General features: G+C 36.4%; 7 protein-coding genes and 1 long non-coding RNA gene across 12 annotated transcripts; 3 read left to right on the top strand and 5 right to left on the bottom strand.

Annotated features, from left to right (window-relative positions):
• Window positions 1-3,343: 3,343 nt before the first annotated feature.
• On the bottom strand, window positions 3,344-6,493 carry LOC103418500 (uncharacterized). Its single transcript, XM_070817811.1, has 2 exons — window positions 6,379-6,493; window positions 3,344-4,315 (listed from the first exon to the last, which is right to left on the bottom strand). Exons 1-2 carry the CDS (start codon window positions 6,406-6,408, stop codon window positions 3,524-3,526), a joined length of 822 nt encoding a protein of 273 aa, XP_070673912.1. The 5' UTR covers window positions 6,409-6,493; the 3' UTR covers window positions 3,344-3,523.
• A 10,282-nt stretch (window positions 6,494-16,775) lies between these two features.
• LOC103409424 (uncharacterized) lies at window positions 16,776-21,033 on the top strand. The gene is made up of 9 exons (XM_008348245.4): window positions 16,776-16,936; window positions 17,046-17,171; window positions 18,226-18,271; window positions 18,389-18,440; window positions 19,742-19,837; window positions 19,956-20,009; window positions 20,113-20,178; window positions 20,533-20,611; window positions 20,685-21,033. Exons 1-9 carry the CDS (start codon window positions 16,877-16,879, stop codon window positions 20,760-20,762), a joined length of 657 nt encoding a protein of 218 aa, XP_008346467.2. The 5' UTR covers window positions 16,776-16,876; the 3' UTR covers window positions 20,763-21,033.
• Window positions 21,034-21,394: 361 nt separating this feature from the next.
• LOC103409402 (uncharacterized) lies at window positions 21,395-28,714 on the bottom strand. 5 transcript variants are annotated; one of them, XR_011578511.1, is made up of 5 exons: window positions 28,317-28,714; window positions 25,811-26,227; window positions 24,390-25,492; window positions 23,278-23,412; window positions 21,395-22,515 (listed from the first exon to the last, which is right to left on the bottom strand). XR_011578511.1 is itself a non-coding variant. In XM_029095348.2 (5 exons), exons 2-4 carry the CDS (start codon window positions 26,151-26,153, stop codon window positions 23,865-23,867), a joined length of 1,566 nt encoding a protein of 521 aa, XP_028951181.1. In that variant the 5' UTR covers window positions 26,154-26,227; window positions 28,317-28,714; the 3' UTR covers window positions 23,104-23,412; window positions 23,828-23,864. The 5 variants fall into 5 exon arrangements, 3 of the variants coding, with proteins under 3 accessions (XP_028951181.1, XP_028951188.1, XP_070673913.1); XR_011578510.1 differs by having other exon boundaries at window positions 23,270-23,412; XM_029095348.2 differs by lacking the exon at window positions 21,395-22,515 and adding an exon at window positions 23,828-23,984 and having other exon boundaries at window positions 23,104-23,412.
• Window positions 28,715-29,337: 623 nt separating this feature from the next.
• On the top strand, window positions 29,338-31,278 carry LOC103407321 (protein ELC-like). The gene has a single exon (XM_008346253.4). The coding sequence runs from the start codon at window positions 29,804-29,806 to the stop codon at window positions 31,061-31,063; it is 1,260 nt and encodes a 419-aa protein (XP_008344475.2). The 5' UTR covers window positions 29,338-29,803; the 3' UTR covers window positions 31,064-31,278.
• An 865-nt stretch (window positions 31,279-32,143) lies between these two features.
• On the bottom strand, window positions 32,144-36,533 carry LOC103410694 (SAC3 family protein C). The gene is made up of 8 exons (XM_029095378.2): window positions 36,041-36,533; window positions 34,975-35,196; window positions 34,481-34,699; window positions 34,293-34,378; window positions 34,059-34,155; window positions 33,652-33,744; window positions 33,379-33,533; window positions 32,144-32,764 (listed from the first exon to the last, which is right to left on the bottom strand). The coding sequence occupies exons 1-8, from the start codon at window positions 36,347-36,349 to the stop codon at window positions 32,761-32,763; spliced, it is 1,185 nt and encodes a 394-aa protein (XP_028951211.1). The 5' UTR covers window positions 36,350-36,533; the 3' UTR covers window positions 32,144-32,760.
• A 2,140-nt stretch (window positions 36,534-38,673) lies between these two features.
• Window positions 38,674-43,095, bottom strand: LOC103407322 (probable anion transporter 5). Its single transcript, XM_008346254.4, has 2 exons — window positions 42,930-43,095; window positions 38,674-40,507 (listed from the first exon to the last, which is right to left on the bottom strand). The coding sequence occupies exon 2, from the start codon at window positions 40,269-40,271 to the stop codon at window positions 38,943-38,945; it is 1,329 nt and encodes a 442-aa protein (XP_008344476.1). The 5' UTR covers window positions 40,272-40,507; window positions 42,930-43,095; the 3' UTR covers window positions 38,674-38,942.
• Window positions 43,096-45,338: 2,243 nt separating this feature from the next.
• LOC139190584 (uncharacterized) lies at window positions 45,339-46,443 on the top strand. Its single transcript, XR_011574897.1, has 2 exons — window positions 45,339-45,520; window positions 46,272-46,443. It is a non-coding gene; the product is annotated as an uncharacterized lncRNA (long non-coding RNA).
• Window positions 46,444-47,145: 702 nt separating this feature from the next.
• On the bottom strand, window positions 47,146-48,991 carry LOC103410705 (palmitoyl-monogalactosyldiacylglycerol delta-7 desaturase, chloroplastic-like). Its single transcript, XM_008349382.3, has 5 exons — window positions 48,710-48,991; window positions 48,334-48,474; window positions 48,044-48,187; window positions 47,472-47,578; window positions 47,146-47,365 (listed from the first exon to the last, which is right to left on the bottom strand). The coding sequence occupies exons 1-5, from the start codon at window positions 48,989-48,991 to the stop codon at window positions 47,146-47,148; spliced, it is 894 nt and encodes a 297-aa protein (XP_008347604.2).
• Between the last annotated feature and the right edge of the window lie 9,285 nt (window positions 48,992-58,276).

A 58,276-nucleotide genomic window follows, 5' to 3' on the forward strand; every position in this document is an offset into this window, starting at 1 on the left:
TCTCCCCCATCTTCATCTTCTTTACCCTGCAACCCAGAAAAAAAAAAAAAAAAAAAAAAAAAAAAACCCCTCAATTCATCTTCCCCCCACCCTCCTCCTCCTCTCTTCTCCCCCATCTTCATCTTCTTCCCCCAACCCCCTACCTGCAACCTAGAAAAAAAAAACCCATATCTCGTCTACGTCGCCATCGCCGGGTTCGTGAGGTGGAATCGGGAAACCCCCTTTGCTAGGCCAATTTTGTGGGTGGCGAACCTGGGCGCGGAGAAAATGGGAGGAATGGGTGTGGATTTAAGGAGTGGGGTGTGTAGAGGAGGGAAGAGGATGGGTGCGGGTGCAAGGGGAAGACGAACTGAGTTTTTTTTTTTTTTTTTTTTTTTTTTTTTTTTTTTTTTTTTTTTTTTTTCTGGGTTGCAGGTAGGGGATCGGGGGAAGAAGATGAAGATGGGGGAGAAAAGAGGAGGGTTGGGGGTGGGGGGTAGACGAACTGAGGTTTTTTTTTTAATATAATTAATTATTATTTTAATATTTAAAAAATATTAAATGCTTTTTGTTTTAGTTTTTAATAATTTTTTAATAATATTTCAACCCACGTCAGCATTTTAACAGAAAAATTGACAGACAACTGACGGAAGGTATGACATTGCAACAAATTCGAAGATAAGGTATGACATTGAAACTTTTTTAAAGACGAGGTATGAAACTGTTAATGACCCAATAATTGAGGTAGTTTTATGTAATTTACCCCGTATATTTCATCAGTTGTATAATGACACGTGATGTATCATCCCGTATTTCAGTCACGCTGAAAAATCGGTTCTAAATTGGACTCTCGTCCTGAGAGATTATTTTAGTATGTTCAGACCACAAACAATACCACATATCATCATGTCATTATACAATTAGAACGATAAATTAAAAACTTTGGGTCTAATAACATGGGAAGTACATTTCTATGTTTTGCGCAAACGGGAAAATCTTTTGTAATGGCAAGGGGCCGATGAATATTCTTGAGACCGTGTGGAGAAAAGGGAATTCACTAACATTTTAGATGAAGAAATGCAAATTACTAGATATTTTAGAGTGTATTTTTATTCACCACTCTCAGTGGTGGTAATTCTCATTATCCTCAAATGGTGGTTGGTTGCTCACCATTCTACTTATTACCAATTAGTTTAAAACTAAGCCAATGGTTAATTAACTCTTAGTCTAGCTATATATTTTCAATGAAACTTAACCTAAAAGGTTAAGTTAATATTCACACATTCATTTTTATTTCTCACACACCATTTTCAATTTTTGACCATCAGATCAAATTAATTGAAGAAGATAACTAACAAAAAATTAACCAGAGTATGTAAAAAGTAAAAATGAGTATGTGAATCAAATATACAGATTAAATCTGGGGTGTCATTCAAATCTTTGGATCTATTTTCAAATTTTTAATGCCACACTTGCATATTTATTTAAATTTATTTGGTTAAAAACACTTGGTAAAAATTAGAATACATCTGCCTTGAATAAATGAATATTTTATGAAGTAATATTTCATAAAGAGTGATGTTATTCACACCCCAATGTTTTATCTTCACACCCACCTTTTAATGAATTTTTTAATTACAAATTTGTCCATTTACAAAAAGACTGATAAAAACATTAATTATCTTGTTTTGCTTAATTAAAAAAAAAAAAAACCAGGAGACAATTTGTCTACCTTAAACCCTAACTCATATTTTCATCTCCTTTCATTCAGAGAAAGTAAAAAAATAGCAACGGACTTAGAAGATGACTTTTTCATTGAATAGGTAGAAGATGACGCTTCTACAGAAGAGGTAGAAGATTATGTTTCCATTGAAAAGGTAGAAGACTAATTTGTGTGTAGGTCATTTGAATTTGTCCATCGTATTTTCAAATTTGTCGTTGTCGAATTCTTTTGAATTTGGATATCTCTGTCGTTTCCATTTGAATTTGCAGACCTTAGTGGTTTTCATTTACATATTATTTGTTATATTTTTTAAGAGACAATTTTATAATTTCATATGTACATATATATTAAAGGTTATTTTGGGAATAATAGTGGGTGAGAAAATAACATTTTATTTTTTTAACTTTTTAAGGTGGGTGAGATTATAACGTGATGGAAAAATAAAACAATGGGGTAGGTCTAGTAGCTCTCTTTCATAAAATACCCATTTCCAATTTGAAATGGCAAAACCATGAACATTTGTGTACAATTTCCCTACCAAAACAGTCACGCATTTATCATACGAAATTGAAAATAAATATTAAAGGTTATTTAAACTTTTATTTCTCTTCAAATGTCTATAAATATGGGATGACAACTTGCGTTGTGTTTAAATGTTTATCAATTCAATTATCATGTTTCGACCAAAAAAAAAATTTCAATGGTATCATGAGACTTTTAGACAATAGTATCGTATAAGACACGCAATTGTTTGGCGGCACTTGTTAGGATGTTAGAGGAAACTAAAAATTGCACAAAAATAGAATACAAACAAAAGTATCGTTCTTAGGTTTTTGGCTACTAGCCATGAATTCAAACATGATTCTTCATGAATAGCCATGAAAAACTTGACTTCCTTTCACTTTTCCTCCCACATCACTCATAATCCCAAAATTCAATGCCTTCGTCTTTTCTTCTAGTACTTCGAAATTGAAATATCAGAGATTTTTATGTACAGTCGCTCCTTTTAGTAAATTACTCAGTCAATATTTCAGTGAAAAATATTGGTAGGGAGAGAGAGGAGAGTGAGGTGGAAAGAGAGATTTATTCAGTGAAAAATACGGGTTGTAACAATATATATAACCTTCATGCACGTACTCATACGCGTGAGAGGTTTTTTTTAATCAAGATGCGTTATAAGAGACATACAAGGTTAAATTTTTTATTTCATATTTGTATTTATCAAGTCTAGTTTCAAATTCTTTGACAACTTGCTTCCATTCGGGCTTCAACAACAGCCAGGTTCACAGAGCTAAGATGCCTCAACAATCATGATAAATTTTAACATTTTTCAAATATCATGATATCATTTTCTACCTTTTGTATTTCAACGTGAATAAGTTTATAATGCCAAAAATATGATAGACTCATGAAATAAAACTTCGTCAAAATAAAAATGAAATAAAACTTTTTGTCCATTACAATGAGTTTATTGATTGTGGCCTTCTTGAAAATGTGAAATTTTACATTTAGTACCCTTTTCTTTTGATTCCAAAATGCGGCCTACAAAATAAGTGTCAAAAGCATGTGTCCTGAATCTTAACCCCTATATATATAATTGGGATTTCATTGATTAGCACCTGGCAAGTGACACTTATAACCTCTACAAAATAGATTCTCTATTCACGAAGGTCCAAGGGAACAAAAGTCACACAGACAGATACATACCAAAACAAAAGCCAGGCATATTGAAAGTCTTACAAACTATTATCCCCACACTATTAACTTGGAATTGAAACCATTTTTCCCTTCCATCATTAGGATGAGATTTTGATAAACCTTTCAAAAACCACGCGAGTTTAATTCCGGGCAATTAGGCCGAATATGACCAGGCTCGCCGCAGTGGTGGCAAATGTACTGCTTTCTTGGCCTTTTTTCTCCTACACCAGAAGCTTCCTCAAACGACTCTTCCTCGCTGTCCTCCAAAGATTGTTCCACTCTCAACGCCGCTGCAACCATGCCATCATAAGTATTGAATAGAGCTACCCTTGGTCTTATGGAAGGTCTCAGTCCACTTAGAAACTCTGATGCTGCAAATTCATCTGACCTCACAAGATTAGTTCGTGCATACCATGCTAGCTCAAGGAACTTAGATGCATACTGAGCAACGGTCATGTTTCCTTGGCTCAACCCTAGAAATTCTTCGCGTTTAGCAGCGCTTATAGTTTGAGGAAAATATATATTCAAAAACAGCTCCTCAAATTCTGCCCAAGTGATGGATTTAACATCACGCATCCTTTTAACAAATTCCCACCAGTGGTGAGCCGCTCCAGTAAGACAGTATGTGGCAAACCCCACTTTTAGGTCATCGGGGACATCACTTACATCAAAACATTGCTTTATCCTTGCAAGCCACTCCGCCCCTTCTAACGGTTCATCAGGATTTCCTGCATACTGCGGGGGCGACAGACTAATGAAAACCTTCAAAAATTTCAGCCTCCGATCTACTCCGGATGTGCCCTCAAGCGCAGGGACAGCCATTTGCTTGATGGCCTGTAAAACCTTAGCCACATCCTCATCATATGGAGCCCTGGGATTGGATAAAGTAGCTTCACTTGTTCTAGGCATATCTTTCTGAAATTTAAACAAACAAAACATTAGCTTCCATACAAATGCATAATCAAGAGACTATTAGCTTCCATACAAATGCATAATCAAGAGACTATTCTAAGTGTAGGCAACAGCATACTAGCCACCTTAGCAGTTACCCATCATGCCGGTGAAGTCACCAACTTCAGATATACCAAACAAGACTACATACGAGTCGAGTCTAAAGGCTAAAGCGAAAATTCACCATCAGTATCATCACAGTATTAACCATGACACAATCATTTCCAATGGATGCCATAGCTGTAAGAATATTAATAATTTATAACTTATAAGGCACTCTCAAGAGATGGAACACGGTACAGTTTTTCTTTGGTTTTTCTTAGAAAAGCGAATCAGAAAACAGACTCATGAGTCATAACACAGCCGACTGCATCATCAATGTGAGTTTGACAACAAAAACGCCTAAGAATTAACATCGTAATTAATACAACTCTTAAGAAACACAAGTGATGCTTTACTAGATTCAACAGGTACAGAGAAAGGGAGACGAACGACTAGAGGCATTCGCTCCATAAATTTCTTAAGCCAATCAATCTGAGCATGAGGATCATTAAAGGCCATGAATAACGCTATGTTATTCTTGCATAAAATTTGGAAGATAACAAGTATGCTCATCTTCTCTTCAACTCCAGGAAGGACCCTAAGAATCTCGATCACCTCTTGGCTTATCCTCCACCAAGATGCCACCTCCGGTCTCATCCATCATAGATTAGATGCCACAAGTGACACACTCTTTGACTGCATTCACGTATGTGTTCATTTATCGAGGAAGCTTGCCTCCAACTCATACTACATGTCCCTCGTATCATCATCCACAGTATCATCAGAAAGTACAATCCCTGATGAAGCCAAAATATTTTTTGATGAATCTTGATGATATGTTCATCTCACAGGATGGATTTGACTTATTATTCTGTTGGGATTATCCTGGCATGCTACCTCTTTTGATATATAACGTACCCTAAGAATTATTTACTGAACGCAAGAAATTTGCATGCGTAAGAAAAAAAAATAGTTAAAACTAATATAACACCTGCAAACTATCTTAAACTGGGTATACCATAGTGAGCCTATATAATTTTCTTTAACTTAACTCCTCAATAACGCACGCACGCCCGCACGCATGACACACACACAGAGTACGAGACAAGAGGCAGAAGAAGCACAGTGCAAAATATTGGAGGAGTAGTCAAGAAATAACAAGCAATGAGGTACTCATCATAAGAAAACAAGAAGAGAACTGACTGTAATCTTTCTCAATCTAAAGAAGCAATTATATTAATCCCTGAGAGTTTTTCCTTTGGGCAAAGAAACACTAAAATGTCTACCATTTAATCCAAACGGTCATATGGTTTCTGATTTGATTTGTCTAATTGTCGGTAGAAAACTGTTGGATCGTTTGAAATATAATGCGGAAGAAGACCTACAATATATATGGTTCAGGATGAGGGGGACAGACATTTTGACGCACTTTCTTGTGGTTCCCACTCCGTAACTTTTTTTTCAAGAATCGGAACTTTGCATGCATAACATCAGCTCAATAACATCAAATTGAATAACTTTAATAATTCCATCATCCCTAAAGTACAAGTTCAGTGCTATAACAGCTAGTATTTCAGTAGGTTACTGAAATTACATTAAACAATCTCACAACTAACACCAAGTTGTGGTTGAAATTTGTTGGTCAAACTTTTTGCTTTGTGGTTATGGAACTTATCCACACCACATCTATGCAGAGCGAATTTTCTTCTTTCCTAATCTCTCTCCCTCTTCTTTCCCCTCCTCCTTGAACGATTACGGTTAAGCTACATTAACATCTTATATTGATTTTTGTTATAGAAACAAGAAGACAAAAAATAATGTGCGAGAGGAGAGGAGAAAGGGAGAGAAATTCGAGGGGCGAGAATCCTATGCGTTTACAGCATCACTTTAAATTCTTCAACTTTCAACAACAGAAAATATTCATGGATGTTGCACGAGAAAAGAAAACCCACATAGAATCAGAATAAGCAAGAAAGTAACTAAACCTTCATCTGAACTTTCCCTTTCCGATTCATCTGTTTGTTTGTTTGTTTCGCCGGACCGGATCGAATATTTTGGTTCGCGCGCCAGCAACTCGCTTTTCGTAACAAAACCCTCCCGTCTGGAGCTCGGCTTTTCTAAATTGGGCTGTTAATATAAGGGGCCCAATGATATTCTTGGGAGTTGAGACTGTTTGTGAAGAAAATGGAATTCTTAATTGGCTCCTTTAAAAGTGTTTTTATAATTCCTTAAAGCATTATTTATTTGTGGTAATGTTTTTGTAACCAATTTTTAATAAAAATGTAAGTGAATCCTAATATGATATTTAAAATGCTTCCTAAAAAAAAACACAGCTAATGATTCTTCCATGAAGCACATTTAAGTGCTTTTGTAATCCAAATTTTTTTTTTAAATGCACTTAAACGACCCAATAATATTTATTGTTTAAACGAACAAATTATAAATTACTAGAAATTCTAAACTAATGAAATTTAAATTTTCATAAAAGCTTATATATTTGATGGAATTTAAATGACAGAATGTCTAATTATGTTGTTTGGATAACTCATATAACTTGATACACCCTGACCGAAGTCGAGACATGTTGGCCGTCACGTGAAGGTGACGTAGCCAAGTACGCAACAGAAGTGATGATAATAATAAGAAAATGCAACTATGTAAAAACCAAAACTAAACTTACTTAAACTAGAGATAATATGTAAGTGCGTGAAAGTGATCAAGTATAAGATACACACATATCAGAGCATAGGTAAACGAAAGTGCAGTCGAACTAACTAAGTATTAATTGTACAAACAAGGAGAAGATCCCTACAATATTTAGTAGATCGTCAGAACCACTGAGAAGTCCTTGTGAGCCACCAAGATGTACAACTGAAGGGCGCAAAACAGAAGGGTGAGTGGGCAAAAACAAAACGTTTGAAAACACATTTATCTTTTCTGAACATAATAACCCCTCACTGTAAAACTCGTATAGTTCCAGAAAATAATACTACGTATATACATACGAATACCAATGCACAAGCCCAGTAAAAACTGGAGTATGCCATGCCATAACGTTTTCGCACTAAAAGATGTAAGCCAGGTGAAATCAATATAAAATAATATGTCAGTCAGAGTCACCTAATGTGACCTGTACGACTAGATCTATAGCTCATCAATATATGCTGGCACACGAGTTGGAACCACCTATGTTTGGGTGTAAATATGTACGCTCAAGTGCTACGATCACATCAAGGCTGTGCGAATAATCGAGAGTCACCTACAAGTCGAAACCACCTATTATGGTATGTAAGACAGGGCTGGCACCAAACTTGGATCCAAGGTGAGCGTGTGGTGTGGGAGGTGAACATCACGTGAAGGATTGTGCCCTGGCCTCGAGCGGAAACACTAACACCAGGGTGCATCAATGATGAGCTCTAAATGCATTTATGCATAACAATGTGTCATGCAACCAATACCATAACAATATACTCACCTGAAGCTTACCTGAGCCTCTGCAGCATCAAATGATATGATTCATGATTTATAATAATGCAATACTTAAAATGCAACTCATTTTCGACATGGCATTTAAAGCATAAATCATTTAAAAAATGTTCTGGAAACCACGATATATATATAGAAAGCAAATGCCCACTCACTGATAAGTAGCAGGATCGTAGCCCCCCAATCTCGCTTGTCCATGCTCATCATCGGGGTACGTTTCACCTATATGCGAAATAACTAATTTTACGTTAATTTTAAAGCACATGCACAAACCCTAGGAATAACTTCTCATATGTTGCTCAAATGGGGCGTTTGAATATACCAAGATGATATACTCGACAACACGAACACCCCCATATTTTTAGAAAAAAATTTGGATGTCAGACGAGCCTCCACGCGTTGGCCAAGGCACAGCCACACTCGCAGGCACACTGACGGAACCCCTAACGGCGTTAAGGAATATTCTGTCAAATTAGTAGAATATCCTGTTAAAATTACCTGACACCGTTACAATATTTCGTTAAAGTTAACGAAATATGTTCCTTCTTCTCCGGTGACTTGCCGGAGTCTGCCGTCTGGTTCGTCGGTTTCTGGAAAAATTTCAAAGTTCAATATCTTCTTCAATTCTCAACCAAAATCCATGAAATTTATATGGATTTGAAGGTCTTGAAGAGTAGTACACATCCATACCTATTGGAGGTCCTAAAACCAATGGAAAATGATCGAAATTTCCTTCGATACCTCCGGCCAACTCTACAACTTCACGAACCCGTGTGTTCCGATGTCTGAACCACTCCAATTTCACTCCAAGATGTTAAGGGAGTTGTTTAGAGTCTATCCCGAGCCTTAAAATCGTGTAAATCGCCCACGATCACGACGTCCTAAAAACCCACTATGTTGAAGCTTCTGGGTTCTTATGTTTCCGACAACCGTTCAATGAACAAAAGGTGTGAATGAGTTCGTGAGGTTGTGAGGAGGATGATGCTAGTGTCCAAGGACTCGATCCGTGATGTTTTAGTATGGTTTGAGTGTGGTGGTCTCAAGGTTGTACAAACTAGAAGAAGAATTGAGAAAGAAGGAAAGGGTGAGGGATACGTGTGTGTGGTCACAAATTGGCCAGAAAGAAAAGAAGTAAGGCCCTGATTGGGCTGCCGTGAGAAAGAGAAAGAAAGAGAGTTTTAGGGTCCAATTAGCCCAAGGAAAATAACAATTCAACCTAAAATTTGATTGGGCTAGACATGACAAGAACTAATTGATTGGTGAATAAAATATAGTCAACCCAACAATATATGTCTATCCTAACTCGTTAGTTAATCGTTATAACATTTTCATTAGGAATCCGATTCGACCCTAACTCGCATTGACGCGCTCGTGACGTCGAGTACAATTTAATTACGATAGTGAGGAAGATTATTTAAAACTGCATATGTACATCCACGTCACTAAGCCACCGAGGACATAATCGTCATCTCACATACTCGAGGAGAAAATTATAATGACAATTGGGACGGGTCGTCACATAACTTGTTGCAATTTTGTAAAACAAATTAATAATACTATCTGATACATTTTTGGTCTTCCACTTTCCATACTCTTAGTTTAGAAATATATTTTTTTAGGAATTGTTATTAGCACCTCGGAAATTTCATTTCGCACTCTAAACTTTTTATAATTAAAAAGAAAAATTCACTGAAAAGATTTTTGAAGTACTAATAATTTTTAACAATATGTCTAATTTGTCTGTTAATTCTTCGTGCAATTGAATGAATAAAAAACAAGATTGCTTTGAATAAATGGATATTTCATGAAGTAATATTTCATAAAATACCCATTTCCAATTCGAAGTGGCAAAAGCATAACATTTGTGTACGATTTACCAAACAAAACAGTCACACATTTAACGTTCGACATTGAAATTAAATATTAAATGTTAATTAAATTTTTATTCCTCATCAAATGTCTATAAAAGATGAGACAATGACTTGCGTTGTATTTAAATTATTATCAATTTTCGAGAGTCTTCAAGTAAGACATACAATTTTTTTCACGGCCTTCTACGTAGGATATTAGAGGAAACTAAAAAATATTAAGGTCTTACTGCAGAAAATAGGATGCAAAACAAAAGAAAATAAGGTTTTAGGATGCAAAACAAAAGAAAACAGGGTTTTTTGGTTGTTGAGCAATTTCGAGGTTGGAGGTGGCATCTGTGGAGGCACTACGAACGGGATGGAGGATTAGAATCGGCCGTGGAAGCTTACGGCGGAAGCTATTGTGAAATATATTGCATAGAAATACCAATTATTTATATGATCAAATATATCAAATCAAATATATAATCACTATCCAACTTATGAAATTTAAATTGGGAAAAATGAACAAGAAAATCTGGCATGTGAACCAAAGAGAGGCACGATGTCGCTGCCTTAAAGCCGTAGACGCCTCCCTACGTGCAGGTTATGGCAGTGCCTACAACTCCAAGATACAACCCAAAGCCTCATAAGATGTCTGATCCAATATGCACGCCAACAACAGACGGGATTGCCAAGTAGTGATCAATTGTCCAAGAATTATGAAGTAGAAATGTAAATAGAGAGATGTGAGAATTGAGGGAGACAGAAAAGTTTAGCGTATATTATTTTTTGTCTGAGGTTTCATATTTAAAGAACTCCTCATACCCTTTTAAAAAGGAATATGACTCTTCAAATAAAACACAACTCTTAAATATTAAAAATAAATAAAATAAAATAATAATAAATTTTGAATCTTTAAAATAAAATATTATTAAAATAATTAAAATAACCAACAGCTATTTGGTTTCTGGGCCTTACTGTTGATATGTAGGAAAAGTAAAGGTAACTCAAGTAATGTTTGAATTCATGCCTAGTTAATCAAATGCCTAAGATCACCCATTCTTCATTTTTACGTAATTTGAAATTGAATTATCAGATTTTTTTTTAAAGAAAACTAATGAAAATGGTTTGAAAACTTTGAGTTTTAACGATAAGGACAAAATAAAGTGTAAAGTGAATATTACCAGGATTGACTTTTTAGTGTAAAAATGTGATTTTTCGTTAAAGTGAACAATACGGGGAGCTTTTCGTTAAAGTTCCTTTTTTTTTTTAAGTAATAGCATCCTCTCAGTAAATCGGTCAAGATTTCAGTGCGACTAAAGAGTAGGGATGGGCAACGGTTATGGCGGGCAGGTAACTGCGATTATTTACCCATAACCGTTTATATTCATACCCGTATAACCGTTTACCCGTTGGGTAATTACATAAATGGTTATACCCATAACCATAACCGTTTATAAACGGTTATCCATACCCATAACCGTGTACCCATTTACCCAAAACCATTTACCCGTTTACCCATTTTTTCGCCAATTTATCATTTTTTTACCAATTTACACATTATTTTTTTTTAACAATTTGAAAATTACAAAAGAAAAATTTGTCATAATTTTCATTTTCTGACAATTAAACACCGTTATAAGTACATTTTAGCATACATTTCCCTATTTTAATTATTTAAGTCCTCATATAATTCCAATAATTGAAATAATAGTTTACGAACGATATTTTTCTGTATAGCAACCAATCAATTTTTTTTTATTCTGTATAACAACCAATAAATTATGGAAGTTCAGGAAGCAGGTCCAGTATAACTCTTGCAATACCGAGTCCTTCGAATGAGAACTTCTCAGCTACAGACCAAACTGTAACAATGATAGTTCTCCTCAAAAGTGGAGGAAAGCAGGTCCAGTATCCACGTTTAGTCTGATTTCTAAATAGGATGGCAAAAACTATGTTATATATTATCTCCTAGTTGTATTTTTACATTCAGATAACCAAAGAACAAAAAATGGGTAAATGGATAGAAAGCGACGAAGTCGAGAGGCGGAGAGAGAGAGTGACGGAGTTGTAACTTATTCTATGAGAGTTTTTAATTTTTTTTTAAATTTTACATATATTAAATTAAATGGGTAAATGGATACCCGTTATAACCATGAATATTACCCATAACCGATGGATACCCGTTATAACCGCGGATAATACCCATAATCGTCCATTTAAATTTCATGGATAAACGGTTATACCCATAACCGTTTATTTGTCTAAATGATTACCCATAACCATAACCGTCAACTTTAAATGGCCGGGTAACCGCGGTTACCCATATCCATGGGTATTTTGCCCATCCCTACTAAAGAGAGGCGCATAGAGATTTCACATGGAGGGTTTTTGTGGGGCTATATAGTTGTCATGCGGGCGTTTATACACATACGAAGGCTTCTGTTTTTTTTTTTAATTACCGCGACTTATGCACAACATACAAAGTTATATATTATTTTTCACATTTATATTTACCAAGCCTAGCTCTTGTATTGTTTGTTTTTCAGATCAAATGCATCAAGATAAAATTTAACATTTTTTGAGTATCATGAATAGAATTTTCTTACCTTTTGTATTTCAACGTGAATTTCAACCAATCATAGTTTCATTTTATTTTTTAACTAGTGACGTCATTCTTTATTACAAACACAACAGAGACATTTATAGAGAGCTTCATAAATAAGTTTATAATGACAAAAATGTGATGGACTAAATGAAATAAAACTTTTTCGTCAATTGCAATGAGTTTTTTGATCGTCGTCTCTGTCTTTTTGAAAATGTGATATCTTATTTTTAGTACCTTCTTCTTTTGATCGCTTGTGTCCTTATTCGGATTATTGTTGTGCTTTTTGTAGTATTGACTATGGTATCTTCATAATCTTCAAATTCAAATTTTGAGCGTCATTCCTCTAGTGGTTCTTCATATCAACATTGAGAGACTATGTGATCACCTTTGGAGGATAATGCAAGAATGAGTGCTTTTTGGCCGAGGATGAGGACAATTGCAATTTTGGACGACATTGTCAAGAAAAAAACAGAACGACCACCTAAATGAAAAGAAAAACAAATTCTCAACTCAATCATACCCTTATATGGATTCCTACCAAAGACTCGCAAATGCCTTGCCTGTCTCGAGCGAGATAACTTCCTCAATCACTCTTACATTATCATGAAAACATGATGCAACTACTTATTAAGTTGTACACACTTAAGAGCGAGTGCTGCAAATAAAATTATTCTAAGAATATGATTGTGTAAACTTAAATATAATGACTCGTATTACTTGAAGTTGGAGGTCAAGTAAACCCTATTTATAATTAGAATAAATAAAGACACAATGATAAAAGAAAAAACATACAACGTATCTCATAAATAGCTGAGCCCACCTCTCTCACTCTCAAATATTTTATTTTATTAGGAAAACTAATGAAAATGGCTTGAAAACTTTGAGTTTTAATGATAAGAACAAAATAAAAGGTAAAGTGAATAGTACCAGGATTGACTTTTTAGTGTAAAAATGTGGTTTTTCGTTAAAGTGAACAGTACCGGGTGCTTTTCGTTAAAGTTCCCTATTTTATTTTCACAACATTTCTGTTTGTTTGTTTCCTATCGATTTTATGGTTATCGCTACACTGCAACGAGAGGGCGAGTTGAATGCCTCACAATATAGGAATGTGATTGCAAATATTCACCAGGTTTTGCATACATTTTCACAAAGGAAGATGAGTTTTAGTGGGCGTGCAACGAATAAGGTAGCCCATCGATTGGCTAGTTTTATCTGAGTTTATTTCGTAACAATTTTGTAATTTGGTTTGAGCAACCACGTAATCATTGACTGTCACAGTCCGTCCCGAATTATTTCATCGGTGGTGTGAAAAGACTAAAGTACCCTTGAACGTTTGTGGTGTTGTGTGGTTTAGGTTTTGGTTGTGGACCAATTAAAATTTTCCTAAGTGTTTAGACCCAATTAGAAAAGAGATTTTTGTTTGTTGTGATTGGATGCTCAAAAATGGACCCCACACACACACCCAAAGTAACCCATTGACTCTCTCTCTTTCCTCCCTTTCGCATTTTCTGCCATTTCCGTACAAGCGTACGGACAACCTTCAAACCTTCACTTCCAATCACAGATCGAAGATGGGGAAGTGGTCTTTGTGTTCCTTGCAAGTCCAGGAGCTCATCCATGCCATTTGTTGGATGTGAAACCTTCAAAAATCTAAGAACCAGAAACCCCGATTAAGTGCACTGTTCGTGTGATCGTGATCGTGAAGTTTTCAGGGAGTTTTAAGGTTCTAGGAAGCTTTAGGACGTCTTCACGAAGCTCGGGGAGTAATTTTTGAGTGTTTTGGACGTCGGGAGACTCAAGTTCTAGGAGTTGCTGAAGTGGCCGGAGTATCGTGCTTTCTCCGGAGAGTTTCCGTGAGTATTGAGGCTCAAAGTTGGTAAGGTTTTGTTCCTTGCATCATGAGCTTCATTTTGAGACAATTTTCATGAGTTTTGGTTAAGAAATGAAAGAGATATGAAGGTTTGAATAATTTTCCAGTTTCCAGCGATAACAGTGGTACTTGCGCCGGGCTCTGGCGATCTAAGGAAGGAGGAGGAGAATATTTTGTCAAAATTGACGGAATATTCTGAGGCCGTCAGGTAAATATAACGGCATATTCTAGTTTTTAATGGAATATTCCCTAATAACGTTAACTATTATGTCCCCCGTGCCAGGCATGTGCCTGCGCTTGGCCTCGCGTTTGGCCGTGCCTTGGCCGACGCTTGAGGGCGTGTGAGTGCTCGAAATTTTTTTTCTAAAAATTTGGGGATGTTCGTGGTGTTGAGTAGGTCATGGTGGTACGTTCAGACACCCCATTTGAGCATTGTGTGAGAATTTATTTCTTAGTTTTGTGTATGTGCTTTAAATAACGTTTATTCAGTTATTTTACATATAGGTGAGACCTATCCTGAGGACAAGCGTCATCAATCGAGGCTCGGGGGCTACGACCCTTCAACATACTAGTGAGTGGGCTTTTGATTTTCCATATATACCTATATACTTGAGATTTTTCCCAGGAAATGAATTTGAATGATTATACGTTTTGAAATGTCATGAAAGTATCTATCTATTTTATTTATGCATTAGTAGTTGCATATATGTATGATTAGTACTGCAGACACACAGGTAAGTGCCAGGTAAATTCATAAATTAAAGATATGAGATTGCTTCAGTTATGCGAGATATGATGTGATGTATTGAGAGTTCATAAACCTGCACCCGGGTGTTAGTGCTCCTGCCCAGAGTTAGGGCATAGTCCTTCACGTGATGTTCACCTCCCACACCATATGTTCACCTTGGATCCAAGATAGGTGCACATGCTTGTTGTACAAACCATTATAGGTGGTTCCGACTCGTAGGTAACCCGCGATTATTCGCACAATCTTCACGTGATCGCAGCACTAGAGCATATTTATTTTACACCTAGTCATGTCGTACAGACCACTTTAGGTGGTTCCGACTCGTGTGCAGGATTTGATATGATTGAGATTGGTTATGAGCTATAGATTCAGTCATGCAGGTCACGTTAGGTGGATCTGGCTGATATGGATATATTTTAATTGGATTACTTATGGCATTTCATTGAGATACTTTAGCATGGTATATTTCTATGGATTTTCATCCTGAGCATGAATTCTGATATAGCATATATTATATTTTTTTGGGAAATTATACAGGTTTTACGACGATGGGTTAGAACTTTTGAGAAATGAAATGATTTTGAAAAGCTTTGTTTTTGCCCACTCACACTTTCTGTTTTACGCCCCTCCAAGTTTTAAGTAGAAGTGCTTTGGTGGCTTACGAGATTTTGACGGTGGTTCTGACAGAACATCATAAACGTAGGATCACCCTTGGGTGTTGTATAATTAGTACTCGTCCTGCTTGACTGCACTTAGGCTATTTATACTCTGGTTGTGTATTTCACATTTAATCTCGCACTAGCACCTTCTCCTAGATAGGACTGCTAGTAACTTGATTTTTTTATTTATTCGTATTTCTTTATATCAATTTTGTTTCCGCACTGTGCACATGGTTACGTCACTCTCATGTGATGGCCAGCACGTCCTGATTTAGGTCGGGGTGTGTTATTGACTTTCTGCTTGAGGATAGTACTTCGTGGTATTAGTTTTGGTGTGGATGATATTTTTCTTTCATTTGGATTGAAATACCTGACAATGTGTTCATCCGTCTAATTGAGTAAATTGATAATATATAATATGATCAAAGTACAGTCATAATATAATTAACAAATTAATTTTTTTTTAAATAATAAATTAATTTCGCAAAAACCAAAACAAATCCAAATACAGAAAAGAGGTATTTGTATAGAGGTGCCAATTCCTCTACACTTTAATTGTAACCGATTACTTCTGAACTTTTATTATTAGCCAATTTTTCAATAACTTTAGCTAATTATCCTTAAAATTTTATAGACAGCCAACTTCCCTAGTGTTGAATTTTAAAATTTTCATCCCTCCACTTTTCCATTCTTTTTTTTAAGTTTTAACGAAACACTCAAAATACTATTCATTTTAACGAAAAATCACTTTTTACCTTTCCTTAATACTATTCACTACACATTTATTTGTCATTTTTCATTAAAACTAAAGTCTTTTTTGAACTTTTCGTTAGTTTTCCTTTCTTTTTTTCCCCCATATAGTTGTAATGTGTTATCCGCGTGATCAAAATAGATAATTTTTTAAAATCTAGCGTCAGAGGAAAATTGGCTATTTATAAAAGTTCTTGATTAATCGGCTAAAATTAAAATTAGGGAAGTAACAAGCTTTGTACAAGTAAGTGCAAGTCGACAAATATTTGAAACAAAAAAAATATCCCCACGCTTTAAGTAGAGAAATATGAATGAGGATCCTAGAGATTCTCCAATCACGTTTTTTTATCGGGCATTGTGTGATCAATTTTTTTAAATACTGTTTATATTTAATTTTAAATAAAAAAATTTATAATAATTTATGACTACGTGAATACGACCACCTCTTTAGGTTGGCGCTCTCAAAAGCTGTCTGCGTCTCCTCCTCCAATCTCTCTCTTTCTTTCTCCATCATGCCACCTTCCTTGGCGCTCACAACTCTCTCCATTCCCCTTCTGCAATTGCATAACACGGTAACAAATCTCTGCTTTTTTACTAATTAATTACTTAATTATTCATTTTATTTAGTTTATTACCGTCGCTGTTATGCAGCACTCTTATCTTTTTTGATTTGTGTTTTAGGGCTGCAATGAGTTCGCGTACTTGAGAAATTCCTGGGTTCCAATTTCATCGCCTAAGCTCACCCAAATTTCTCTGAATCAGAAGAACCGGTTTCGACATTTCTCGTCAGCCAATGGCAACAACAATGTCAGTGTATTTTGGGTTTTTTCTTTCATCAACAACAATGTCTTATGTCAAGTCAATTGTTCCCCTTTAATTTCGAATCGAATCGGACTCTGCTTATATTGCCTCTTGATGAAAAATATCAAATTTGGGATTGACCCTGTATTAGTGTCTGTCTATTGCATTTTCATGTGTTAAATATGGACCGGAGGAAGTAGGATGGAACTTGGGAGGAAGAAGGTTTTGAATGTCATAGAAATTTATTTTATTTCGGAGCTAATTAAATTGAACGGTTAAGGAAAAACATAGCTTATAAAGAATCGTGAACTTAGTAGCCAATGCAAGACCTACTTGTGCTTTCAAGAGTGGCAAAATCAAACAATTCTCCTTCGATTCACATTGTTACCGATGTAAATTGACTGATTTATAAGAATTCATTTATTACTGATATTACAAGCTAAATGATCAGATGTGATTTTTTATTTTTTTTACTTTTTATGGCTCTTTTATTTGTTTAGTTTGGATAAGTGATGTTGTGAAACTACTTACTAGGTGCAGTGCGCTTAATGCTTTCGTATACTGCACTGAAAGACAAAATGTTGTAATATAAGCGAAACTCAAGTATGTAGCACCCAGAAATCCCAGAAAAATGGCACTTTTATTTATGTCTAAGTTATCCCCTTAAGTTTACTGTTGATTAAATATATATGGGTGCTATGAATCTAAATAATTACGAGCTATATATTTCATACAGTTACAGAGGTCGCACTTGGTGCGATGGCAAGTGCCTTCGCCCATGAGCGGTAGGTCTCGGGTTCGAGACTTGGGAGCAGCCTCTCCATAAATGGGGGTAAGACTAGCCGACATTCAACTCTCTCAGACCCTGCGTAAAGCGGGAGCCTTGTGCACTGGGTACGACCTTTATATATTTCATACAGTTCTGGTATTAGTTGGTCTATGTAAAATACATGCGAAAGAGTGTATACTTAGGGGCATGAGTCTTTTTTTGTTCAGTTTCGGTTCAATTTAACTTTTCTGATATGAATGTGTCTCTGTTGTGTCTTTGGTGTGTGAGCAGGATTGTGGTTTGTCGGGTGCTGACAGCTTCTCTGCTGAATCTGAAGGTATATAATATTCTAAACTGTATGGATGAGTATAAAATGTATTAAATTTTTATTGGGATGGTTTTATTTATTTTGACCTTGTATCCGTTAATAGGAACTTATTTCAATGTTTTTTAGGTTCAGTTGGAAAGAGTGATAGTGGACAAGGAGTACCTTTCACATCCAACGAGTACTTTCTATTTGCCTTACAATGTTTTTGGTTAATACTAAAGGCTACTGATTGTTGTTAGTGATGTGATGAGGGTGAGTCAGTATTTGAACTCCATATTCATAGTACAATCGATGTATAATTGGACCTGTTAGGAGATTAGTCACAGATGAGAGCTAATTTCAAAAGGTAGTCATATAAGTTATAATGTCTCTGTTATACAACTAGACAATGAGTGGCGGTTACCTTTGCGGTTGCTTGCAAAATAATATAAGATCTGTAGTTGAGTGAATTTTAAGGAAGTCACCCTTGGATGGCCCAGAAATGTTTTTTTATGCTGGTTATCTCGACAAAGGTCGTAATCTCATAACAAATAAGGGATACTAAAGCTAGATCCTTGGGGAGGTAACTTCTGTTTTGAGCTAGCTAATGACATGTTAGTAACTTAGTTTGTTATGCCTCTTTCATGATTTTATTCCTTAAGAACGAGGCTTTCAAGGTCCGAAGTTGGAAAATAGTTTGAGATAGGATTTGGGATGGTGAACAGTCTCTCCTGCATTCTGTAGTGTATGCCTGTTCATTGGCAATTTGGCACCCCAAAAAAGAAAACAAGAAAACAAAAATCTTCCTAAGATAAGTAGCCCTTGTGTTTTATTCTTTTAACAAGAATCAAGATTTGTAGCTTGTCGTCAAAATTTCTTTGACAGAAGGAATGAAAATTGTTGCTTCTCTGTCATTCAAGTCATTTATTTATGGTGTCAAACGTTTTTATTCCAAGTTCTAGGTGAATTAACATAATTTAGTGCACTATATAGGCAACTTTCCACTAGACGGTCAAGAGGATGATACCCTGTGATGTACAAGTTTACACTGCGGTCTAGGGTTATACAATCTTTAATGGGCGTTCACAATAGATCTGTCTTGTGTAAGGTGTTGATATTGGTTTTTAGTAGACTTTTCTCATGGCCTGGAATGAGATTTTCCAAGAGATTCAAGTTGATATTAAGTTGTTAACATTCTGTTGGGAACTCAATCGTTTCTGAAATACGTGTTGGTGACCCAAGAAATATAAAATTTTGTATGAGTGTCTTACTTGACAAACTATACCTTTAATTAATTCATAGATGCTTGAATCCAAATGGAGTATTTGGTTATTATATGTGTTTTGTTTTTGTATATTGTATTCTTTTTTATTTAAATCAAATTTCTGCTTATGAATAAGTTCAAATTTCTACCTTTCAATCAGCTTAGCCTTGCTATTTTCGTTTTCTTTTCACCTTGCTTATGCTGATGCTTTTGTTCTTGTTTGTTCAACTTCTCAGGATTTTGAAGAAATTGAGGAGATACGGAATTTCTGGGTTTTTGTCATATGGGCTATTGAATACTGCTTACTATCTTACGACATTTCTCTTGGTATGGTAAGTGGAGTAAGAAAGTACTGTAAAATTTTGTTGTTATTCCTGTATTGCTTATGCAGTTGCTCATGTAAATTTAGTATAATAATTGTAACTCTGAACTGCTTCCTTTCTCCATTAGGTTCTATGTTGCTCCAGCACCGGGGAGGATGGGTTACCTCGCAGCTGTTAAGAGGTAATTGTTCTTATGAATATCACAGAATTTCAGAAATTTTTTTCACCCGGCTATGCACAATCGTCAAACATAGTGATCACATTAACATTATATTGATCTGCAGATTCCTTAAAGTAATGGCCATGGTGTGGGCTGGAAGCCAGGTTACAAAGCTTGTACGAGCTGGAGGGTGAGTTGCTATATCCAAATTCCAGTTATCCATTTCTTAAGTTTCCTTATCTTTTCAGAACATTGTCATGGTTTTATGATTTTTGAGTTGCCAAGACCTAAAAACAACTTAAAAGTAATTTTGATAACTGTCACCACAGCCACGGGCACCTAAGAGGTTGATATCAGTTTTTGTCAACCTTGGCTGTGAATTCCAGTTTCGATTTTGTGAGAGAATATAGCAAATCATATGACCCTTGTGCTTTGATAATTTTGTTGTTTCGAAGAATGTATGAATGTTCCGAGTGTGAGCTTGTGCTTTGTATATAAGCCGTGCATCAAGGGACATTTGATTCCAGGATAACTTGTTATGCAGGGCCCTTGCTCTTGCTCCTTTTGTGGACAAGGGACTGTCATGGTTCACGGTCAAGTTCCATTTCAAGTCTCAGGGCAAGGTAATATGAATTTTCGAAATTCCTTTGTACGTTCTGGTTACAATTATCGATCTCATTTCATTTCATTCTCCAGGCTTTCGCGGCGATTGTTGGATTTTGCTTTGGACTAGCCCTCGTTTTGTTTTTCGTGGTGACGCTGCTTTGGGCCTAACGTTGTTTCTGTGTGTCTGTTCTGACCGGATTGTAACTTGCAAGGGAGCTAGGGAAGTCCCTCTTATACGTACCGGAATCTCTAGATTAGCTTTCCATATTCATTTTTGTTCCTTAGTTTCTTGTTCAACTAGAGGGCTCCTATCAATTTTGAATTTTTTTTTCCTGATCAATTGATTGTACTTACCATAACGAGTGTCGAATTACGTATAGTACTTTTTTTTTTTGAGTAATAGTCTAATATAATTTAAACTACGGTACGGAGAACAAAATTGTTTTCTTGGTCTGGTTGCTCTTCATTCGATTTGATATCAAGGGTAGAAAATAAATGAATGTGTTTTTAGTGTTTAAATCACTTGCTGACCAAGAGAACGGAACTCGGAGTGAGAAATCTACTTTGGCTAACCCCAACATCTGCAGAGCAGTTAAACCAAACCAAACCAAATCGAATGGAACCAAGATAGTTGTGGATTAACTGCTCTACATATTATGAAAGTCAGTAAACGCAAGCATGGGAAACTAAAACACTTAAAAAAATGACATGGCCCCCCGAGCTTACTGACTTGTATTCTGGATACATTGAAAAATCTCTCTTGTATGCATCCAAATATATCCGATCAAGAAAATGATAAATTTCAAGATAAAGAGCCCCACATCATTTAACACATTCAAAATAAGTTTCTACAAGCTTGAAGTAAAACGTTATGCTTTCTAGGAAAACGAAACGCAGGTCGTCCATCTCCTAAACTGCAATAATATGAGTCCTATAATCTCTACTAAAATGAGAAAAGAGAGAGCTGGTAAACGTTGCACTTCAGATAGTAGCGAGCATGCAAACCTGAACCGAGTCTGTCCTTCCAGTCATCGAAAGATTAAATATTTAATTTGAGCACGATCAATATCAAACCTCTCGCTCGTAGTAGGCTCGCTTAAACTTTGCATCCTTTCTACCATCTGAAGAACGAGGCTTACCAACTTTCTCCTTTCTTCTGTAAGAAGAATGGGAACTCACTGTGCTGTACATTCAGAGTTGGGCAGTTTTGCTTCTATCTCAGCAAGCATAACTTCTGTGCCGCAAGCCTGTAGAAACTTATTTCGAATTTGTAACCCTAAGGATTGTCTTCTTATCTTCAATCAGACATTTGGTCGACGTCAGATGATTCAAGCCTTCATCCAACATATACATGTCCTCGGGTGGGCGATGCATGAGATACAGAAAATATTACAACATTTCTTTTGGAAACACAAGTACCAAAGTAGCAATCAAATACCTTGGATAGTTCTACCCCAACCAGAAACTATTCACATAGTCGAAAAGGCAGCTGCTCGATGTGCATACCAACTGGTAATCCAGTTTGTCATTTGACAAATTCTCATCAGTGAAAGAGAACCCAACCTTTCAACAAAAGCATTTAGATGTAAACCACCGACACTTCATCTCTAAACATGAACCTGCTGTAGTATTCATATCTTGGACTTCAAAACCAGCAAATCTTGTCAAATGTGAATAACCTTATGGATGTCACACTTTTACTTTCATGTATTGGACTTCAATGCCAGAAAATCTCGTCAAATGTCAATAGCCTTGTGGATGCCACACTTTCAATAAGAATCTTGCACAAAAATGAGCACCATAGTATTGGCAAACATTGATAGCCACACCAAGTAGGACGGCCTTCTATACTATGCCTCATGGTAAATTCTTTCTTATATCCATCAAGTGACAGTTCAAGAATCGACAATGTTCATATTACCTGAAATTATGCAAATTACGTCTCAAAGAAAGGAATCACATCAAGCCTCTTGCATGCAAAGCCCTCAAGCATGCTTAAGGGGTAACTATAACGGTTTTGAAAATTTAAATTTAGCTTCACACTGAATTCATAAATGAAACCTAATTAAAAAGACTCAGACGTCGGAAGTCAGAAATGCATCCCAATCACCATGCAAGAAACAAATCCCGCAAATCCCCAAACTGGTAAACCAGCTAGCCTACCAGACCAGTTCCATCACATGTTGGCATTACGCCAAAAGGAAAAATCAATATCTTTCCTCTTGCTCTTCATGATATCTTCATTTTCTTAACAGACCCCTCAAAACCTTGACCCATAAGATTACTTCATCAAAAAAGAGAGAAGGGGCGCCTTCTTTCTGTCTGGAATGTAGCTTGAAAATATGGTTGAAATATGGAAGCCAAGCATCTAAACCATCTCTTCTTTATTTCTTATGTGGAAGATACTGTTTTCCATCCACATTTAACATGTCTAAATAACCGACGTTCGATTTACTCTAATTCTCTGTTTAAAGGTTGACATTATCAAATTAAATGATCACAGACAAACTTGAAACACAAGATTATTTGTAATTAATTATTAAAGAAACTAAAGTATATAAACAAAGCATAAGAGGGTAAAAAACAACAAATAACCTGGAGCATGTTCTAGAAGAAATGAAAGGGCGTTGGTTAAAGAAAACAACTTAAAACAGATGCAATGAATTCAACCCCACCTACTTACTGATAGTTGTCCAGGCATTGGAGAATAAGATGTATAATCCTATATACCCAATGAAACTTATTGACCCCATTGTTCAAGCACCCACTTCATCCATGTAGATAAGCAATACTTGGAAACATATTCAGGTAAATCCTCCTACAAAATAGAAAAATTATTAGAATAGCCACAAACATATAATAAACCCCCCATCTTCTAACTCCGCTAGGAAAGATATGAAAATCGGAAGGATCTTTTAGTTTTAGGTCACAAGGATACAATTAATTCAAAACAAGCACTAGAAAGGGGAAAAAAAGGAAATCAAAGCCTCACAAACTAATACAACCATCAGCCATGAATAAAACCAAAAACGGATAAATTAAATAAAAAGACCAGGAAAAACTTCACCCAACTTTTTGTCGGACCCAACATACGGAGATTGTTTGAATGTTAACCTTTCATCGCTTTGACTATTAGGCCAAAGTTATGAGCATCTAGTAATATGGGACCCACTTTGTAAATGATACGGACATCAGCTGTGATATGAGCCAGCATTTTCAGATTTGACAAATACCTTACGCCCAAATGCTGCACACTTGGCAGTGGCCCCTCTAGTTATTCTCTCTCTGGGCGTCTAGTATTGCCAAGGTCACACTGGACAAGCATGCAATGTTTGGGTTATTGAAAATGTGAAAGTTGCCTAGGCTCCTCTCAACTGATGTCCACATCATCTAAAACATAGGTAAAATGAATTAATATAACAAATAATATATTTGTGCAACACTTTACCGACTAAGATATCCCAAATGATGAAAAGGTCTAATCTGAATCATCAGCAAAAAGAAAAAAAATCACTAATCTCTAATATGAATTCAAGGAAATTTGACCATTTGACTAATCAACTGATAATAGGTATAGATCCTCCAAAACACACCATGCAGTTCAATGAATCTACTTCCTTGACACACCTTCAAGTATAATTATATGTATCAGGGACTCGTTAAGCTTTGCCTCCACACTACCAGTGCTTACTACAGAAATAGATTTCCACAAACTCTATGGACATGACTACATTAAAATCATCAATCGAGAGGCAAAATTATAATAGACATAAGTAGAGTCTGTGACAAACTTACAATATTCCATGATGCAGAATACTCATCAATTGAGAGAAACCAACTTCCAACATTTGATTGCAAATCCAGCACCTCATTGTCATAGCTGTCATTGTGATCAAAGTCCCTTTTTTTTCTTTTCCTTCTACTGCTATGCTTTTTCTTGTGCTTAACTGTTTTGGATGCTTTACGATCCAAATCAGAACCACCTTCTTCATAGGCTCCTTGATTGTCCAGAAATGAATATCTATCTGATGTTCGGAAACTTATTGCATTACACAAAAATAATGATTCCCAAGAATCATGAGTCCGGCATTGTTCTGATAAACTGTAATAAATAACCCATGACTGAAGCCCCAGCAACTTGCATGCTTGTATATTCTTCATTTTAAAGCAATCTTTGATTATTGGGCCCAAGCTACTGTCATCACTTGGGATTGTGCAGATCTTCGAAACAATATCTTTAATTCTTGCTTGTTCTTCGTGGCCCTCTTCATCTCGTAGAAGTCGTAAAAGTTGGCGTCCATGATTAAAAACTGCATTTAACAGTAATATCTCATCAAAGCTTCTAAAATCCGCACACTTAGAAAGTATAACCTCAAACAAATAAGATGAGTCCATAAGATCCTTCTGCTCCATTCTAGGGTTGAGATACTTGAAAAGCATTTTAAGAAAATCACATAAATCCGACTCATCAAGAGTAATAAGAAGGCGCTTGCATAAGGAAGAAAAACACTCCTCCTTCAGGAACTCACTTGTAACTTTCCAAACATCTTTTGAATCCTCTTTATACATCAGATCAACAAAATATTCGACAAAATATTTTCTGTCAACAAACAGAATTTCACCATCTTTAAGTGACTCAGAAAACTCATTGGAGGACCAAAATTCAGGGACATTTTCAAGGAAATTCTCCACAGTTGCCTGGACATCCAAATCAAGAAAGTAATGGGGCTTTGTAGCAACCACTGCTGGCGATTGCCCATGTTTTCCCTTCCACTCAAGTTCCTCCCAACAAGTATCTCGATTAACAAAAGAAAATTGTGATAGCGCCTTAGCACCTGGTTCATGCCCCAATCCACCACCAGCTTTAGAAAACCATTTAGATATTCGTGTTGGATTTCCTGCATTTTTGAACAAGTATGTGATTGTCAGAATTCCTAAAACATCCACAAAACATCGATATATTTATCAATCTTCCACAGGGATAAACATGCACGGTAGTCACTAATAATTTATGCAATCATAAGGGAGCAAATAATCACATACAGGGGTATGAACATTCAAATCACTTAAGCTACAGAAACTAGGCGGAGAATGATGATATCCGGAAGTTAAACATACAAGACAATAAGGTTATTGAAAGAAGAGAGCACCACATTCTGTGATGGGAAAAGTAACTCAAACATGAACTGAATGTATGCAATACAAAATTTACTTGCCTTCAAAAAATTTCTTTAGTGTGTAACTTCGCTTGGATATGATAGACCCTGCTTTATGTGGACTATTCTCAAATATCATTTCTACAAGCTGAGATGCGAAGCCCTTCTTAAGGGGTTTAGATCTCAGCAAGTCCAAAAGTAACTCGCACTGATTGTGACGAGTGAGAGAACTTATTCTGCCTATTGTGTTACAAAGCCACAGTCGAGCCTCTGAACGGCCTCCAGATGCCATGAACAACCAAATAGTAGATTCCAATTGACTCAAGAGAGATACTCTAATCTTGGCAGAATTCTCATCTCCATTGTCATTCCAGATGGGCTCTGATAGAAACAATTGAAGCATTATATATCCAAAATTATAAATGTGCTCAGCTCAAGCAGCTTATCCCAATTAAATGATTCCACAAAAACAAAGTCCTGCATAAAACCAATAGCATGATCAATATACATCAAAAAGTTAAAGAACAGAAAATCACTATGAACATCATGTATAGCAGTCAAACTTTTACTTAAAGAGAGAATAAGAATTCCAACGACATATATTACCAGAATCACCAGAGCACAGATGTGAACCCATACAATTGCAAAAACAATTAACAGAATAGAAATTTCACATTAAAAAAAATATAATAATTGTTGAGAATATTGCGTTTAAGAATGGGAAAAACAAGAACAAACTCCGGAAATCGAAAAACAAATAACCAAGATAAATAACACCAAGAATTTACGTGGTTCGGCAATATATGCCTACGTCCACGGGACAGCAACAACAATCTTTCACTATATCAATAATGAGTACAACCAATAATCTTGCCAAATCTCAAGAACTAGGACTTGACGAAAAACCTGAAAGAACAAGAACAAAAAATACACTATCTCTTTTCTTTTCTCTCGCACACACTTTGCCCTTACAACATTCTCTCACTCCAATCCCTTGAGTGGTACACAAATTATTGTTTTGCTCCCTCCCCAAAACTAGTACAATAGCCCCTTTATATAGACATAATAAAGGTCTTCTTCAATAAGGATTATTAATCCTAATTGTAATCTAGTTATGAATCCTACTCCAATTGAGAAACTAACTCCAATTGGGTAAACAACTCCAATTGGGAAAACAACTTCAATTGGGAAAACAATTTAATCCTCTAAGACTATAATTACTTATAGACGTAGGACAACTTATCATGGGCTGGAAAAAACCCAACAATAATCTCCAATTAACTAAAACATGGATATAATATTTACAGCGATATAAAAAATTAGATACTGATATAAGGATAAAATTTTGCTAAGGATCTTGAAAAATAAATGTTGGATTCATGGGCAATCATAGAGTTTGGCTGACTACCTCACCAGCAACGCCAAATCATTGCACTTAGTGATGATGTAATCATGTAAACCTAGGATGAGATCACGAGAGGCTTAGAGAAGAGAACAATTGGGTTTGTTAGATGAAAAGGCATATCATATACTTTGGACAAGAAAATGCTTCTCTAGAAGAAGGATGAGATATTTTAATTATTACCTTTATGTTAAACCTTAAGATCACTCAAATAACTACCACTGCCCCAATCCTATCTAATCGTCTGTTAATCTTCCTAACATTTAATTAACACCTCACAATTCCTATTCTCTAGCTCTACCCAAACCAAAGAACTTGGTCAATTAGTTGCCATACGGTCTTGTAACTGGCAGTAGTGGATTTAAATGGTTGAACCTTACTTGCTTAGTCAGAGGAAATTGACGTATGCATATATTCAATGGTTTAATTATATTTGCAGCGATTGTAAAAGAGGAATTCACCATCCAGACACCTATGATTACTAAGAGTGAAACAATACTGAGTAAGACACCTATATAATTTTAACACACTTAATCAATGAATAAAGCAAGAAGGTTAATAAAACCAACTGAAGACCGCAAAATCTAAATCCTCAAACCCCCAAAAACCAAAACCATAAAGAACAGCAATGTAGAATCATAAGAACCTTGAATGAAGAGCAGATTGTATTCCAAAGTGAGGCTTTTCTGAAGCTGAAGTTGATGCCAAAATCCTAGTTGGGTCTGAAAACTACTAAAAAGCTTAAAATTGAAATTACTAAGCCATTTCTTCCGGTTCTTTCGTTCTCTCATCTGGGTCTACAGTTTCTACGGGTAAATTGAACCCGTTTGCCACTTAAAAGAAGGAAACTTGTATGATGTGGGGGTTTAAATAAGGGGGATATATATGGGGCAAATTCGAGCAATTAGGCCCCAACCCAGATGTAGAAACCCTCTGAGCACCGCTATTCTTTATTTCTACATCTTCAACTACATTATTACAAGTCATAAAGCCACAGCTCAGAAATTACACATTAATTCAATCCCTGAATTATTATTTAGTAAATTAACTGAAACCCTAATTCCTAATCCCTAAAGTATAAAGAAATTGAAATTGAATAGCAAGAATAAGATAACTAGAGAGAGAGAGAGAGAGAGAGAGAGAGAGAGAGAGAGGAAGACTTACAGAGAGAGAGGGATTAGAGTCAACTGTTGGGGTTTCTAGAGAGAAAGCAAGAGAGAGAGGCAGTCAAGCTTGGACTCCTCCAACTCCCAAATAGGAACTTCCGATCCCAATTCACGAGAGCCTCCTCGACGCCGTCTACAGCGAGTCCTCCCAACTCGAAGAAGCCCAGCTCCGACGAAAACAATTCAGGAATTACATACAGAAATCGAAGTCGGCAAGAGTCGGAAGGGTTTGAATTGTACCGAGCAAATTCAATTGAACGTCGAAAGGTTTACCCGAAACCAAACGGGTTTTTAGCGGGTCAACCATTATCATCGCGAGTTGCAAGACTCCAGCTAAACATTGATGCTAATTTTTTTTTTCATTTTTAAGTTGTTCGATAAAATAGTGAAGTATTCAAAATGTCACAAAATGCTCCTCCCTAATTAAAAACCTTTGAGAAAGATAACTCAATTAAGAAGGGACAAAATAGTAATTCAAGATAGTTTGAATTTTGAATGAAAATTATACATTATAAAATAATAAATAAAACCCATGTAGTGTGTGGTTTTATGGTGAGTTTCTTTTTCACTTGTGAGTGAGAAGTTTTAGATTTGATTCTGCTAAAGGTAAATTTGAAATACATTATTATGACACTGCTACCGAATAAGTTTCAATTAAAAAAAATGAAAAATAGAATAGTAATTAAACAGTAAAAAAAGTTTGGCTTCTTAAGATTGATGAGTTCTCCTCAAGAGTCAAGATACTTTATAACCGTTCACTCTTTAAAATAAATTTCTAATTAAATACATTTGGAATATTATAAATTTCTTTAAAATCCTAATTGAATACACCGGATTACTAAAGATTTTAATAAACTATCTTAAAATTCAAATTGAATACACCTTGAATTTCAAAGAATCACTTAAAATTTTGATTGAATACCCTAGATTCATTAAAAAAATTAAAATTCATCAAAATCTCAATTGAATACACCCCCTTAGAATAGGAATGTGATTGTGTAAATTCTAGGGAATTTGAGAAAGTATCTTATATTCTTATTAGGATTAGATTACCTATTAAATATTGTAATCATAAAGAAAAAAGTTTTACCCTTCCTACTACTATAAATAAACGCACAATAAATTAAATCAAACACACATCACAATTAAATCAATCTCTCTTCTCTCTCAATATTGCCGAACCCTCTCTCTAAATCGTTTTATCAAATAGGCTACAAGAAGAATATGGTTGAAAACGAGTGAGACAGAAAAGTCGTGCAAGTCACCGCGGCACGCACTCGCCGGTCCCCAACACGCTCACACTCCCTCCCTTCCGGCATCTCCCTTTTCTCCTAAGCAAACGTAACAAACAAACAAACAAATCCCAATTTCCACCCAAATTTTCAATTCGATCAAAATTCACTTCGATCAAAATCCTCGCCCTTCTCTTCTTCTCGGAATCTCAAATCTCAACCTTCCAAACCCGACCCGGTTCAAATTGCTGCGATGGTTCCACCGGCGGGTCCAAACCCACCGAACCCCCAACTGATTCAGCAGTTCCTGAGCTCCGTCCTCTCCCAGCGCGGCCCCTCCGCCCTCCCTTACTCCGAAGACACCAAGTGGCTCATCCGCACCCACCTCGTCTCTATCACCTCCGCCTATCCTTCCCTCGAACCCAAAACGGCGACCTTCACCCACAACGACGGTCGCTCCGTCAACCTCCTCCAGGCCGACGGCACCATCCCCATGTCGTATGAGGGCGTCACCTACAACATCCCCGTCGTCATCTGGCTCATGGATTCCTACCCTCGCCACCCGCCCTGCGTCTACGTCAACCCCACGCGCGACATGGTCATCAAGCGCGCTCACGCCCACGTCAACCCTTCCGGTTTGGTCACCGTCCCCTACTTGCAGAACTGGGTCTACCCAAGCTCCAACCTCGTCGAGCTCGTCAAGAATCTCAGCGCCGTTTTCGGCCAGGACCCGCCGCTCTTCTCCCAGCGCAGGCCTAATCCCAGTCCAAACCCTAATCCTAATCCCAACGTTGGCCATTCCACGTCATCTGTGTCGAATTCGGGTTATTCGAGCTACTCGGGCTATTCTGGATCTTCCGGTTCGGTTAATCATGCCCGTCCGGCGATCCCGCCGAGGACGTATCCGCCTTCGCCTTATGGAAGTAGCGGATCGTTTTCTCGGGTTCAGGCTGATGATCCGAACGATGTTTTCAAGCGGAATGCGATCAATAAGCTTGTGGAGATGGTGCACGGCGACATGGCAGGGTTGAGGAAGACGAGGGAGGCGGAAATTGAAGGCTTGTTCAATGCACAGGCGGTGCTGCGGCAGCGATCCGAGCAGCTCAACAAAGGGTTGAAAGAGATGGTGGATGAGAAGGAGGGTTTGGAGCAGCAGTTGCAGATGGTGCTTATGAATTCGGATGTTTTGGATGCCTGGTCGAGAGAGAATGAGGGGAAGACTAGGGGGAGCTTGGATGGTGATGTGGACGATGCTTTCGAATGCATTGACCCACTTTCGAAGCAATTGTTGGATTGTACCGCCTCTGATTTGGCGATTGAAGATGTTGTGTATTCTTTGGATAAGGCATTGCAGGATGGGTCAATAGGCATTGAGGAGTACTTGAAGAATGTGAGGTCATTGTCCCGCAAGCAGTTCTATCATCGTGCTACAGCTGCTAAAGTCAGGGCAGTGCAAATGCAGTCTCAGGTTGCGAATATGGCTTCTCGGCTTTCGCATTATGTTTCATCTTAGTAGAAATGGTATAGGTTCTTGTTGGATTCTTGTGCAAATATGTCAATGCTTTCTTGTTCTTGTTCTTTCTTTTCCAAATTTTTCTTTCACAATGTTTCTTTAGGGATGGTTTCTGTGGGAAATATATTGTTGTTCAATAAGAACTATATGGAAACTCATTTTTGCTCTAGATTTGTGTATGAATATCAGATATAATCATTTTTCATTCCGACCAAGCAGTGGGAATTGGTGTTGATTTTTGAAGTATTCATGCTCATAGTTTCATTTGGAACATTGTAGCTTGTACTGTTAGGTTTTCATGGTCATAGATAGTGGAACCAATGAGCAGTTGCACAAGGCACATAGTTACGCGCAGTAGGGTTCTAAGGCCGACAAGAGGAAGCATGACACTTCCCCAAAGTGGAAAGAAGCAAAACCTTAGTGCATTTGCTTTTACCTCAGTGTTTGTAGTTGCTTGTTATTGCCACAAGTTGGGCGAGTGTGTTGAGTTCTACGGGGGTAATGGAGCTTCTCTCCCTTTATAGAGATGCCGGCGTGGGAGGAATGGCTGTCAAGTCCAGGTAGAGGTCAATGTCTTGACTTTCCTCGTCTTGAGAAGTTGACTTTAGAGAATAGTCCGAAGCTGAGGGGAAACTTGCCTGATCATCTTCCTTCCTTGAAAAAGCCTTTTGTGTCCGATTGCGGGGTTATACATGAAAGGGTTACCAGAACTCGATGGATACCCTGGTCTCTCATAGTTAACACTAAGTCCTTGCAACAATCTCTTCAGGAGCTGAAGATGTTAGATGCCCGAGTCTCTCGTCGTTACTAGAGACGGAGGATGAAGATGTTAGATGCCCGAGTCTCGTCGTTACTAGAGACGGAGGATGGGCAAATTTCGAAAAAGCGTGGGACAGAAGAACGCTGGATAGAAGAATGCCGGGAGAGATATCGGGTGCAAGACAGACTAAAGGAAAGAATCAGGAGAAATGCAGATGCACAAACATTTTGACGAAGTGTTCTGTGAGTACGTTTTCTTTGGGTACATTGATGGGATTAAACCGTGATCTTTCAAATGTCAATTCACATCATACAGTTCGGTTTTGGTCTCCACCTTAACTTTAGGTGCAGCATCACCACTTTGTTTCATGTGTCATAGCAGGGGACATAAAACAACACGTTATGCAACAAAATTAATCAAATCCCGGCGTCTTCCCCTTCTCGAATACTCGAATCAAATCACCCGACCTTTCATAAAGTTTACATTCTTGTTACCATTCTAATTTCCAAGAAAACACACCCAGGGCCCTCGGTGCATATCTTTTTCTTCTCATCTCTCTTCTCACATGGCCCTCACACGAGGAGAATGGGCACGAAGAAGGTATACCGCAAAGTGTACTTAAGTTTTTAGACTTGTACTTTCTCCTTTCCTCTCTTACAAGAATGGGCAACTCACTTTGCTGTAAATTAAGGGTTGGAGTTGTACACTTTGCTTCAGTATACGAACACATTAACTTGTTGCAGCATGGGAGAACTTATCTGCGACATGATGTTGTCGAAGTCGGCTACACATCAAATTCAAGCAGCCCTAAACATCAAATTCAAGCCTTGGTCCACCTTGCTACACCAAAGAGATGTTTTATACTTTGGATCAGAGGCATGCTTTTTGTCATATTGATCAAGGGACCGTTGAACGCAGTATTGACCATGTGTATTTATTACCTGAAATTAAACAAGCAAACGAGTAAGTTACACTTCCTTAAAATTTAACATGATTCTCAGTTTACTACTAAACTTTCATATTGAATCAAATAAAGTTGAAACTATGAATTAGTGCGGATGTAGAAACTCTGTTTGGATACTTGGATTACTGATGGCATGAATTAGGTGAGAAATTCCAAAAACAATAGTTTGGATACTTGGATAACTCACCAACCTACCTACCACCGTAACGGTGGCTTGTCCTAAGAACACACAACTCTTCATTGCTACTTTCATACGCTACTTTTAAGGATTGAACCATGGCTCTACAGAATTGAAATGGATTATTATATCTACCACATCGATCGACATTCTAGTTAATCTATTTCTGTGGTACCACCAAACCGTATTATTTCATGAGCCCAATATAGTAGACTGACTGACTGGCAAAAGAAGCATCTAAGATTTGTACATAAGAAAATACTGAGGGCAATGCAAACATCCCAAACACATATCACAGGGTAAGGGAGCCGGGAGGGCAATGCGATAGACATTCAGGAACCCTTGCAGGTAAACTCTATCTACACAAGGCAAATTCTATACGCAAACTTGATATACAATGTTTTTGAAGTTACCTCTCGAATTCTTCCAGACCCAAAACTCTGTAGCTTTGAAATCCATCCTTTGGATGACAGAAGGTGGTTTGCTTAGTGGGTAACAAATTACATCCATCTTCATCTGTGCAAATATCAAGACCACAAGCTCTACAAAGAGACTCCAAATCTGATTCCTGATAAACCACATGCAGCTTTTACAAGTTCAGAAAATAATAAACGTAAAATAATAAATTTGAGTGATTAGCAAAAATAATAATAAATTTTCGTAGATCCCAGTTATTGATAGCCTACCGTCATCATCAAGAGCTTAGACAAGTGTGCCAGCGGATACGGATGAAGCCTGTATCCACCATTATTTATACACAAGACAGCTAGCGCTCGAACCTTTTTAAGTTAAGAAACACAAGAAATAAGAGACAATTTTATCATCACAAGCATTGAAGAATTACAGAGAGATGACTGAAATAAACTTTCACAAGTATCAGTGTGGATTAGCCTTAAAACACTTAAACAAGACTCAGAACTTAACATTAACAAAATCCACGGTCCTAGAAAGACAGGTGAAACTTATCCTACTGTTTTGTAGTGGTTGATAATACAAGAAACCAGCCTGAAAGCGAAATGATTACACTGTATATAATGGTTTAAAAGATTATTAAAAAACGTTTTAAACTTAATTAGTTTCAACGACCTCTTACCTGATTGATATAAGGCTCGAGAATGCAGTATTGAAGATAAGATGCCTCAGCTGCTATAGTGCTTAAGAAACGCTTATAGTTGCCCATCCGGAAAAATCTGTTGCAGAAACAAATTATCTTTCTAATTTATACCCCATGCTAATGAAAACATTCACACATTGAAAAAGAACAAAAACCTTTAATCATACTAATTATCTCTAAACAAGAAATAACATTAAAGGGAAGTTAAATTACCGTAAAATCTTTCGGGAAAAGCACATTTCCTTCGATTTGATTAACAAAGAAGGCAAGTGAGAAAACCACCATGAAAGGGACTCTCCCTGGGACCAGAACAAACAATGTTCACATATATAGGACACAATACAAAACGGAAACCAAGAAGAAATAGAATGAATAAACATAAAAACGCAATAGAGACAAACCATCGGTTGGCTGTTAGGACCAAGATGAAGCAGCACATAAAACGAACAAAACTCAGCTTCGTTTTCATATGTAGAATTGGAATGCCTATGTGCTTCATACAGATCAAATAGAGATGTCAAAGTCTTTGCAAGCTGTTCCATGTTGAGGTAATGGGTTGAAGAAGTATTTTGACTGCGACAACCTCGAAGCTTGCGTAGGGATATGATATGAAATTTTACCTGTACAATAAATACTGTAACTTAAAAACTATTTTGGCATTTCTAAAGGTTGAGAGTTCTATATTCATAACATTTTTGGTAATGCATATTTCTTTCGATATTTTAAAATCCATAATATTCTGAACTGGACAATAATTGATTTCACGACACATGGAAACAACTACATCAACAGATTTACATGTCTATGAAATGAAACTATTAACTCCATATGGCATACTATGAAAATGAAGCTTCAAACATAGTGGCAATTAAAAGGTTTTGCAGGATACCCATACCATTTTCTCATACATGTGGATGACCTTATCGTTGACAACATTCTGCATGCTAAGATCCTGTCTTATCGACCTTGTTCGATCAAAGAGGAAGTCATGAACCACTTCAAAAGGATATTCTCTAGAATCAAACAAGTTTAAAAGGTAATTTAAGGTGTCTTCCAACACAGGGAGCGGCCGAACATCCGATGCTTCAACTTGTTTGTTAGACGTAGTTCTGAAAAACTAGTGGAAGAAAAAACGTGTTAGCTTCTTAAATTTGCAATACATTTGAATGAGTTGCAGCATTAAAGTTACAGGAAACAATCAGAAATTTGGATTTTGTTAGATAATTATTTTCATCATTCAATAATTAAGAAATTATGATTCTTCTGATCAACATAACCCTACAGTCGAAATCCATTCCCCTCACTGAAATCCTTGCATTCAGTTGATACTTCAGGTGCATTTGGTTGCACGAATTTGGCATCACATAGTCATTTACTTGACATTCTACTTTGATGATATTGAACTTGGCAGCGTCATAATTCTAATTTGGAGAAGCTTAATTTTCATGTGGTATCCCAATCATTCCCTTGCTGTCAAACCAATTTGATTAACGCTATAGCCTAAGGCCTTGGCTGGTGTCTAGGATTAGATTGGAACAGATAATCCGCAATATTTAGGGTATGTTTGACTAAAGAAATGAAAAACTGGCGTCCTAAATGACGGTAGAAGACGGATTACTCATTAAGGAAATTTATCCTTCCATCCCATCCCAAAAATGGTAGGATTAGAAGGGATAAGTTCCCCTTATTTCCAACACCTTCACACCTCGACATTTACTCTGTTATCCATTCCAATCCGATCCGATCCTTGATACCAAATGAAGCCTAAAGTGTAAGCTTGTTGGGCACCCAAAACCCATCTTTGCATAAGAAATCAACAAACTTAATGGATCATCGGAACAAATCAAATTACCATTCCAAACAAAAAGGTTGGATTTTCCCCCTGATAATACTGATTTAAGTAATTATCCAATCGAATCAAGAGAAGATTAATGTATGAAGGTGTAATCATGTAATCTTACTTTTTTAACAGCGAGGTCCGGAGATGATTGCCTTGGATTTCCATGGAGCCTCTCAAACACTGCTAAATCACGAAGCCGCTCACGCTGCGCCCTCTCTCCTTCCGGGCACATCAAAGGGCAAGTGCCCACTATGGCGGGAACGTCGGAATGGTTATCTACGGCGTCTTTTTGTGCTTTCTCAGTACCAGTTGCGCCTCCGCTCGAGGATTTGGGAGTTGCGGCGGAGGTGGGTTTCGAAACGAACCTGTTCGAGCGGCCACGCGTGGATTGGGAAGAAGAAACGTTTCGACCACGCCCTCGCCTCTCCATTTCCACCTTCTTCTTCCTTCTCTCTCTCTCTCTCTCTCCCTCCCTGTCTCCTCGACTTTTGGTACCAATCAGCTGGCTGATCGAGTTTTGGTAAATACCTGCTTCTTTTTGTCTGAACTCTGAAGTCAAACTCTCTGAACTCCCTTGGTTCTGAACGCTCCAACTCAAAACAACTCCACTCCTTCCATACCAAGTAGTTTTCTAATTTATTGATGCTATCACTCTACTAAAAAAACATCTCATTTACCTTGGAACAAAAAATATCATTCATCTCTACTAATTAATAAAATAATCACCGTCAACTAAAACTCTATGAAAATACCAGTTTAACCGTCTAATTAAAACAGAACATGAATAAGAAATATGGGACATGAGTGTAATTTCACACAACCAAATTTTGCTATTTTTTTTTCAAAACATCACCTACATGTAATCCTAACATATCTCTAATTAAAAAAAATTTAAAAATTTAAAAATAAAAAAAATTTCCTACTCCTACATTCTCTATCACTCTCTTCCTCTCTCCCTCTATTGGAAAATTTGGAAAAATAACCAAATTTTAGATCTCATATAGAATTATAACCACTATTTTTATTTTATGATAATTATAACCAAAACTTGATGTAAAAGTATTAATATACCCTTAATACTAGGGTTTCTCACAACAACCATAACACAACCCTTAAACTACCTTAAAATGTTGAGGATTACTGCAGATTAAGGCCACTGAATTAGCTTTCTCTTTAATTAGTATGGCAAGTTATGAGAATGTTCTTAAGAAGGTACTAATTATATGGCTAATTATTATTATTTTAATTAGATACTTGGATTTAGTGTTTCACTAACTAAATTGCATACATTCCGATATATTTTTCCAATGGATGAAGAAAGAATACGAAATTGCATCTGCAAAGTGAATAGTGAAAACAAAAAAGTGATGAAGATTAATTTCTCATTTTAAGATAGTTTAAAGGTTTGTTTTGATTGTTGTGAGAAACCCTAATATTAAGGGTATATTAGTACTTTTACATCAAATTTTGGTTCTAATTATCATAAAATTATAATAGTGGCTATAATTCTATATGGGGTCTAAAATTTGGTTATTTTTCCAAATTTCCCCCTTCTATTTCAAAAACAAAAAATAAAAAATTTTCTCACACACTTTGTGTGTGCCCATATGCTAGTACTATTATTAAGAAAACCCTCCTTGTTAACTTTTTTTTTCTTATTTTGACCTCACTTTTGATACACACTATTGACAAAAATGAGGGCAAAATAGTAATTTTGTACCTTTTGACAAAATGACAATCATATCCCTATTTTTCCTATTTTACCCTCTTTTTATACTTATTTTTCCAATTTTACCCTCACTTTTGACACACAATATTTATATAAGGAGGACAAACCAGTAATTATGTAATATTAATATGCACTTATTAAGAGAAATTGTTCACACACACAAAGTGTGTGTGTTCTCTGCTAGTTTTATTAAAGATAAGTGGGAGCTCTTTCTCGAAACACTTTGTGACTGACGTACAAAATGTTTTGTTTATGATCGAAACTGCTCATATTTATAAATCATTATGTAAAATCATTTCTGAAAAAAATTAATAGAACATGAGATGGTTCAATCATCAAAGTGGGTAAAAGCGTTACAAACCGCTAATTTATTTTACCAGTTATTTGATTAAAATAATCTTGATTTACAAAATGATTTATAACATGAACGGTTTTAATCATAAATCTGCAGTTTGTAAATAAACAACAGAGTGTTTTGTGGAAGAGTCTTTCATCATCCTTGATGAGCCAAACATTGTTCATATTTTACGCTTGGAACTTGATATTCGCTCTAATTTGGTCAAAGTATGTCTATTTCGTGAAAATATGGTTTAATATGATGACATGAAAGGGTAAATCAATAATTAAGATAAATAGATATAAGACCAATTATATAGACGATTGTTAGGTTTAATCCATGCGATTTTGCTTCTCAATCTAGGTTAATTGACTTTTGATCTAACTAAACAACTTTTCTATTTTATCATAATACGTCTTCATATTTTCAAGGAAAGACAGAGAAAAATTAATGATGGTTGATCAACATGCACCGAAAGGAAGTGAGTCAGTCATATGCACGGAGGGTTACTCGGTCATTGACACTTAAAAAAAAAAAAGTCATCCTACACTAAAACAAAAAAAAAAAGTGTACGGAAGGATTGCGTGATGACATATTTATACAAAAGAATTGCATGATAACATATTTGGAGCGCCAATAACATCACCAAAATGAAACGTGGATATTCCACATAGAAACAACATTTCCATTAACCAAATGAAACGTGGTGATGTTATAAAGATAAGAATCAAATTCAGCAAATACATTAAAAACAAGAATGTAATAATTTATGAGCTGCTACTATTGCTTTGCTACCAATCTTTTTGTCAAGTTCATATGCTGTCCCAAGGCAGCATTCATATGCTACAGTACATTGTCAGGAATCATCACCGCACTAGGAACAGTTATATATTAAGAATCCGCACGCACATCTATTGACGAGCTACGAGCAAGAGGTTTGCATGGAAAAAACCTACCTCAGTCAAAAATTCTCTCCCCCGTCGAGAACAGTAAAAATACTAGAGAACTGAAAATGCAGAGCAAACCCGGGATAAAGAACACCAATCTCCAGCTCTCTGGACTCGAAAGACTTGAATCAACACTTCTTGCGGCTTCAAGAAGTTTGCCGGTCAGATCAACTCCAATAATGCCGGCTAACGTACCAGCAGTGTTGGAAACTCCCATCACAATGCCTGCATATCTCGGGGCAATATCCATGTGGTTCACTGCAAAACCAGCTCTCCCAAGTGCCAAGAAACCCAGAGCAACAGAAGAGCAGAGGACAGCTCCACTAGACGTTCTGAAGATGGGAATTGCCATCAGTGCAAGAGAAGCAACTATGAACCCTATGGTGTTCAAGAGCTTCCGCGTTCTAGTAACAGACAAGATTCTCTTTGTGACCAAGTGATCAGCAACCACCCCACCTATGTTTGAGAAAATAAACATGTTGAGATACGGCAACATCTTAGAAGAACCCATTTCCTGAAGGCTAAGCTGGAGGCCCAATTCAAAGTATGTCGGCAGCCAGTTCATTAACACATACAAAGCGTAGTGAAATGTGAAATTATTAACCACAATTGCCCAAACTGGCAAACTGAGTAAAATTCTCTTCCATGGGATTTTCGCAGATCTGATGGAACTTCCTCCATTCTCTATTTTCAATTTATGACTTCCATTGATTGGCAACATTGACTCCCCAAAACCAGCAGCTGTGGCTTTTGGATGTTCTGAGCGAGGTGGGTCGCTGGCATACTTGAACCAAAGCAAAGACCACATGGCACCTAGTGCTGCCTCAGCAAGAAAGACATCCTGCGGGCCTCTATACTTTACAAGGCTCGGAAGAAAAAGCATTCCTGCAGCGGCACCTAGGTACATACCAGAAGTCGTAAGAGAAACAGATCTGGATCTTTCATGCGGTGGAACCCACTGTGCTAGAACTGTGTGGATTGAGGGGAATATAAAACCTTGTGCGACACCAACAAGCAGCCGAGCAATTACCATGACAAAGACTCGATTGGGGTCCAAAGGGACCAATGCACAAGTAGCTGACCATAATACAAATGAAAGGAGAAGAACCTTCCTTCCCCCAATTTTCTGGGCTGCCCAGCCTCCAGGCACCTGTGAACAAGCATAGCCATAATAGAATGTAGAAAGAATTGTGCCTTTACTTGCTTGATTTACCCCAGCAGCATCAGCAGCAAAAGTGTATGCAATTGAAAACCCGACACGTTCTATATAGCAAACAGATGTGCAGATGAAGGTCAATATGACGACTAAATAACGCTTTGGAAATTTCATCGTCCTCATACCTCACCTTTTGTGACCCTTATAAGAACTTAGCATTGCCAATATTTCCTTCCAAATATTTTCGTATTTTCTTTAGAAAAATCAACTTTGTCAATGTTATCAACTGTAGCTATTATGTCTGCTATCTTTGGGTGAGCTGACTTTTAACAGCTCACGTTTCTTACAAAAGTGGTTCAGAAGAGGAAAGCAGCAACTTCACAAGTATCACAAATCAATGCTTAGATATGTTGAATAATCTGCAGGAGGAAAAAGTGGTTTAGAAGAGGAAAGAAGCAGCTTCACAACTTGTTTGAACAGCAACAAAACAACATAGCATACCAAAAAAACCAAAACCATTGTACAGGGGCTTCCAAGATCCAAGAAAGTGCTTTGTCAGTCAAAATTTAGACAGAGCCCTCTTCATTTTTTATGGCATTATCACTTCTATTAGTTCTATAATGTATACACGGACTCACACCCCTCGGATTCCATATTGTTTGGGTGACCACGTTTTAAATAGAAAAACACATCGATGAATCAACAGCCTTGGCACAGTATTCATGTACAGCAAAGGAGGCAAATCTAGGAAAAATTGGCAATACATATATCCATGGAAGGATGCATGTAATTTTAGGGTCTTGACCAGTGTTTTAAAACACGAGCCTTGAGGAGCACCTAGGCGGCCTTCGAGGTGGGGCGGTGAGGAAAACGCCTATGCCCAACGGGAGTAGGTTTAAACTCGCCTAGGCATGGTTGAGGCGCACCTGAGATGTCAGCTGAGGCCTTTTTTTAGGGTTATGGTTTCTCACCTACAATGGAGAAATTTTTTTATTTGATTGTTGATTATTCTTCTATAATGTTTGATTTCGACTCTATTATCGATATATTATATATTATATATATAATTAATAATTTTAGGTCCCATGAGGCTTCACCTCACGCCTCAAGGCTTTCGCCTAGGCAGGGCTATCCATGAAACATCTTGGCTTCGCATTCTTGACATAGATAGGGGGTTGAAGTGTTTATCTTTCCCCCATATCAGGGTTTTGGCAAAATTTATCCCGAATTGGCAAACCCTAAATCTTAATTAATCTCATTGTGACCCAAGTAACCAAAAGTATGCCCTAATTGCACTTATCCAGAAAATTTCCCTCAACTGATCATAAGGAATCCAAGACAATCATTGAGCAGACAGGAAACAAAAGAACTGACTCACCATTTGCAATTCTTTCATCTCTTTTCAGACCCTTTCTAGCCCATTTGTAGACAAGTGAATCATTGAGTTGCGAATCAATTCTTCCATCAGTTTGTGGGTGACCATTTCAGACCACCACCATGTACAAATTAGAGACCTTCCACACAAAGATCAACACCCCAAAATTTGAACAGCAAAGAATTTCTTCTTAACTTGCATTTTTCAGCACTGAAGATCAGTGTGAATTTGTTAAAGACTCTCAGTCACTCTTTGTTCCCTCTATTTCGGTCCCACTCTGTCACCCCCTCTCTTTGTTTCATGCATCATCACCCCAATTATGTATTGTTAGCATTTTTTATTTTTTATTTTTATTTTTATTTTTTTGTGTTTACTTTTGTGCCATAGGCATGGCAACATACTTTATTGCTTTGGTTTACTTATGTATTGCCATCATTTATTCTATGTTAATTCCCAACTCTAATCAATTGTATTGCTACGTTTAATAACTGATTGGACTCTTTGTTTTTTCTTTATTTGGTTAACACTCTTTGTTTCCTTATCTACTAGCCAATTCTACTCTGAAACGTGAATTCCCACAAATAATATATTTTGAGCAATCAAGAGTGAAAACTGAAGGCCTAAACTGCCTTGCAGTTGAAGCAATTCTGTACCCAATACAATTTAGTTGCAGACACTAAAAACTTATCTAAAATATAACTATTAAGAGTGAAACAATACCGAGTCAGATACATACACGAAAGCAAGAAAAAGGTCAACAAAACCAACTTTAGGTTCCAAAATCAAAATCCTCAAACCCTATAAAAAAACAGAAATGCAGAATCTTAAGAACCTGAAGAAGGACAGATTATATTCCAAAGTGAAACTTTCCTGAAGGTGAAGTTGAAGCAAAATCCCAGTTTGGTCTGAAACTTCCTAAAAGTCTCTAAATTGAAAATCCAAAGAACTTACTTCCGGGTTCTTTTGTTCTCTCATTTGGATCTACATTTTGTAGGGGTGATCAAACCCGTTGGCCACTAAAAAGAACGAACATTCTATGATTGAACTAAAATGAAACCAGGTCAACTGAAAAGCAAAATTCGTGAAGATCCAACTTTTTTCAAGCATTTCACAGGACCCCAACCCAGATGTACAAACTCTCCTATGTATTTCTAAATCTTCAACTACATTATCAAGTACAACAACACAATGTACATTCAAAACAAAAATCATACAAAGATCAATTGAAAACAAAAGGTCCCCAATTGATAATTCACAAATAAGACAATAATTGAATCCGTTAATCAGAACAATTTAGCAGATTAAAATCCCTAATTCCGAAATCCCCAAATCCAAATTCAGACGATAAAACTGAAGGCAAGAAGAAGAGAAGTAGGGTCCTAGGAGGCTGAGAGATCGGAGGTACGGTGGCGTATTTAAATTTGAACAACCAAAAGAAGAAGAGGAGGAGGCGGAGAAGGAGCTACCAGTTAGAGAGCATAGCAGAGGAGAGGAGGATGGAAACGCGGCGCCTGGATCCGTGGAGGGGCTGAAGCACTGCTGATACTGCTGATGCGATAAATTAGAAATTTGGACTCTTATGAGTCTTTGTTCTTTTTGGGTTTGAAAACTACCGGCTGCGGCACTTTTTTACGGGAACTCGGGATATTTCACTGTTTTAACCGTGATTAAGATTTTAACGATTAATTTTCTTTCTCAAAATGAGAATCTTAGGCGAGCATGATCGATAAATTGAATTAAATAGTATTTAGAATAAGGATGAAAGAAGGGTGTTTAAGACTGTCATGTCCTGATTACGAAGCATATATGAAATCGGGCGTATTAAAAGTGTCACATTAGTACATATCGAACAACTTATACAAATAAACATATTGATGAGGTCTCTTCCACTTACATACAATGCAAAAGAGTTTGCAAACTATGTACAAAACCTCATCTAGAGGCACAACGCCTGTAGGCTCCCAAAATGGAACTATTCACAAAATAAAACAATAAGATACATGGTTAATCCAATCACTAAGCGCTTAATTCCCCAACACTGTTACTCAAGACGCCTCGTACCTATCAACACCTGTCAAACTGCAAAATCGCCATCTACACCGTGAAAATGGTTTACCAGGCAAAGCAAAAACCGGATAATCTATGAAGCTCGTATGAGTAACAGTAATATGACAATCAATCTCAGTTATAAAATATTTTATACATCTTTTGCTCATATAAAATAAATTCACTCACAAAACTTGATCGAATCTACATAGTCATTCAATCATCTCATTTATATATATGAATAAAATATTAGAACTAGCACAAATCACAACGTTATGTATTCCAGACACACTCATGGATGTTGAGCCAATTCGGCTGTTGGTAGGAACATTTACTGAAAAATAAAGATAAATTAAGCCTTTGTTCTACCAAGGCAAAGACTTGGGTTTACAAATTAATGGAAAGTTTCCTTATATCAAACTAAGCTGCAAACAGGGAAATTATTCGCGGAAGTTCTCGGGTGTTACAATATAAACAATCTCCATGCTAAGCCTCTGTCACTAATGACTACAAATAATCATACATCAAATTAAACGACGTTCCGCACAAAACAAACTACTTCCTTCCCCAACTCAACCTTTGCAAGTGGTAATTGATGCTTCCCATTGACTTTCTGTTTTTGTTGCTCTGTAGCGAAAGAGTAGGGCGGGTTAGGATCGACTTCAAGTAATGAAAAAAAAAAAAACAGATGCGAAATCCGAAAACAAAATTAAGATGCATAATCCAAAGGAGAACGGAAAATCCACCTGATCCATACAAGTACCCAAAAGTTCCTTCTGCTTGACACACTTTGTAAAGTTCAGTGAATGGCAATGTGTGACAATTGGTTTACTTGAGGAACAAATCACTTGATTATTCAGTGATGTGCAATTCGAGTAAATTAAGAGTCCTAGTTCAGTAACAATTGTGGAGTCTTAAATTATTGCAGCTAATCTAGGAGAATTATCTAGAGGTTCAAATACAAAGATATTGCATCATGATAAGACTCGATCAAGGTAATAGGGTTGACCTTGTTAGCTGTTAATAGGCCGGCTAATAAGGAAACCTAATGATAAATAAATACTAGGTTAAGTCCCTGCTTCCATACGTTGAAATCCTCATAATACTAAAACCTATTCATATAGTAGAGGGATATTTTGGAGTATTGGAAGGAGAAGACAACCAGAGTTCATCAATGGCTTCATCTTCATAATCATGTCTTCCGAATTCTACAGATAAGTTCAATATAATTAGTCTATCTCTATTTCATATTGATTTGATTTATTCGTGATCCTAATATCTTGTTGTTGTGATTTAAGAATATGTCTTGCACACTTATCATCACAGAGCTGGATAGCAGCCAGGCAGTTGAGAAATGCTATCATTTCCTTCATGCATGGTTTGTGAAAAGTTCCAAGTTTCTTTGGATTTATATAAACAGTACCAACTTTCCGATCCATTCTATGATTGAAACAACACCTGTCCAAGCAAAGTGCAAACAAAAAACAAGTCCAAGATGAACTAAGAATTTTTATTTTTTTTAACTGAGAACAAATCTAATCAATACTCTTTAATTTGATTGTACTCTTTAAAAAAAATAGGGATAATTTGAAATACGTCCAATTTTATAACCTACTTTTGAAACAGATCTAATTTTTGTGTAATGTTAACTTTTGAAATAGATCAAATTTTTAGTCCAATTGGACCTATTTCAAAGGACTCATAAAAAGTAAACGGGCATTTTTTTTTTATATATAAAAATAGGTATTTCATCCGATGTTATTTTTTATATATATATAAAAATCGGTATTTAATTTGATTATGCATCAAACGTTCGACTAAATAGTCAGTCCGACGACAAATTATCATATTCAACTGAAATAATCAATCCAGTTTGAGCTGCTAAACGGGATTAAGAGTCCAAATTTCTAATTTCTGGCATCAACGGTATCTCCACAGTGCAGTGCTCAGCCGCTGCACGAATCCAGGCGCTGCGTTTCCAGCTCCTGTCCTCTGTTCTGCTTTCTAACTGGTAAGTCCTCCTCCTCCTCCTCTTTCTTCTTATTGTTGTTCAAATTTCAATACTCCACCGTACCTCCGATCTCTCAACCTCCTAGGCCCTTCTGAATTGGGATTTGGGATTTTAATTTGCTAATTATTCTAATCAACGGATCCAATTATTGTCTTATTTGTGAATTATCAAGTGGGGACTTTTTGTTTTCAATTGATCTTTGTATGATTTTTGTTTTGAATGTACATTTTGTTGTTGTACTTGACAATGTAGTTGAAGATTTAGAAATAGGTAGGAGAGTTTGTACATCTGGGTTGGGGGGCCTGTGAAATGCTTGAAAAATGTTGGATCTTCTTGATTTATGCGTTTCAGTTGACCTGGTTTCATTTTAACATGCACAGTTGAGTTCAATCGTAGAATGTTAGTTCTTTTTAGTGGTCAACGGGTTTGATCACCCCTACAAAATGTAGACCCAAATGAGAGAACAAAAGAACCCGGAAGAAAGTTATTCGGGATTTTCAATTTAGAGACTTTTAGGAGGTTTCAGACCAAACTGGGATTTTGCTTCAGCTTCAGGAAAGTTACACTTTGGAATATAATCTGTCTTTCTTCAGGTTCTTAAGATTCTGCTTTCTGTTTTTTTTTTATAGGGTTTGAGGATTTTGTACAATGGTTTTGGTTTTTTTTTTGGCATGCTATGTTGTTTTGGTGCTGTTCAAACAAGTTGTGAAGCTGCTGCTTTCCTCTTCTAAACCACTTTTTCCTCCTGCAGATTATTCAACATATCTAAGCATTGATTTGTGATGCTCATGAAGTTGCCACTTTCCTCTTCTGAACCACTTTTGTAAGAAACGTGAGCTGTTAAAAGTCAGCTCACCCAAAGATAGCAGACATTGACAAAGTTGATTTTTCTAAAGAAAATACAAAAAAGGTTTGGAAGGCAATATTGGCAATGCAAAGTACTTATAAAGGTCACAAAAGGTGAGGTATGAGGACGATGAAATTTCCAAAGCGTTATTTAGTCGTCATATTGACCTTCATCTGCACATCTGTTTGCTTTATAGAACGTGTCGGGTTTTCAATTGCATACACTTTTGCTGCTTATGCTCACAAATGCCTCATATATAGGATCTCTTCGAATGATAATGGATGTGATTATTTTTCTCGGGTGCAATTTTTGCTCACCACCATACTTATTATTATTGGATGAGTTTAACTTTTGAAATTTGTGTCTATCCACTACACGATCGCGAAATTTAAATTCATGCAACGGTGATCAATAGAGTGGTGAGTATCATCATCACTTAAAAGTTAGGATGAAAATTAATTTTTTTTTTTTTTGGAGACGATGAAATATGAAGAATGGGAGACTACATAAAACTCGGGGTCCGAATGGGAATATTATACGACATATGTAATGGGCTTAAAACTCTCCATATATAATGGGAATATTATACGAGCTCCTTTATTTTTGGCAAACGTTAATTTGTGGATTTGATCTCTTCAGCTGGGCAAACAGAGAGAGATCAAAACCCTTTTCCACGTCCCTAATCAAGACAACGATAATAAATACATAAATGAGCAAAAAAAAAAAAAAAACGCAGTAATATTCGTGGTTTGGAAGATATCCGTTGCCAACTTTTGTCTTAATTGTTTCTCTCAATGATTTGTTTGTGTAAAGCTTTCCTTTTCTTTTGAGTTTCAGTTGGGGTTTTCACGTCGGTGGCCAAACCAGCAACTTGAAGAATTGTTATTACATACCATGTAATATCAACCTGCCACCATTCCAGGCCTTGCCGAGCTGAGTAGTCAAAAGCATGGTGGTTATTGTGCCAGCCTTCTCCAAGGGTCGGCAATGCCACCAACCTAAAACAATTCAAATTCACAATTACTTTTACTATTTATCCATGCAAAGAACGTACATAATATATGGAGATTCCGTTATAGCTACATTACAGACACACACACATACAAGTTGTTTCTAGACAAATCACCGGTATCCCATACTTGGCTTCCCCATGTGTGGCAAATAGAATTTACTGAGAAAGTAACGTGGTAAAGTACTACCGTCCTCACACCCTGCAGTGAGTAAAAATCCAGCTGATTACATTAAAAAACGATAAGACGATGGACTAGTAATATTTATGGGTCATGAATTATAAAAAATGTAATGGCAAAGATACTATGATATATTTATGGACCATGTATTGCGTCTAATTATTGAGCACGATTTCCATATATAGCATGGGTACATAGTTATTGTGGCGTTCCGTGTCAATAATACAAAGACATGCATAAGTATTTGTACACATTAGTTTACTTTGTATCATTCGTACGAGACGTTGTGTAATTATATATAAGTTTCTTTTTGACGAGCTACCGCTTCACTTAATCACTTGACGAGCTTGTCATGTTTTCAATGTAAGAAAAAAGGGTATATATATTAGGTTACAGTTTGAATCTTTTTCCTAGTGATATACGTGAAAGTAAATTTGGCGGGGCCAGCTTCCTTTGACGAGAAAGAAAATAGTACAAGTAATTTACCATTCCCCAAACCAGAAAGGGTAGTCCTCCCGTGACATACAGTAGAACTCCAAGAACAACCGAGTGAAGAAGATACGTACGATGAAGAAACCTATAGTACGGCTGCCTTTTTAAATCTTCAACATTCTTTAGTCGTCTTTCATACTGCAAAATTGGTATCCATCTCACTTTGTCAGAGAGAGAGAGAGAGAAAGAGAGAGAGAGAGAGAGAGAGAGGGAGAGAGAGAGGGAGAGAGAGAGGGAGAGAGAGAGGGAGTTTTATACTGAAGGGGAGAGAGAGAATTTTGTACACTTTCAAACCGAAAGCTGTTATTGACGACCCAACCAATGTGACTAAACCAGAACCCCATAAGTGGGCTATGCGGGTCTTTCTTTGTGTCTGTAAACTGGTGGTGGTATCTATGTGTGCTCACCCATTCAATTGGATTTCCCTGCAAACCAAACACAAGATCAGTTCACAAAAAAATTCTAAACTTAATGAAAAAAAAGTACAATTACATAAATTACACATCAATTTAATGATTCTGGTGAGAATCAGATCTCAAACACCAGCAAAGTTAAGGGTACTAAATATTTTATCTAATTATCAACTGCGGTTTTGCGATATATATCACATGGTTTCTAAATTCGTATATATTCCTCTATCAGCATTTCTCTTAAGCAGACCTGAAGTGCCAAAACACCACAATAGGCAAAAAAGTATTCGAGCCATCTGGGAAGCTTAAAACTCCGGTGCGCAAGGCTCCTATGGTACCCTAGGGTTACTCCTAGACCTGTCAAAAAATATAGTGCCACGAACAACCAAAATGCACCCCAGTTGAAATAAAATGGCGCTAGAAGAGAAAGGATATGGAAAAGCAGAACGACAATCAAAGTGGTTATGTCGAACAAGTTCCACTGCCTCCCAATAAATTCTACCCGCCGCATCATAAAATGGGAAGGCGCCATTAGTTAAAACAGTGTGTGTGGGTTTTTCTTGAAAGAACTAAACAGAAGCGCGAAGGGACAAAGAGTGAAATGAAGGAATTTTTGTTTTGTAACCAGCGTATTAAATAATGGTGTTAAGCATGATTATATAAGTCCTGGCTGAACTCTGCTTGAGTTAATAGCTTTGTTTGGAAATTATGTTTAAACCCTGGACGAGTATGTTTGAGTTAACAGTTATAACGGCCTTAACATGAATTCTTAACTTCATAACAGATTCTTATATAGCGTGCATGCATAGTCCTAGACGTGTAAGATACGGTAGGCACAATGAGAAGTTTAGGGTTTAGGCCTTGCTTGCAATTAGCGATGATTTTCTCTTTTCTAAGTTATTCCACAATAGTTTAAGTGAGTGTTATTATAGGAGTCACGCAGTCTAGGTTTGATATCTATGACCCTAGTGCTACACTACAGTGAATTATATAACTGTGAGAATCATACTTAGAACGTACTAATTTATAAGTATCACACTCATGAGTTTTAATTATTGAACTCATGAGTTCAATATATTATTAATCTCATGAGTTCAATATATTATTAATCTCATGAGTTCAATATATTGTTAATCTCATGAGTTCAATACATTGGTAGGAGTGTGATTCCTATATTACCTCAATATATTGGTACAACCCTCATTTTTTTCATCCTACTGTGGAAGGTCGTAGTTTGAGTGAGTGTGATATCTATATATAAGAATCAGACAACCTGAGTTTGATATCTATAAACACTACTTCTACACTAGTGTGAGTTCAATATATTGAGTTCAGTATGTTTGATATGATCTTCTTGAGTTAATATATCACACTCATAAGTTCAATACATTGGTATCACACTCAATTACGCTCAAGAACTCTCTTGTCTAACAACTAAACAAAAGATAAAATATGCAATCTACCCTCTTTAAACTAATTATATAAATAAATAAAAAGTTGTTATAGATATTATATTTAAGTGTGATTGTGTAAATCCTAAATAGGTTTGATTACTAGTTATTCTTTCCTTATAGGATTTTATTTACTTGGAGGACAAGTAATTCCTTTCCTCTTTACTGCTATAAATAAAGGTATTGTGTAAGGGGAATAACACACACAGAGTAATCCCTACACTTTCTCCACTCTCTCTCTTTGCCACACCCCTTTATTCATTGTCAATAAAATAGGCCACAACACGTGATCAGGACGCTCCTCCTCTGCGTTAAGGAATCTGACTTGGAATTTTTTGCTCCAAACCAATTCATCAATATCATCACGCAATCAGGTTATTCCAAAACAATAGTTTTTATCTAGATTTCTTTTCAGCCTTGATTGCATGAACCTTCACCGTAATAGCTCACTGATCAAGCGTTCTTGAGCCAAAGATGAATAGGGCTAAGTGATCTGCCAAAGTTGTGAGATGTTACTTCCCAATCAAATTTGTCATAACATTCATAATAATCAACTTTACGAGGATCCCATTGTATTCTAGAAGCTTGCAGTTGGTCCCAATAAACCCAATTTAATACTTCCTTACTGGTAATTATGCCTACACCCTCAACTCGTCCTTAAAAAATAGGATTTTGATAAGTTTTTTATATTCCACAAGATCACTAGAGCCATTTTCTTTGCCCACAAATTGCTAATTCATTCCATTTATCTCCTTTTTTATTCCACGTCATAGAACACATACATATGAGTTGAAACCATTACTATCTATAGAAAGATATTGGGTTTAAATCTATAGGTTTATCTATTATGGATATATATAATATAGGCATGCCCCTTTGTAAAATTTGAAAAGTAAAAAAAAAAAAAAAACCTCGTATACGTCAGCAATCCATTGATGAGAAGGGGTTGAGGAAACCTTGAACCCAATTCATGTAGTGATGAATATAAGAGCAACTAAAATTCCTGTGGAGAGTCAGATTCGAAAAGAGGAATCCTCAGTTCTTTCTCTCATTCAAAACTGTGCATGATGTTGGAAATGTACCCTAAACCCAATCATATGATGATACTTTATGACCATTTCACATGTTAAACTAAACTAGTTTAATATAAGAGCAAAGACTATTGTTTAAAGCCGCCTCATTATAAATGTTATACGCTTAAACAATAAGTATGAGGAATAGGTACAATTACCTTAAAGCATTTGATTGGGCAGGTGGTAAATGAAAGTAGAGAGCACAATACTACCTTGTGAATGATATTGTTGTTGGATATATGTCAACAATCTGTGATAATTTTATATATGCTAATAAATAATAAATAGAATAAATATTGAACAGAGTATGAACAACGAAATAATTTAAACCAGAAAGATTGAAGATCAAGGCTTGCGTACCGCAATGTCCTTGAAACAGAAATTTGTCCCTACTCAGTGCTTGTAGTTCTACGGACGTCTGCTTCATCAGGATTCAACGATCAAGTTAGAATTCCATCATCGGAAAACTTAACTTCTGGCGAACTTCTGTGTGGTTCTCTCAGAAAGGATGTTTGAGATTGTAGAAGAAGAATATAGATTTTCTGTGTCTTAAATGTCATGCAGATGGATGTATATATAATAGAAGGATGCTTGTTCGCAACATGTATGAGAATGGGATGTGTCTGTTGGGAGACATCTTCTCCAGATGGGTGCTTTGCTCTGTGTTCTTTCTGAACTCTTCAGACTTCATCTGAAAGGATGAGTTTGTTGGTAAAAAACAAATAATTAATTAAATTCGAAATTAATTATATATATATATATATATATATTAATTAGTGCACCTCAAAGCTCAACCCCAAAGGTGAGCCCAATTTTATTCTCCAGGCCTATTACTCCAATCACTTTGTATAAAGGACAAAGCCTTATAAAGTGATAAAATCTTTTGAGAATGGCCAATGTGGGACAAAGAAATTTCTACTCAAACTATTCAAATTTCCAACAATTGTGACCTAAAATGGACTTGGACTTGGACCCGAGGACGGTGAGAGGGACTTAGATGTGTTATGAGGATGTGATTTGAGCTCGGGTCTATGAGGAAGAAGGTTATATGCTTTGATGTTTTGGGTTTTGAAGGCAAAAATGGTTATGGATTTGAGGTAGTGCGGCTAGGGTTTTTGGCTGAGAAAAATGATTGCAACAGCTAGAAATAATGCTTATATACTCCAACTAGTAGAAAAAACTATTTGCGTGACCAAACTTTATGCAACGAAAGGAAACTGGTCGCACAAAATAGGTTAACGCGATGAATGTACCATTCCGTCACACAACTTTGTTGAAAAGAATTTAATGGGATAAATAACTTGCGCGACGCAAGGTTTTGTCAAGCAAAGGTTTGCAGAAAAATTCGCAAATGCTTGTATTTTGCCGCAAAAAATAGGTATGGCGTGTGTCACTTTGCGCGACCAATATTTCGTCGTGCAAAGGTTCAAACATTTACTAGATTATCAATTGTTTAGTCAAAGTGTTGAATGCGGTATTTACTCCATGGTTTTGCGCGATGATGGTTTCGTTGCACAAAGAAGCCAGAATTCCGTTAAATAGACAATTTCACTCTGTCTCAACACAATTCAATCCAAAAACTCTTTACTTTCACCGAACTATTATTCCAATTATTATTTGTTTTTTCGTACGCAATATCAGACTCTAGTGGTCCTTCATCAAAGAGACTTCAGAGCAAAGGTTCTGAGAAAGGTAATACATATTAAATTTTGTTGGTTGTGTAAATTAATTAAATATTTAAGTTGACTGATATAAGTTTTTATTTTGTTGGTAGACAAGAAAAAGAAGAGAGTTGCGACATGCGTTTGATACACTTCTTCTGCTAAGAGCCGCTACCGAATCACTTATGCAGAATTAGTAAGATATGTGAAGTCGGATATGGTGAACAAGTTTAGGGGTGACATTAGGGTATTGGTGTGTGACAGATGCGGAGTGAATTGGGAGTCTTGGAAGACGTCCCCAAGGAGATAAAGATGGTCATGATCGATGAGTTAACACTACATGTACATTATTAACTAGTTAAATAATAATTTAGTTCTTTAGATAAAATATAATAGTGACATGTATAATTTATTTATTTTTGCATATTAGCCTGATTGGGACATTGACAAAAGTGACTCAAATCTAATGAAGTGCATCGACATTGTGTTCAAGTATCATTTATGGGAGTTGAAGTTTTATGTTGAACGTGACGCAAAGCAGAACAGAGTGGCTGGACTAGCAGGTGATTAGAATAGTTTTTTTTTATTAGTCTATTTATGGTTTATTAAATAATGACATTGAATTATTATTAATTTGGAAGAATAAATTTATATGGACTATATTTATTTTGTTTCGTCCCGAGAACAGATTTCTAAGATACTATAATATTGACATTAGTATTTTGAGAAACTGTTTTCGAGATAGAATAAAGTAAATATTTTTAATTAGTCGTGCAAGGATTTATACGACAAAAGTTTTGTCGCTAAAACCTTTGCGGGATGAGATTTCGTTGAGCAAAAACATTGTAAAACGGTCAGTTAGCGTTTAAGTCATCGTATTTACCGCTTAATTATGCGACGAAAGTTTGGTCGCGTAGAACGTTGAGAGACAAGCCTTCATCGTGCAAAGCGACAGTCGATGGTGTTGAAATTGACACACCCTGATCCTGATATTCCCCGAATACCAGGATAGGCACGTACTGGCCGACACCCAATGGTGATGAAAGCCATTTGTTGAGTGCAAATGCTGAGAATAAGGAATAGATAAGACTTATAAATATAAAAGAATCAAGAATATGCATTTAAGGAACGTGTTCAGAACATACGACTAATTAGAACACCGAAAGAAATAATATAAAATTTAATGAAACAAAGGATGGGTTCTGCACCGAGAGGACTCAAAGATGCTGATGCAGAAGTGTCTGGATGCCGAGATTGTATGTCTTGATTCTAAGTCCTGAAGGGGGCGCAAAACAAACATGAGTGGACCAATTTGATATATAAATAGTAAAACAGTTATCAACGTACTAACCCCCAGGTTTTATGAAAACACATATATATCATGATCATAATTTGAAATATCGATAATATCGACGAAATATCGAGGATGTTTTGGTTTTTTCGAATCACTGATATTTCGGAACATATCCATGTACATATCGTACAAATATCGACAATATCGACGATAATATCAGAAAATATCAATGTCAATAATTTCGCTCACACTTCAGCAATATTTTGTCAAAATATCGGTGTAATATCGCTAAAATATCGATGTAAATGAAGGAAAAAAAAAAGGAAAAAGAAGAAAAAAAGGGAAAAATGGAGGAAAAAAACACAAAGGGGATTTGAACCCCTCCCATTTTACTCCTCCAACACCTTAACCACAATATATCACTTATGATTTAGTGAAAATATGCTTAAAATATTTATATTTATATGAGTGACATGCTAACAATTATATGCAAAACTATTTTGGGGATTTATCATTTGATGAATACTCTTCACAATAAACTTACTATACACATAGAGATATTGAAGATAGTGAAAAATTTGAACCTCATAGAAACTTTATGTGGTACTAAATCACTCATGTATCTTACCATGCAATATATAAAGTGTAAAATATTATAGTAAATCATTATATATAAATGATTATGGTGTGTTTAATCTTTTTTTCATTAATTACTACATATTTTCTATACTCACAATGTTTGCCAGCTCGCTGTATAATCAACTTAAATTAATTAAATCCATCATGTAATGCATTTCCTTCTAATTTTTTTTTCGATAAACTAATATATAATTGACTAAATAAAGATTCTCTAAAGTTTCAATAAAAATTTCCAAGTTTTTCTTACAATTTCCGTGGTTTTTATTCAATTTTTATCGATATCGATAATATCCCGATATTTCCATCGAAATTTCCATGTTTTTGGACTACCGATATTTCCGATATCATCGATATTTTATACCTTGATCATGATAAACATAGGTTTTCTAAAACCTATCATGCCGTGCAATGTCTCAAATCATATCTTGTATGTATAATAATCACTAGTGAATTGTCCGATAACCCCCAGGCCCCATGTCGGCTCCCCGTCTCTGAGCAGATAGTCAGAGGAAAATACACTTTAGGCCACATGCCAGCTCCCTGTCCCTGTGCTAAATAGCTAGAGGAAACACACTTCAGGCCCTATGCCAACACCAAACTGTCGCCCGGGACGGACCAGAATCTATCCCTACGTCCCGTAGCGGAAATGACCACTAGGTAAGTACAAAACCATTGAACACATATATATATTGAAAAGCAACTTCATAGTATAAAGTCATCCATCATCTATACTATAAAGAGGTGTTCGAAACATATTTTAAATATCATATCGTCATCCATCGGATATTCTATAAGAACATGGGTTATAGGAAAAATAGTAATAATTCAAAATAGCCTCAGTAAGCATGTTATCTCAAAGCGTTTCATAGAACATAATCATTAAATCATGTTTTTTATGTATGCATTTCTACTATCAAAACATGCATTTTTAGAAGGGGTCAACTGACAGATACTTAGCCACCGAAAAGCCATGCAAACTAGCAACCACGTAAACGTCACAAATATTGCCCCTAAGCACATAAATAGTCCAATTAATAAAACTCTATTATAACAATTGAATTTGGGAAAACGGACGTCGGAAACAGATTCAGAACGTCGAATTACCCTAAGAAGGGTCTCGGTTAAATTTCATAAACGTCAATAGAATATTCTCTAATGGAATATTCCCTAACGAAATATTTCCATAAAGGGTTTGGACAGATTAGGGTTAAGGGTTTAGGATAATGGGGTTTAAAGGGTTGGCTTAGGATGCACGGGCCTAAGGCCCTAAAAGAAAATGGCCTAAAGGCCTTTAGGGGTTTTAAAATCAATTTAATAAACAAAAATAATTAAAAAGGTTGGGGTTGGGCTTAGGGCCCCCAACAGCTACAGACCAAAGGCCTTAAGCCTAAGGGTTTTAGGTTTTTAGAAAAAAAAGGCTTAGGGCCTTAGCTAATTTGGCCCAAAGGCCTTTAACTTAAAACAATTAATAAAATAAATAATAAAATTGAAATGGGTTTTGGGTTGGGCTCGGCAGGAAAGGCCCAAAGGCCTTGGGTGTTCTGGGTTGCCGGATTCGGCCGGAATTTACATAAACTTTAAACGGCCATAACTTTGTTAATACTTAACGAAATCAAGTGATTCAAAATGGAAATCGTAGCCCTCGAAGAGATGAAGAGAATGGAACCTCACACGACATCTAACTCGCCGTGGTTTGACCGAAAAATGCCACGAAAGCCTCGGAGGTCGCCGGAAACTGGGTAAGATTCAAATGAGTATAACTTCTTCAATACTCAACGAAATTGGGTGAAACAAAAAGGAAAGTAGTAGTACTCAGCGAGACGAAGAGATTGATGCCTTGCACGCCAGCCAACTCTCCGTGGTTTGGCCGGAAATTGCCTCAAAAGTCGCCGGAGTTGTCGGGGGAGACTTGGGTGTTCTCTGGGTGTCCAGGAGCTTCGCCGAGATTGGGGAGAGAGAGAAGAAAGTTCCAGAGGTGATGGTGGTGTCGTAGCTAGGTGGTTGTGGTGGTGGGTGTGTGTGGGTTTGACGATGAGGATGGAAGAGTGAGGTCGAGAGAAAGGGAGAGTGAGAGAAAAAAGAGGGCTGAGAGAGATGGAAGAGTGACAGGAAAGGGGGACACAAAAACAGAAGGTGGGCTCCTCGGGCACATCAATTAAGAATTAAAAAGTATTTTAAAAGCAAGATAATCTCAAACTTAGTCAAAATACAATTTAAATTAGGGATGGGTGTAACAGAAGTCGTGTCATATATTGAGTATTTATTGCATATTTATTTCATACTTTTGAGCGATGCAATGTTTGTCGCACAAAGGTTGTAGTCATCAACATGCGACGAACCGTTCGTCGCGTAAAGTGTTATGTGTTTTTTATAAGCACATATTGTTTTGCAATTTTCTTCACATTCTTTTATAGACTTGATGGTAGATAATAAAGACAGTAGGGGAGCAGCGGTCCGGGCTTGAATGGAGGAAAGAAATCTTCTACAGAGCATGCCTCCCAGGCCCTATGATATCACAAAAGATGTGGAGTTTGCGCATTCGATTGGTGTAGCAGTGCAGAACAATTGTCCTACTGTTGAGAGGCGCTCTTGGAAATATGTGTTCAAGGATAGGAAGAAGGCGATAATGGATCAATTATTAGTAAGTGTGACAAATGTGGAAAATAATTAATTTTGTGAAATTATTTTTATATGTAATTAATTATTTGCATATATGTGTAACAATGTAACTATACTCTTGATGACATGAACGAAGAGTTGATGAAGTTGATGGAGGAGGCGTTGAAGAAGGGTTACAAGCAGTGGCGTTATGATGTGGAGCAGAGTGGAGGAGCAGCAGAGCAATAGTTTTAAATTTATGTTTTTGAGGACAATATTTATTTTTAAGGTTTTATTCTAAGCTATGTATTTGGACTTAATTAGCCTTTAATTCATGTTTTGTTGTTTAAATAATTGAATGGGTTAATTTAATTTATTTATGTTTTCAATTATTTTTAGAATAAACATTATAATTGAATATTTGTTTGTAATTATGAAGTGTATGTAAATATAGATACTAAAGATCTATGTTTACGTAAACTTCATAATTATAATCAATTACATATTCGTTTGTCGTTATAAATTTTGTGCGACGAACTCTTAGTCGCATAGAGTTTGTGCGATGAACTACTTTTTCATCTCGCAAATATGCTTGCGGGATGAAAATTTGTCGCGCAAAGGGTGTAAAAAATGTGGTTAAGTTTACCGCCATATTTCGAATCTATCTATTTTGCACAACGAATTGTTCGTCTCGTAAGGGGGTAAAAATGCAGTTAAATTTGACGTCATATTTCGAACCTATACGTTTTCCGCAACAGCTTGTTCATCGTGCAAATTCTTCATCTTTATAATCAGATTCCTCAGGTGCAGAGGCAGAAACTACAAATTTTGCAGTTGCTGCCTCTACTATCTTTCCTCACTGCTATATTTAGTAAGTGTTTCCGTTATATATTTTAAAATTTTGTTGTGAATTCAAACTAACGCCATTAAATTTATTGTGTATAGGGTTGGTATCCATGATTATCGCTCAATGAACAACAAAATTAGAGGTATATTGTTTGGTTTTTTAATTAGGAGTTATTTGAATTTACAACAAATTAGATGCAAATTATTAATGAGGGTTGTTAATTTGTTTGTTAATTAGAGGTGTATTGTTCGTAT

This window comes from Malus domestica, chromosome 02 (assembly GCF_042453785.1).
Source record: "Malus domestica chromosome 02, GDT2T_hap1".
NCBI classification, from domain to species: domain Eukaryota; kingdom Viridiplantae; phylum Streptophyta; class Magnoliopsida; order Rosales; family Rosaceae; genus Malus; species Malus domestica.

What these genes read in the sequence shown, in the direction of transcription:
- LOC103407322 (XM_008346254.4), bottom strand. Translation starts at nt 40,271, where the DNA reads ATGAGGACGATGAAATTTCCAAAGCGTTATTTAGTCGTCATATTGACC.
- LOC103407321 (XM_008346253.4), top strand. Translation starts at nt 29,804, where the DNA reads ATGGTTCCACCGGCGGGTCCAAACCCACCGAACCCCCAACTGATTCAG.
- LOC103418500 (XM_070817811.1), bottom strand. Translation starts at nt 6,408, where the DNA reads ATGAATCGGAAAGGGAAAGTTCAGATGAAG. An exon ending in AAGGGAAAGTTCAGATGAAG is followed by an intron (nt 4,316 to 6,378) that starts GTTTAGTTACTT and finishes TTTAAATTTCAG; the next exon opens with AAAGATATGCCTAGAACAAG.
- LOC103410694 (XM_029095378.2), bottom strand. Translation starts at nt 36,349, where the DNA reads ATGGAGAGGCGAGGGCGTGGTCGAAACGTTTCTTCTTCCCAATCCACG. An exon ending in CGGACCTCGCTGTTAAAAAA is followed by an intron (nt 35,197 to 36,040) that starts GTAAGATTACAT and finishes TTCTTCCACTAG; the next exon opens with TTTTTCAGAACTACGTCTAA. An exon ending in TTTTCCCGAAAGATTTTACG is followed by an intron (nt 34,156 to 34,292) that starts GTAATTTAACTT and finishes TTTCTGCAACAG; the next exon opens with ATTTTTCCGGATGGGCAACT.
- LOC103410705 (XM_008349382.3), bottom strand. Translation starts at nt 48,991, where the DNA reads ATGGCGCCTTCCCATTTTATGATGCGGCGGGTAGAATTTATTGGGAGG. An exon ending in ACAGCTTTCGGTTTGAAAGT is followed by an intron (nt 48,188 to 48,333) that starts GTACAAAATTCT and finishes CCAATTTTGCAG; the next exon opens with TATGAAAGACGACTAAAGAA. An exon ending in CCTTTCTGGTTTGGGGAATG is followed by an intron (nt 47,579 to 48,043) that starts GTAAATTACTTG and finishes TACTCACTGCAG; the next exon opens with GGTGTGAGGACGGTAGTACT.
- LOC103409424 (XM_008348245.4), top strand. Translation starts at nt 16,877, where the DNA reads ATGCCACCTTCCTTGGCGCTCACAACTCTCTCCATTCCCCTTCTGCAA. An exon ending in TTCTGCAATTGCATAACACG is followed by an intron (nt 16,937 to 17,045) that starts GTAACAAATCTC and finishes TTTGTGTTTTAG; the next exon opens with GGCTGCAATGAGTTCGCGTA. An exon ending in ACGACATTTCTCTTGGTATG is followed by an intron (nt 19,838 to 19,955) that starts GTAAGTGGAGTA and finishes TTTCTCCATTAG; the next exon opens with GTTCTATGTTGCTCCAGCAC.
- LOC103409402 (XM_029095348.2), bottom strand. Translation starts at nt 26,153, where the DNA reads ATGCTTCAATTGTTTCTATCAGAGCCCATCTGGAATGACAATGGAGAT. An exon ending in ACTAAAGAAATTTTTTGAAG is followed by an intron (nt 25,493 to 25,810) that starts GCAAGTAAATTT and finishes TCAAAAATGCAG; the next exon opens with GAAATCCAACACGAATATCT. An exon ending in ATTCTGCATCATGGAATATT is followed by an intron (nt 23,985 to 24,389) that starts GTAAGTTTGTCA and finishes CCTATGTTTTAG; the next exon opens with ATGATGTGGACATCAGTTGA.